Genomic DNA, 72,089 nt, shown 5'->3' with positions numbered 1-72,089 from the left:
CTGGAACTCTGGGATATTTTCTCATTGATAGCACATCTTCTTTCTTGTTTACATATGTTACAGAAGGGAGTATGGGCATTGCAGCAAAAATCTTTCTTGTCTTACAGCTGATATAGTATAAGGCAGTATTCTCAAACTGAAGGTCTAAATCTAACCCCAAAACAATGTGTGTGTGTGTGTGTGTGTGTGTGTATGTATTTTTGCCTGCACAGTGATTAAAAAAAACCAAATTAGTTTTAAACATGAAAACACTGGACTTTTCCCATGGATAGCTGAATTCCTGGCTTCTCTTGAAAAGTCAGAAGACCTGATAAATTTGGCTAATGTTCCCACAGAGTACCATTTATCAAAATACACTGGTGCCTGCCCCCTTTTGAAAGGCTGTGCACACTCCACTCCACTTTGACATAGCCTTCCTCAGGCACTTACCCCTCATTTTTATTACTTGACTAGCCCAGAAGCATGAGTATCTGTGGCCCTTATTGTAGAGGTCAAGAGCACAGACTTTGGAGTTCAATTCTCTGCTCTGGCATTTTGATGACCTGACTGAAGTTCTTTCTCCTTCTGCAACTATTGCTCCTGCTCCTACAAATGCTCTTCTTCTCCTTCTGTCACCATTATGTCTATTCTCTACCCTCTTACAGGTTCTGGATTTGCTGCCCCATAGGTCTGCTTCCTGTCTAGCATGTATGTTGACTTTAAATTATGGGGCCAACTGGTGTTTTACGTATTTCACATCCAATTTCCCTTTAAAAAGAGTTTCTTGAAAATGTGGTACATATACACCATAGAAGGCTATGCAGCCATAAAAAAGAATACAATCATGTCCTTTGCACCCATATGGGTGTAGCTGGTGGCCATTCTCCTGAGCAAGTTAATGCAGAAACAGAAAACGAAATACTGTATGTTCTCACTTATAAATGGGAGTAAAACCTTGCCTGCTCATGGACATAAAGATGGCAACAGTAGACACTAGGGACTACTAGAGGTGGCAGCGTGGGGGTCAAGGATTAAGAAACTAACTATTGGGTACTGTGCTCAGTACCTGGGTGATGGGATCATTCATATCCTAAACCTCAGCATGCGATATACCCAGGTAACAAACCTACACACATGCCCCCTGAGTCTAAAATAAAAGTTGAAAAAATAAATAAATAAAAAGACTTCTATATTAACTCAGTAAATTACTATTATTTCTTGTGGGCAAGTGCTTTGTAGTAAGAGAACTCAGAAGCCAGAAGCCACCTTAGGTGATAGTTTATGGGTCGAGTTCCTATTCTTGGGGCACTGGGTTTTGTTCAGTGTTGTAGATCATATGATCAGCTTTCTTCAGAAAACTCTGGGCTTGCCAGGTAATGACAATGTAATAGATTTCTCTACACCACTGCATCAAATTCACTTCGTTTTCTACTTAGGCCAGATTTTGCTCAAGCAATACATTTTCAATAATGTTGATAACAAAAGTCATAACAATTACCACAGTAATAGCTACTCTTTGTCAAGCACTAATGTTTTCCCAGGTATCACGTTGAACACTTTACACAAATTAGCTTATTTTATCCCCACAATAATGCTAATGATTGTGGACTTTACCCTTCCCCCCAATTTCAAGCATGGGAAAACACTCCTGGAGAGGTGAAGTGACTTTTCCAAGCCCATATCAAAGTCAGGAATTAAGTTCAACCCTGGAAAAGTCTGATTCTGAAATTTATTTGCATTGAAAGAGAGAAATTCAGTGCAAATATGGTTATGGTACATGGAACAAATCTGTGAGGTGGGACTTATTTTCATATTGTAGAACCTCTCATAGAAACTAGCAAGGCTTTGGAACCAAAAGTGGAAAGGGCAGGGAGGGTGTTCAATGGAATCAAAGTGACTGCCAAGAAAGGCAGCTGTTTTACATCATGGAAACAGTAGAGCTTCCGGCAGCACCAGCAGACGTGGGTCCCAGCCTACCACTCACATTCTCCACAACCTTCTGAGAGTTACTTAACCTCCATGAACCTCAGCTTCCTTTCCTTAAAGTAGAATAACCTACTGCTGCATCGTTAATAATGCTCACGAAAGAGAGTCTGTGTGAAAAGAAGTTTAGCAGATAGGGTGTTTAGTAACAATCAAAATACTAGTTTATTTTGAAGGGCTTTTTGGGAGATAAAGAGGAGCTAAGACATGCCAGTTGCCTGAAACATGGTAGACACTCAATAAATGAAAACCATTCAGGGTCCAAATCCCATCTCTGCAGTTCCAAAATCCAAAATCCAAAATAGAAAGTTGGATGTCAAAATGAATTTTGGAGGCAAAATCTGACCTGAGGTGATGTAAGGCTACTTGTCTTATATAAGTTAAATTTGATGATGAGATTCTGTGAAACGTTCAACCTATATATATCTTGTCATACCTCGAAGGTCTGAGCATGTCTGAATTCTAAAACTTCTCTTGCCTCAAAGATTTTGTATAAGGGATTGTGGACTGGTATTATTATCATCCTATTTTCAGTTTCCTGTTGTTTTATGAGTCCTTGTAGAAATAGTACCTGCCTTATTTAAGGTTATTTTCTCCAACCCCTAACATAAATGCCAAGGACAAGGTTGGTAATTTATAAATGTGTATTGATGAAATAAATAAAAGATTGATAAGACCTTGGTGATGAAGAAAATAAAAACAGAGTCCCAGAGAATGAGAGGGGAAGAGTATGCATTATTTTTTCCCGTTCCTTTCCTAGGCCTTTTAAAGGACCGTGGGCTGTTTGAGGGACCTACATCATTAACTGGTGAGTGGGGAGGAGGGGCTGGAAGCAGCCCCAGAATCCTGAAAAGGCCACTCAAGGAGCAGAGCTGGCAGCAGCCCTTGTGTGCAGCAATTCCATCAGGGAACACAATTGCCTTTTTTGGAGGGCTGGCTCAGACACAGCTGGTGTTACAAGCTTTGCAATCCTAATGCAAGGAAAAGCTGGGAAAATCCCACAGAGTGAAATTGTATCTGCTTGTGGTCAAGTTGGGACTCCAAATTTGGATAGTGGAATTTGGTGGGAAAATGTGAAATGCATCAGGGGTTATATAGTGAACCTAAAATTTATTGCTATGGCAAGTGGCTATTTCCAGAAGAACTAGCAAGTTGTGGTAATATTTCTGTGAAGGAGGAGAAGAGGGAGGGACCCACAGCTTACTCTGATGTGATCAACCTGTTAAGATTTTTGAGCAAATGGAAAAATCAAAGTTGTTCCGTAAGGCCCGTCAGATCACTGCACACCAGTATGTATATGAGGATTTAAAAAACATGAAGTCAGTTGACTAGAACATAAAATACCAGAGGTAGTCAGAGCAGTTGGACTGGATGCCAAAATCATATGTTTCCAAGCTTCTGTTTTAAAGCTATTCAAATGTATCCCAGAGAGAGGAAGAGAGCTGGAGGCCAGAGGTAGCCAGCTCAAACCGGGGCTGGCTCTTAACTGACTGTCCAGGAGTGTTTAGGGCAAAGGACTGCAGTGCGAGGCCGCCTGTGAATGAAATATAGCACAACTGGTCTCCAGTTTAGCTGTGTGATATTGGGCTTGTCAGGAAACCTCTCTGAGTCTCAGTTTCTAATGCATAGAGTGGTGTCCCTAATGCCTCCCCCAGCTCTTTAGGGGCAAATGTAATCATGTATGTAAAAACTTGTCAAATGCTATTCCCAGGTAACCAAGAAAGTTCTGAGGAGGTCACCATCAAAATAATCCTTCCTTGGTGTTAGAAATTTTCTTATTATATCAGCATTATTAAGACAGAGGTTGTTAGCTCAGTTACTGGCTAAATTTGGCTCATAGTGTTTAAAAAATCGGAATATATCACATAACATTTTGGAATTCTGTTTTTTATTGGAAGATTGTAAGCTCTGGAAACACTGGTCATTACTGCAATATAGCAACACACAGGCTCAGTGTCTGGAAAAAAAATGGTGGAATGTAGCAAGGATTGGGTGACCCCAGAATGTATTGCAACATACCAGAAGGATCTCAAGTCAACTGGTTTAATTTTCACTCATTAACCTAATCTGCTTAGTCCATGAGGAAGTTTGAGTTTTGGACCTCTGCTTTAAGGTACTTGAAGATCTCATTTAACATATCAGTGATTTTGGAGGAAGTTAAAACACTAGGCAATTATAAAGCATGGGGGTGGGGTCACAGATACAGGAGGAATCAGCAGGAGGGAGGCCTACTTTTCACCTGGAGGCTAAAATGGGCAGAAGTATGAGTTTTGTCAGAGGTTCATTTACGGTTCTAAACAGCAGCTGCAGGTTGCTGACTAGGTACTGGGTAGCCCATTTCATCAAGGTTTGGACCCAAGGGAAGGGAAGGAGAGGGGAGGGGAAGGGAGAGAAGAGGGAGGGAGGGAAGGAGGGAGGAAGGAAGGAAGGAAGGAAGGAAGAAAGGAAGAAAGCGGGGAGGGAGGGAGGGAGGGAGGGAGGGAAAAGGAGGGAAGTGCCCAGCAAGAATATATGTTGTATTATCTTAACATCAGAAGCTTATTCAAGAATTAGAGGACAGTTAATACAAACCCATAGAAACCTGCCATTCGTCGCTGCTATCTACAAACAAACACCTCACCCAACTTTATCCAACTTCTCTGTGCTTTTCCCTCATGCCTTTCTTGCAAAAATTCTCTGCTTCAGAGTTTCTGAACCACTTTTGTTCTCTGAACCTTTTTGGTGGTCAAATGAAGCCCATGGATCATTTTTTAAGAATGATATTATTATCAAATAATATCTATTATCTAATAATGAAATAATATCTATTATAATAAATATGAAATGATAATATGAATCATATTAATACATATACATTATGAAATTCAAAGTAAACAAATTATATTTTAGTATAGGTATCTCTCTCTCTCTCACTATATATATATATTTTGAGATACAGGAAGGAAGTCTTACTCTGTCACTTAGGCTGAAGTGCAGTGCTGTGATCTCGGCTCACTGCAACCTCTGCCTCCCAGGCTTAAGCAATTCTTCTTCGTTAGCCTTCCAATTAGCTTGGATTACAGGTGCCTGACACCATGCCTGGCAAATTTTTATACTTTCTATAGAGATGGGACTTTTCCATGTTGGCCGGGCTCAAACTCCTGGCCTCAAGTGATCCATCCACTTCGGCATCCCAAAGTATTGGGATTACAGGTGAGAGCTACTGCACCTGCTCCAAAATATTTTAAAAAGAATTTATGTTATAGTAATATGTGGACATCTTTATTAGTGTATCAAACAAGACTAGCAGCAAGTTTAGTAATTACCAATATTTTGAAGTGGCAATGAGTTTAAATGACATTTTGTGGTATTTGTAGTAGCCGTAATGTGGTGTGAAAATACCCATGATTTCCATCAAAGGTGGTTACAGTTACTGTTAATAGTACTTTGGTTTTTTGCTTACATTCAAATTTCAAAGAAATGCTAAATTTCAGTTATAGGTGAATGAAATGAAGATGTAGTTATTTTCCCACCTAAATACAAAAATTCTCTAAATTCTCTCCTTAGACTCCTCTCTTCTTTCTAAGAGATAAGACCATGGGCTTTAGGGCCTGTGTTTGTAACTTTCTCTACTATCTCTAGACATCAACATTTTCTCATCTCTAACAAGTAACAGCAACCCATGTAGTAGGTTTACAGGAACCAAATGTGCAGGATGACTGTTAATGATCTGCAGAATTCACAGTTGAACGAAGTGCTGAATATGTGAGTCATCTGGCCGGGTGTATAGTGGAATCCAGCTTTACGTTAATGTGTAATGACCTCAGAGAACCCCAGATAAACAGCCTGGATCTGGTCTGATGGTTTTAGTCATAGGGAGTGGGAAGAAGGCTCATTTTGCAACAAGCATTCTTGAGCCTGTCTGAGAATAAGAAATTGTCCGCATGCCTAATGGGCAAACGCATAAGAAACAATTAGCCCAATGTTTGCTTTGTTTTGTTTATTTTAAACTTGTTTTCCTTTCTTTATTCTTTTTGTAGACTAAAAAAAGGAAGAGGTGTGTGTGTGTGCGTGTGTGTGTGTGTGTGTGTGTGACACCCTGCCTAATTGTGGGAGACCTAGGGTGACAAGATGGCTTGGTGTCCATTTCAGGAATCAGTCCCTGCCCCAATATGGAATCTCATGAAGAAGCACTGTGCTAAGTTTGCCTGGGCTGCTGTAACAGAACACCACAGGCTGATGGCTTTCTCACAGAAACCCATTTATTTCTTGCAGTTCTGGAGGCTGGGAAGTCCAAGATTAGCATGCCAGCATAGTCAGGTCCCTCTTCTTGGTCTCTAGCGGGCCACATTCTTGCCATAGCCTCACATGGTTGAAAAACAGATCATCTTTCATATGTGTCATATTCCTAGGGTACTAATCCCATCCATGAGGGTTCCAACCTCATGACCTAAGCACCTCTGGAAGGTCCCACCTTTAAATACTATCACACAGAGGGTTGGAGCTTCAACATATGAATGTGGGGGAGGGAGACACTATTCATTTCATAGCAAGCAACGAGGAAGAAGCTGAAGGGATCTCTCTGAGATGAAGATATACAAATGTCTTTGCTTTATGTCCTGTGCTTTCATTATTGAAAAAGAAGGAGTGTCAATGGAGATTGGGCACCATCTACGTTCCAGATGGGTACTGCCTATGTGCATTTGTATGCATTTCCCCATTTTATTCCTCATTCCAACTTAGTGAAATAGATTTTTTTTTCTCACCCCTATTTTAATTAGGAAAAGTAGAAGACATGAAATAACCTGTCTGAAGCTCTCAGCTGATAAATGCTAGGAAATGCAAGCAGAGCAGAATAAAGGTGTTTTTTGGCCTGGCGATCCACTAGTCTGTGCAATGCAGCTTTCCTCTGGCACATTGAATGCTGGCAGCTTCAGGAGCATTCCGAAGCAGCCCCCTTCCCGAGGATACCACCACTCTTGCCTGGGGTGCAGACAGCAGGTGCAGTAGGGAGGCTTCCCTGGTGATTCCACATCCAGCAGACTGGGTAAGGGCACCTGCAAGGGATAGAAGGAAGCAGAGATGCCATGCACAGTGGAGACAGAAACATTCAAGTGGTCTCTATGTCATAATTAGCAAGCTTCTGAATGGAGCTGAAATGTGATGTGAGCAAGGATGGAAGCAGAATGAGGTATGAATTATCAATACACCTGCCATCCCATCTGTACCTGATGAAAGGAGAGGCCTGGAGAGATTAAGACTGCATACATTTAGAGCCCATGCTGTGTGCCATACCCTAGGTTGAGCACTGCTTCAGACATATTTGATTTTATCTTTAGAATAACACTACACAGTAGCTATCATAGCCCCCAATTCATAGACAAGGACACTGAGGCTCGTAGTCCATGGTCAAGTGTGTAGCAGGCAGAGAGGACAAGATGTATATAGTGATAGGTTCAGAGCACGCAGGTAGTTTTTTGCTCAGCAGTACCTACTCAAAGCCCTGGTTTAACGATGGTTTCCCAGAGCAGTTATGTAGAAGAAATTCAGGCTGCATGTGTCACTGGCTGGTTGTGTGTGTGTATGTTTGGGGGGTGGGTAGGGACAGCTTTTGTATTTTCTCTTTATGTTTGCTGTTGGTTGTATTTGTCAACATACGTGGCTCCCTCAGCATGTTCTCCATGGAGCTAGCATCCTTCTGCTGCCAGGGAATCTGCTCAGGGTCACCCCTGATGAGTGGCAGGATTTTAAACAGTCCATTTGGGTTTGCTCAGCATTCTCTGTCCTCCGTGCTTCGTCCTTCAGAAGCAGCCAAATCTTCTTCCCCTTCCTCCACGGACTTTTATCTCCTTGGTGTTGCAGCCACACCTTCAGGGCTTTGCTGTTTCACTTTAAGCATCAGGGGACTCATTTTGCCCACTGGCCTCCTCCCTCATGCCCGAGTCTGTGTGGCCATCACTGTGGCTTTAGGGATCATTGGAGTGGAGACGGTGGGATTTAAATTTATTCCTCACAAATTGTGAAGTCCGAGCTGGCTCCATTGTAACAGAGTAGTTTAAACACCGACATATTTGATTCAGTCAAGCAATCAGCTGACTTTCTGAGGCTAAACAATTTACCACCATGTAGTCAACACATTTATTGAGCGCTGGTTTTATGCAGGTACTGTTTTAGGCAATGGGAAAGTCATAGTAAATAGAACAGATACACTCCCATTCTTGTGGCGCTTACCTTGTGATGGAGAGGCTGGAAAATAAATACATAAAATGCCCTGTGATAATTAATTCTACACGTCAACTTGGCTAAGCCATGTTATTCAGTTTTTAGTCAAATACCGGTTTAGATGTTGTTGCGAAGGGATTTCTTTTAGATGTGAATACCATTTATATCAGTAGACTTTCAGTAAAGCAGACTATTCTTCATAATATGGGGAAACCTCTTCCAATCAGTTGAAGGTCTGAAGAGAAAAGACTTGGGTCTCCCAAAGGAGATGGAATTCTGTTAGCAGATTGCCTTCAGACGTGAGCTGCAGTATCAGTGCTTTCCTGGGTCTCTAATCTTCCAGGCCGCCCTGAGATTTTTGGACTTGCCAACTCCCACATTCATTCAAGCCAATTCCTTAAAATGAATCAATTCTCTCTCTCTCTCTCTGTTTCTGTCTTTTTCTCTGTATATATACACATATGCATATGTATGTGTTGTATATGTTTGTTTTTCTGGAGACTCTTGATTGATAAGTGTGTGTATGTGCATATGGTACCAACACATGATATGAAGATAAATGAGACAGAACAATACGATTGGGGGATGAGTGACGCTTTAGATAGGGTGATCATGAAGGGTCTTTCAGGTAGAGTAGGCTCTGAGCAGAGATCCAGGTGAAATAAGAATAAGCTTGTGAAGCTCTAGGAGAAAATGGCTCTCACTAGTCAGGACAGCAAGCACCTGAGTGTGTGCATGCTTGGCACGGTCAGGGAGCAGGGAGGAGGTGGCCAGTGTGGTTGGGATAGCTCGAACAAGGGGATCAGTGATCACTGATTGACATTCTGGTCACAGACTCTCCCACGTTAAAAGACCTAGCAATTTATTCTTATTCAATTTATGGTGTCAGATTCCAGGGTCCAGGTCCAGCCCATGCTGAAGTCGGGTGAGGAGTGGGTAGATGAGCAGAAAGAATACTCAGGGGGTCGTAGGCAGGTGAAAGATGATTTTATTCAGCAGCAGCTCTCATCAACAGCTTTCTCATACTGTCCACCATTATCTCTGCTGTCTGTTCTAGCTCTGTTGCTCCTGTGCCATTTAATGTAACATAGCTACAGGTCCTGGGGATCTTTTGGGGAGGGCACTATTCTGCCTGCTGTGATGACTGTCACCATTTATGGATGAGAAAACTGAGACTAAGTTACATAACTTTCTGAGGACACAAACTTCAGCAATCTGTCCAGTAACCTTAACTACCGCACCGCATTATACACACAATATATTGTTGGTAATACTATATTACAAGCATTTTCTCAAGTTTATGACTTCATAGTACTTCACTGCATATGTAAGTCACAAAATCTTTAATCCTTATTCTATTTTGAAGTATTTAGATTGTCTCCTACATGCAAATAATGATGAAATATACATATTTATACTTATTTTTCCTCTGAAGTTTGAATTTTTTTTCTCACAAGTCAAATGATTGGGTCAAAAGTCATAAAAACTTAAAGGGCTGGTCAAACTGTTTTCTAGAAGGACTGCTTGAACAGTCTTAGTAGTATCTGGTTTTGCTCTACCCTCAACAACTTTTAAATTAATTTTCTAGTAGAAAATGGTCCAATTATTTATCCTGATGTATTTGTTTTTGAAATAAAAATATTCCTATCACCGTGCATCAACTTTTTTTTTTTTTTAAAAAAAACAAACTTTGTATTTGTTTACAAAATGGTGTGTCGTGGGAAAACGAGCTAAGCCCCATTCAGAGTTTAGTCACTATTAATATAGGTGCACAAAATCTGCTGTGTCATATTTCAATCTTAAAAATATCTCTGAAAACAAAGAGGTTATTTTTTTTCCAATGTGGCAGTAAAACTGACCCAATTCATTGGCAGCAAAACCTGAGCTGAACTGACATGAGGATAATTGTGGTTTGAATATTTCTGTTACATTAAATATTCATGTTTCACTATGAAAATATTGATGTAGTTTTCCGGAGAACTGCCCACTGGGGATTTGATGTAATATATGGCATTTGTATCATTTTACCTTTCTAACATCTAAAAAAATGCTGAGCCTTGAAACACACCTGGCCCTGAGACTAAGACCTGCAGGGTTGTGTGGCCTGAGTCTGGCACGTGTTTGGCTGGGGTGCTGAGCAAGGGGATAAAGGATTTCCATGGTGCGATAGTTAATTTCATGTGTCAACTTGACTGGGTCCCCAAATGCCCAGACATTTGGCCAAATATTATTCTGGCATGCCTGTGAGGGTATTTCAGGATAATTAACTTTTGAATTTGTAGACTGAGTAAAGCAGATTTCCCTTCTTCTTCTTCTTCTTTTTTTTTTTTTTTCTTGAGACAGAGTCTCACTCTGCTGCCCAGGCTGGAGTGCAGTGGTGCGATTTTGGATCACTGCCACTTCCACCTCCTGGGTTCAAGCAATTCTCCTCCCTCAGCCTCTTGAATAGCTGGGATTACAGGTGTACACCACCATGCCCGGCTATTTTCTTTGTATTTTTAGAAAAAGATGGGGTTTCACCATATTGGCCAGGCTGGTCTCAAACTCCTGACCTCAAGTGATCTGCTTGCCTTGACCTCCCAAAGTGCTGGGATTACAGGCGTGAGCACAGCCACTGTGCTCCACCCTCAGATTGCCCTTCTTAATGCAGGTATTCTTAATCTGATACATTGAAGACCTGAGTAGAACAGAAAGGTTGAGTAAGAGGAAGCCCCTCCTGCCTGACTGCTGAGCTGGGACACTGGTCTTTTCCACCCTTTGGACTTGGACTCAAACATTGACTCTGCTTGGATCTGGAACCTGCTGGCTTTTGGAATGGAGCTACACAGTTAACTCTCCTGGTTTCTAGAACTGAAGATTTGGACTTGAACTGCACATCTTTCATGGTTCTCTAATTTGTCAGCTGCAGATCTTGGGACTTCTCAGTTTCCATAATCTCATGAGCTGATTCATTAACATCAATCTCTCTCTCTGTCTCTTTCTTTCTCTCTTACCCTCCCCTCAATTGAAGCAGGGCTGTGAAGGCCAGCAAAATGGTCCCCAGATAGTTGCTCCCAAGATCATGTCTGCAGGTGACTAGAGAGAGAGCTGAGAGTCAAAGCTGAACAATCGTACTTAGCAGAGCCTAGTGACACATACCTACTCCCGACCCACAGTTGGCAGGAGAAGCATCTCTGCACTCCTGGTGAAGTGAATTATGACTCATGACCCATAGGAGCAAAGAAGCCTTTGCACTTGAAGCAATGGTGTTTAAGGACTTGGTTCCATGGCCAGAGCACCTGATTTGAAGCTGAACTCTGCCTTCTACTAGCTGTGGGATCTTGGGCTAGTTGGTTAACCTTAAGTGCCTCAGTTTTTTGATATAACTTGCCAGGTAGAGTATCTGCAATGTTTCAATGACACATGTAAAACACTTAAAATAGTACCTGAAAGGTATTAGGCATTCAGAAAATCAAAAAGATTATTACTGTATATCATTAATTCTAAGATACATTTTTCCCCTCATTTTATCATTTCTATAATGGTTTGCCTTTGCCCATTTTTTTCACATTTAACATTTCTGAAATTGGAAAGCACTTAAAAATTGATAGAATCTCAGGCAAAATGAGATATAGTATTAATATTTGGGTTGTTCCAGGATAAATTGTATAGGAAGGCAGTGGTTATGTACTGTGTTTAAGCTCTTATGAACGGCAGAAGAGAAGGATTCTCTCCCTCTCTGAAATTCCATGTTTAATCCTAAACTTTTCTTGTTACATATAATTATGTCCATATGTCTGTATGTATAGATACATAGATAAAAAAGAAATAGATATATCTGACTACATAGCCATGTCATATTTGGAGAAACTAGACAGACATTTTAAAAGCAGTTTTTTTCTGTACCATGGGTTTCTGGGTAAAATTTACCTTCTAATTTATACTATGAACTTAGTGCCTGGTACATAGGAAATTAGATGAATTAGTAAATTATATGAATTATTTTTAAAAATAATTTTTCCTTATAAATTTATAATAATTTTTACTTGAAATTGTTATTTAAATAAGTCATTTTCAGACTTTAATGGCACCCTTATTAGAAATATTCAACCTCTCTTTTCCAATTATCTTGCCTATTTCTTATTCATTTTCTTCCTCTGGCCTTTCCTTTTCCCTGCACATTTCTCTTTAGCTGCTCAAATCCCTCTTTCCATCCTTTGTCCTCGGAAACTTCAACCTAAGGCCTTCAACAATCTCTTACAACTTCTGTTTAGTTTTGAGTCAGGGCAATGAAGATAAAATATGAATGGGCTTAGGAAATGGTCTTCCACATTCATAAAAGAAAAAAATGTAACATTGCTGCCAGGTCACCCAGAACAAGTTCCAATTCCCAATAGTCAGGGAAGAATTTTTAAAGTAAAAAATCAATGGCTGTGAAATTACACATTAGTCCAGGGCAGAGTACTCTGTTTTCCCAGTGAACATTCATCTTACTATAGTAATAGTGGCACAGACAATTTGCTGGAGTGAAGTTGATCTATAAGTGTTTTAATTAAAGTTCTGACAGCCAATTGAAGCCTTTTTTATTTTTTGGATGTATCTTATCCATCTTTCTCTGTCTATGAATGGCTGTGCCCAGGGATTTTAATCTATGAGGGAGGCGTAGGTTAATGTTCTCAATGTATTAACTGATCAGGAGGAAAGGGACATTATGGGTTTCTTTCCTTATAAGCTCCCCAAGCTCTACATTCTATAAGGCATGTCTTGGTAAATGCTAGTTGAACACAAGAGTTAATGAAGATTGCTCTGAGACTATGGTAGGGAAGAGGGTAGGATGGGAATTTGGCCATCCTAGGTCTATTTGCTGGCTTTCCATCATAGAAGCTGTGTCTTTAGAAGATAATGAAACATTTAAGTGTCACTTTTCTCACTTTTAGATAGGGACAATTCACATACCTTACAGGTTTATGCATCTACCACCTCTCTGCCATTGTTTACTGAAATTCTCAGGTTAGACAATCCATGGACCATTTCTTGAGAACAAAATGCCTCTTTATCAGTCCTGCTAGAATTTTCTGAAATAGAGGACAAAACGTATACGTTAGTGATATAACCAGGAGTTTTTCAAGAAATCTACATAAGCCATAATATATTCAATATTATGTGGGCCGATTACATTTGGATACTGATATTTCTTGGATAATGCTTGTGTTAAACTTAGTCTTCTCAGCCTCAATCACTGACATTTTTTTTTCCAAGTGGAAGTGTGAGAATGAACTGAGTACCACCCGTGGGCCTAGCTTCCCACCTTCCTCCTTTGCTCAGCTTTTGACATGATCAGTTGTTGTCCTTGTCTCCACCAATAGTCATCTTCATTTCCAACTGGCTTACATGCCTAGTGGCCATGATAATGTCACGTCTCACCTATTGAGAAGACTTGGACCACATGGAGCTGTTTACCTTTAAGCAAACAAGCTGCCATAAAAGTCAACTAGAGGGAGGGAAATTGACTCTTAATGGTCTGTAATGAGCCCCAGTGTCTCTCATTTTTTACCTAACTTTGGCCTTAGCCAAAAGGTAGCTTCTTGTCCCCACCTAGTCTTACATGTTTCCCTGTCCATTTGTATTTTTTATGTTCCAGGAAGATGGTATGAAATACTATTTGTAAATTGGCCATGTAAACTGTAAGGTACTATATGCTTTGAAAATCATAAAATTATGAGTACCTTGTTTCCTTCACAGGGATGTTCCTATAGGGAGGTGATATGGAGTGATGGGAAGCGTTTATGTCAGTCTAATCATAGCAGAGTTGAAATCAGATAAATAAAGGTGAAATCAGATAAATAAAGTAGGCAGTTAACTTATATGATTGATTTTATGTTAGGCATAGACAATATGCAGAAAACTAATCTTACTGATTCTCCTTGAGGAACTCCAAGTTTAGAAAGGAAGATGGAGATAGCACACCTAATGAAAATATAACATGCAGTCCATTGCGGTGGCTCATGCCTGTAATCCCAGCAGTTTGGGAGGCCGAGGTAGGTGGATCATTTGAGATCAGGAGTTCAAGACCAGCCTGGCCAACATGATGAAATCCTGTCTCTACTAAAAATACAAAAATTAGCCAGGCAGTAGTGGTGGGCGCCTGTAATCCCAGCTACTCGGGAGGCCGAGGCAGGAGAATCACTTGAGTTTGGGAGGCAGAGGTTGCAGTGAGCTGAGATTGCACCACTGAACTCCAGTCTGGGAGACAGAGTGAGACCTTGACTCAAAACACCAAACAAACAAACAAATAAAAAAACCCACAACAACAACAAAAAAAACCGAATAACACACATGAAAAGGGCTGTTTAAACTGAGTCACAATGACATGGTGCCACGGGATGCCTAGGATGGAGGCACGGGCTTTCAGTTGAGAGGCGGGGCATCCTAAGGCTTCCCAGGGATAAGAGGAGAACATGAGATCCATGGAGGTGGAAGTTGTTCTCCTCCATTCACTGCAATGTTCCTAGCACTGGAATAGTGTTTGACATATATTAGATCCCCCCCCCAAAAAAAATTGATGAATGAATAAATGACTGATTTTGAACTGTGAATTGGAAAAAGATGACAGAGATCACTATGACTTGGGGTGATGAGTACAGGAAGACAAGGCATTCCTGCCTGCTCTGTAGGGCCTCAGATTTTTCTAGCACTAGAAAATGGGATCTCAATTTTCTAGTGCTAAACGGGGGGCTTCTTTTTCTCCTTGCAACTGCACCTTTAGGCAGATCCATCCTCACTGCAAGAAATAGGGTTTGATACAATGACTGAGCCAACTCTGCTTTTATCAATCAGTTCCAAACACTTGATATCATTACTTAGCTTGGGCTTCTGGGAGATATTTGAAATTGAATTTTGACCAAGATTAAAGGAAGCTGGAAGAAGTTAATCACCTTTCCAGTATCACCATTACCTTGATGCCAGCAAAACCCCATATTCCTTGTGCTTACTATAATTCAAAATGTTGCAAACACATAATTATACAATTTAAGAGAGCCAAGGAGATGATTGGTGCCACAAACACAGTATTACCACTGGCTCTATTTTGACTGCTGATATTAAAAGCAAAATTCAAGTAGGCATTTAATAAAATATTTAATAAATCAGTGAATATGGCTTATGTGTTGCCATACAGTTTCTGATTTTTTTTTTTTTTAATAAAAAGGGATTGGTGAATGATGGTGCAAGGTCCAATTACTGGACTGTGATGTGTGTGCCAAGAAGTGGTGGAGTGTATTCTAAACAACACAGGATGTTAGTCTGGAGGGTTTACTTAAGTCTCACATCTCCCATGGTATGGCTTTCGGCCAAACGCTTCTGCTTGAGAAGCCTAGATCGTCTCACTCTGCAAATGAGAGTTCCTTTAGACTAGGATAATCCTACAAGTGTGGATCTACCCAAAGGAAAAGAATTATTTTATCAAAAGATAGACTGGTGGCTAATGCCTGTAATCCCAGAGCTTTAGGAGATAGAAGTTGGGGAATTAAGGCCAGGAGTTCGAGACCAGCCTGGGCAACATAGAGACCCTGGCTGGTCTTGAACTCGTGGCCTTAAGCAATTTTACTTTTTATTTTTGGCTCTACAAAAATAAAATGATAAAAATATTAACTGGGTGTGGTGGTGCACACCTCTAGTCCTAGCTACTCAGGAGTCTAGGAGTGAGCAGTATTCACACCCCTGCACACCACCCTGGGTGAAGAGTAAGACCTTGTCTCTGAAAGAAAGAAAGAAGAGGAAAGGAAGGAAAGAAAGAAAAAACCTGCACCTGTATGTTTATGGCAGCACTATTCATAATAGCAAAGATACAGAATAAACCTAAGTGTCCATTAGTAGAGGACTGGTTTAAGAAAATGGGGTATATATACATAATGGAATACTATTCAGCCATAAAAAGAATGATATCATGTCATGTGCAACAACATGGGTGAAACTGGAGGCCTTTATCTTGGTGAAAAAACTCAGAAACAGGGAGACAAATACCATGTGTTCTCACTTCCGAGTGGGAGCTAAATAACGTGTACATATGGATGTAGAGTGTAGAGTAATAGACGTTGGAGGCTCAAGAGGGTGAGCTGGTGGGAGGAGGGTGGATGATGAGAAATTACTTAACGAATATAAGGTATGTTATGTGGGTGATGGATACCCTGAAAGTTCTGACTTCACCACTATGCAGTCTATGTATGTAACAAAATGTAAGCATGCTTTCTTAAAAAACAAGGGGTGTCTTTTAGGCTTGAGAGTCTGTGATTTCATCATCATGAGTCCTTTTTTGTTCTTAAGTAACAGAGACATTCACATTTCCATTGCAACCCCACAATGAGGGAATCAAGTAAACACAAATAATTAGAACTGGTCTAAAGACTTCATTTTTATGGCAAAGTTCAGAGATGGGAAGTGGCTTGCTCAGAGTCATGGAGCAAGTTCGCACATAGGCCTAGAATCCATGGTTGCTGAACTTCAGCCCAAGATTCTCTAGGTTTTCACCATAACAATAATCAATAATAGTGGCATTGTGTTGGACAGGGTCAGATTGAGGTGTACAGAGGCCAGATGGCTTGTCTAAATGATGTATTGATCTTTGTGACCTTGAATAAATTGGTTGTGGGTTGTGGAGATATATTGGCCTGGTTTCTTCTGTCATTTTACTGCTCAGATCAGCTCACCTTGCATATTAGATATGTGCCTATGGCATCAGAAGGTCAGGAATAACCAAGCCACAGGCTTTCAGGCTGTTCTGGGTCTCTCAGTGTGTAGGTGTGTGTTGCAGCCAATGCCCTCACCACTGTCAGATCTGACCCTGGGCACTCATACCTCCAAGTGCTGATCTTAGGGAAAGCTGTGATTTAGGTCACGGAAAAGAAGTAATTAGCAGAATAAATCAAATGACTTTTTCCTCCTGGAGTTTTGGTAGAGTTGACCTATGATCCTTTGCTTTTCATATGGTAGAGATTGCTGGGTGTACCACCCAGCCTTTCCGAGAACCACCCAGTTAGACATAACGTTTTAGAAAACCCAGGGTCATCTTTAGTTTGACTGATGTCTAATGTGGGACACGGGTGGTTCTTTAACATTTTCAAGCTCAGTTATGTATGTGCATTGGCTGTAACCCATATAAAGTTCGGATCACCTGAACAGAGATGGAGACAAAGAAGAGTTTAATAAAATAAAGACTTCAAAAATATTACTTATAGAGTCAATGAATACACATGTGTCGTCTCTCAATTATGAGAGTGTCAGAAGGAGCTGGATTTTCAATCAAAGGCTGTGCATATTTTATTTAACTGAATTCAATATGACAGAAATAATAACCTAATATGTGAATATGAAGGAATTTAGAGGAGAGAAAAATTAAATTCAGTGGGCAATGGCATTTCCAAAAGGCTTCTGAGAAGAGGTGAATTAGACAAACCTCTTGCAATGGATAAGTATATAGACGAGGGTTTAAAAGGCTTGAATTCTATTTGGCCTTAAGAAGATTACCGACTTCAGTTTTCTTGTCTATAAAATGAGAATAATAATGGTATATACACTTAGGATTGAGAGAATTAAAAAACTATCCTGTGTTATGCGCATCGCAGTGCTTTATAGAGATCAAGTGCTAATAAATGTTAGCCCTCACTAGTGGTATTATTTTATCCAATACAATGGTTTTCTGAACAATTATGCAATCTTTCTTGAAGACTGCCTTGGATAGGGAGGGATATGCTGATCTTTAAGCTCCTGTTTCTCAGCTCCAAATCCACAGTTCAACATTCTGCTTTGCAATGCTAGGGCTCAGAATCTACACTTCTGTTTTTTCTTTTCTAGCTGACCCCTGCTAGTTTCTTCCATTGAAGGACTGGAGAGAAACCAAAAAGCAAGAGAAGAGAGAGGTTTCCTTTTGCGCATTGCTCCCGTCAGTGCCGCTTCCCACCCCATGCCCTTTCATCCTGGTAGCAGCACTTTATCCCAATTCCCAGCTTCTTTCCACACTTCTCATTGTTTTATGGCACTCCTCAGAGGGAGCCTGGGAATATCCTTCCTCAGGGGACTGAACTCCAGCTCTATGGGGCTCTTCTTCCAAGCTGCTGAAGGAATAGAAGCAGCCTGGTGGCAACCCTCTTCAGAGGGTTTGGGTCCTAGCTTCCTGGGGTCCCTTCTCTGAGCATTTTGCTTCTGATAACCTCAACCTTTTCCCTTTAATGAGCCATAGGGTAGCTGCTTGCTGCCATATTTTCATTGGATTATCTCATCATTCCTATTTATTGAATTGTCAGTTTTCTCATGATTTTTAAAATACCATTCCCCATATTAAATTATCTCTGTTAATATAACTAGTGTGGTTCTGTTTTCCAAGTGACCTGACTAGAGTAACACTGAGAAGCTAGAAAGCACCTTTGAATTTTCTCATTAAACAGTTTATGGCATTTTTTTTTCTTGCCTTTTGGTCCTAATCTATGAGGTCTATCTCTGCTGGCCTCCCTTCCTTTCTACCCATAAGATAGTTTATGCCATTTTTACTGCTGAAGTATTTTTTTTTAAGTTGATGATTTGAAGCTATTTTTTGAAAAAAACATTTCAGGTGATTATAAGAGTTATTTCTTGTGCTAGAGCAGCCTGGTAGGTTGACTAGGAGATAAATGAGAATAAGACCACTATTCCTTGGACTGTCTCATAAGCATTGTTCCTCACCAGGTGGTTTTGAGTTTGGCTTCCAGGTTGCAGCAGATGGTCTTAGCTGTTCTTAATTTCTATCTGTAAATTACATAGTTGTATAATATAGGATTCTTTCTGTCTTAAGTGACAAAAGCTCAACTTGGTTTGTCTTAATAAGAAAAGGGACTTTCTTAACTGAAAAGTCCAGGACATCTGGTCCAGGCATAGCTGGATCCAGATGTGGCAAATAATATCCCCAGGAATCTATCTCCTGTGTACACACCCTAAACTAAGTAGGAAAAGGAACACTCTGATTGACCGGCAATAATAATGAAAATGTAGGAAGGACAGTGCATCTAATCAAAATCAGGATTTTGTCTTCCGAATGAGGAGAAATGGATTCCAGGCAGGAAAATACACCAAATGTTGCCTATCACACTATTGATACAGTTGTCCAAAAAAGGTGGGTATCAGCACTGCAGCTTGGAGATTTTGCCTGTTATGAGGTGATGCTTCACTCTCTCCAGGATGCTCAGTGCTCCATGCGTATCATTGTGTCTAGAGAAAGTAGTCTTGATGTTGTATATAAGGAGCAAATCTGTGAGATGACTCACTTGCCTGTTTTTTTCCTCTGTGAGGGTCTTTCCGTTTTCCTTCCTCCTGGCAATCAGTGTGGTGAATTTGTTGATAAGCTGGGCTCTGAGACTAAATTGCTTGGGTTTGAATTTTGGTACCAATTCCTCAACCCTGTAACTTTGGGCAAGTTGCTCTATTGTGCATCTGGATAGTAGGACCTTTCTTCGTCTGCATTTCTTTCTTTATCTACCTTTCTTCATCAAATACTACAATAGCATCTTTCCCATGAGGATCTAGTGAAATTATAAATGTGCAAACAGTGGCATAAATGACAAGTCATCAGTAAGTATTACCATTATTCTCCCCCTACTGCAAAAACCATTTCCAGAGAGCTGAACCACTGGTGAGCCAGACTGGTCTCATGAATGTTTTACCAGATTTGTCCTCCTTTCTTCCCTGGCATCCTCTAGGCTTTGTCTCACTGGCACTCTTCCCTCTTGGAAATGAGAGCATACTCTGTAAGGTTATGAGTCTGGGAGTCAGGCACCTCCTGGAATACAACCTGGCCTTTCCAGAAGTAATAAGCAAAAGATTTCACAGCTATTATGGATGTTGGCCCTAGCTATGAAGCAGCATCCTGTAGTCTCTTCGATGGGTCAGATGTTAACCCTTGAGTTACCATGTCACAGAGATGGCCAGGTATCCTGGTTTAAAAAACTAGTCTTGCGGCCGGGCGCGGTGGCTCAAGCCTGTAATCCCAGCACTTTGGGAGGCCGAGGCGGGTGGATCACGAGGTCAAGAGATCGAGACCATCCTGGTCAACATGGTGAAACCCCGTCTCTACTAAAAAAAATACAAAAAATCAGCTGGGCATGGTGGCACGTGCCTGTAATCCCAGCTACTCAGGAGGCTGAGGCAGGAGAATTGCCTGAACCCAGGAGGCGGAGGTTGCGGTGAGCCGAGATCGCGCCATTGCACTCCAGCCTGGGCAACAAGAGCGAAACTCCGTCTCAAAAAAAAAAAAAAAAAACTAGTCTTGCTATCTGAGTCTATTTGGTTTCTGAATCAGGGAGTGTGAATTCAGGTAGAAAGGGATACCTGTACTTCTTTACAGCTTCTAATACCTGCACCATATTGCCAGTATGAATGCATTATGGCTTAGTTAACAGACCTTTGAAAACTGAGGCTGATAGTAAGTTTTCTCTATTTATAAATAAAACTTTGTATGTGCTAGTATTTGTTAAAAAACTAGTTATGTATTGTTCTGCTGGGTTTCGTTGGGACAACACTCAGAGGCCTGGGGCAGCTGCCTTTTGCAGAGTGGTATGAAAGCTCTCCTATGCTCTCTCTCTGCATGCCTCACAGTCATTAGTCCTGATCGTTCTGCTTACTCATTCCACGATGCTGGTGGCTCACGTATCCTTTTTCAGCCTCAGTTTTCACAGCATTCAGCATTAAATGGGTTATCATATGGTAAATGCTTAATAAATGTTATTGTTAGGGTAGGCCCTGGAACCACACAGGTTTGAACTGAGCAGCTTTACTTACATGTGGATTTTTAAAGAAGATATATTAGAAATTTTTTGAGATGTGCAGAATTTGAAAAAACTTGCAGATGAACCACGAAGACTGGAAATACTGAAAAAAGTAAGAAAAAAATTTGGCATTTCGTAAATGCACAAAACATAGGTAGAATCTAGTCTACTTTAGCATTTAATGCACAAATCTATTATAAAAAGTTAAAACTTATCAAAACTTATGGAAAGACAGTAGATGGTGCCATTCATAGTTTAGAGAAGTGTAAACAAATGCAACGATGCAGTATTAAATCATAACTGCATGAAATTAACAGTAGTACCTACAGTATTGTAATAATTTTGTACAGGCCTCCTGTTACTGTTGAAGGTGAGCTCAAAGGTTGCGAGAGTCCCCTTTGAACACTGTGTTATGCTAATCATCTCTGTGAGCAGTTCGCCTCTCCAGTAAATTGCATAGTGCAGTGAAGAGTGATCTCTCACAGTTCTTGCATATTTTTCATCATATTTAGTGCAATATCATAAACCTTGAATAACACCATAAGGCCCAGATGCAGTACCACTAATGATGTCAGAAGTGCTCCCAAGAAGCAGAGAAAAGTCCTGATATGACAAGAAAAAGTTGAATTGCTTGATTTGTATCTTAGATTGAAGTCTGCAGCTGTGGCTCTCTACCATTTCAAGATAGATGAATCTATCATAAGGGGCATTGTAGAAAAGGAAAAGGAAATTCCCGAAGATTCCTGAAGCCACTGTGAACAATCTACTGTTTGTGTTATCAGTAAAGGTTCCATCAACAATAGGCTACTAGTAGTTAAGTTTTTGGGAGTCAAAAGTTATACAGATTTTTTTTTTTTTTTTTTTTTTTTGCTGCAGGAGAACTGGTGTCCCTAACCTCCACATTTTTCAAGTTATCAAATGTAGTAATATATTCACCCATTCTCTTCTCCTACTTTGTTTCCACTGGGACTTAAATCCTATGTTTCCTTTGCCATTTTAGTATCCTAACTTTTACCTTAAAGAGATAAAAAAAGATTCCTGAATGATGGCACTTGATTCTTCAGAAATAGGCGCTAAGGCTCAGCTTGCCAAATTTGAGTTCAACTCCTCCTCCAAGATAACTAACATGCACTGATATTCCAGATCCTTTTCCCCCTCTGTGGTGTACTGGCAGAGACTTTGCAAGATTCAGGTTAGGTCTGCACAATACTCTCAGATAAATCTTTCCCTTTGTCACACTGTTGAACTGCTAATAAAGAGAGCAGGCAGGCATTGTGGCAGGGCTTTCTTTGGTCAGAGTCCTAATGGTATGTCAGGATTGTATAATTCAGCCTCCGAAAGAGAGAGAAATTGTTTGGTTGGGAGAAATTAACTGCAGATTGATCCTATCTGTTTTAATTTAGCATAAGATGGCTTAGACTACTCCAAAGAGCAGATGGGCTATTGATCTGACAATAGGATAATCAGAGCATCAAAGCTGGGTAGGGGGTGGGGGTTGGAGAATTTAGAGCACCTGGGACTTTGCCGGGGGGCTTTCTTGGCAACAAAGCCATCCCTTACTTGAGCAAGTACCTTTGCCCACTAACAGGTCTTATTAGGGGCCAGAGCTCCTGAGGCCCAGGCCTGGCACCAGCATGGAGCTGTCATATCAGGAGATGATGTCTTACGGTGGGTGTGTTAGGAGAGAGATGCCACTTGGCAGTAGACGGGGTAAGCTGTGGAGCAGGGAAGATGAGAGGCAGGTACTGTGCTCTAGCAGGGCACTGAGGAGAGATGGAGATCAAGATAAGAGAGCTGGGATTAGAATCAGCTGGTAGAGCTTGGAAGCTACAGGGTGTCTCTTTTTCTTTCTTCCTTTTTGCTTTTTTTTTTCTTTTTCCAGTTTGTTTCCCTTCTGTCTTGTCTCTGAGTTACCGCCCCCACCACCACTTGCAGCTGCATTAACTCTGTTACTGGCCTGTAGGGAGTGCTTTCTCCAGAGGAGCCAGGGCAGAGGTGTATATTGAAGCTGAGTGTCTCCTGCTGGGTGAGGGGCCCCAGTGTGAGTGGGGGTCACACCGTCCATTTTCCTGAAGCTTTGTTTGTGGTCAGATTTCTCCTCTGTCCCACAGAAAATTAGATGTCTGCTGATTCGGGACACTCCCGGGTGGGTCAGGCAGAGTTCTTGGGATGCCATGGTGATTGCTGTGTCAGGATGCCCTGACACATAAGCTAGTTGGAGGCCCAGCCAAGACCCACATATCAAAGGGCAAATGGAGTCATGGGGGCCCCAGAGAAAGGGTGGATGATTCCAGAAAGTGACACTTGGAACAGTTTTGCAAGCTCCCTGTGTCTGACTGACAAGACCCTGAGAGCCTTTACTCTAAGGACCTGTTTCTGGGGATGGGGCTGGTAGCAGGCCCTGGAAAGCTGTGTTAACTCTGCATGGTCATCTGCAGCAGGGCTCCAACCAAGGAGTCTGCAGTGCAGCAGGGATGTGCAGGTGGATGGATGTAAGTGTTAGGAGGCAAAGCTGAACTCATCCTGCTAAGGATAGTCACAATGGTAAAACTTAGGCTTTTTAGCTGGGGGAAGGATATCGGTCCTCTTTTTTCTTATTCTCTTCTGCCTTCCCCTCCATCCTAACCCTCACTCCACTTCTTCCCAGGAACCCAGTGATCTCCCTCATTCACTGAGAATTTTGTCAGCAAGACAATGTATCTCATCAAGATATCATCAAGTTTCCTAAGCATTTGGTCTAGGTAGAAGAGAGTGATGCTTACCATAAGCTGGGCCAGATTTATCTGGATGTAGACTTCTGAGGTAACAACAACCCATTCCTCTGTTGTTGAAAGTGTCTTGGATATCTAAGGAGTGGCAGAGGGCAGAAAAGCCTTCTAAGAGAAGGAGATCATTCTTTCCTTCCTTCATTTATTTAATTTGAGGGTCTACTATGCTAGACTTCTAGACTCTGGGGAACCAATAATCATTTCACTGATCTCATGGAACTTGCATCATTGCAGGGAGAGAATGGTAATAAAAAAAATCACATCTCAGGTGTTGAGTGCTAGGAATATATATATATATATATATATATGATGCTAATTACATAGGATTTTACTTTTTGTTTTAATGTCAAAATGAAAATTTCAAATTAAACAAAGTTCACTAACCCTAAGTACTTTATATCAGTGCTATTCAAGGGCAGTTTAATGGGTAGTTTTATTAATTTGTCTTTTCTGATTTTTAATTCAATTTATAGATGGGACAAGAGATCCATGACTTAACCTACATATGCAGTTTGAATGTTTCACAAAGCTTAGCCTGCTTTGCTCCCATTTTCTGTTCATTTGAGGGAAAACAGAATTTTTGATGCCTGAAATAATAATGATTTCTTTTTCCCATCTAAAAGAAATATCAACTAGAGGAATAGCTAGGTTCCTGACATAGTAGAAAAATAATAAACTATATTCATAGCTGAACAAATGGATCTTGCTGGGAAATATTTTGGACTTTCAATAGTCTCACGGAGATAGAATATTTCTTGAACCTAAAACCTTTTTTTTCTTTCGGTATTTTTACAAAAAAGACTAAATGGCTTTTGATTAAAATTGCCAAATCATTTGAAGTTAAGCTTTTGGAATGCCAGGGCAGTCAAGGCCCTGAATGCATGGAGCACTGAAGCCCACACATTGGTGTCCTCTTGCTTGGAGCCTGGCCTGACCTCCCTTCACTTTCCCTGCAGTTTCAGTGTTGCTATGCTAACTGGGGCTCAGGACTCTTAACCTGTGGCTGCAAAAATGATAATTCTTACAAAAGCCTGGCAGATGAAAGGTGAAAGACAGATTTTGTATTTCATCTATGTCAGATGACCTAATAGTGAAGGGAATCTTTAAGAGAAAACACCAGTCAAGCCCATTAACAGTCACAGACCTTTGCGTTAGGGTTTCACGTGCGATTGAATGACCTAGAGACGGCTTGCTTCAGGGGAAACAGATTCTGAACTCAACGAGTCTGGTTTGAGTTCTGGCTAGCTATGTGACTTTGGACCATCTGACTCTGGACAGGTCGCCTAACCTTTCTTGGCTTCCATATCTTTAATGAGGAAGGTAATAGTACCTACCTCTTGGGATTATTAAGAAGATGAATGAGTTCATATATTTAAAACATGTCAAAGTGTGTAGGGCATAGTAAACATGATATAAGTGTTAGTTATTACTAACTCTGGATCTCAGTTTTCGGACTCATGAGATGATATGCAGCTCAGGCTGTTTAAAAGTCAGGAAATAGTGCAGTGTTTTGTAAATAGTAATATACCAAGCAAATGGAAACTAATTTAACACATGTGATATTTTTTAAAGTTTGAACTTTCCTCTTTAGACTGATTATTTTCACTCATTTAATTATTATCCAATTAATTAAAAGAAAAATAACCCCCCCAATAGACCCCTATGTATTTTTGCATTTATTACTGGTGGTTTGTACTGAGAGACTTTGGAAAAGATTTTTATTAGGAATGTTATGCAAAATCAATATAATCCATTAAAACAATAATAAAAATATGATGAATGAGCAAAACAGATTCTTATTTATGAGTATACCTGAGAGATATGAGAGGCCCTTTTGAAGCACTTAGACTCCAGGAATAATTCAATACTATCTAATTCAATTCACTTGAAATATTTACTAAGTATCTACTAGGTATCAGGCAGTGTGCTAGCACAGGAGAGGTTAACATTTAAACTTCTCTGCCCTCAAGGAATTCTCAATTTAAGAAAAGGATCATATAATAACATGTGTTAAGTATAATACAAGACAAGATATGAGGGGACCTAAATTCTCTGTGATTTCAGAGAAGAAAGATATCCCGCTAAGTGAATGGGAATATATTCACTGGTTTTTGAAGTCAGAAGAGAATTTAGCAATGATCTTACCTAACCTTTCATGCAATTGGAATTTTTTTCTACAATAGTATTCATTCATGTGCCAATTTATTTGCTTGCTCCTTCTGTAACTCCTGCTGTATATCACAGATGTAGGACAAACAAAAGTTAATGGGACATGATATTAATGATTGTTTTTGCCTTGGGAAGTCAGTTTTTTTCTCCTATGGCCTTCAACTGATTGGATGAGGCCCACCAGCATGATGAAGAGTCATCTGTTTCAGTCCAAGTCTACTGATTTATTTTTATTTACTTATTTTATTTATTTTTTGAGACAGAGTCTCACTCTTTCCCCCAGACTGGAGTGCAGCGAGGTGATCACGGCTCATTGCAACCTCTGCCTCCTGGGTTCAAGTGATTCTTGTGCCTCAGCCTCCTAAGTAGTTAGAGTCACATGTATGTGCCAACAGGCGCGGCTAATTTTTGTATTTTTAGTATAGATGGGCTTTCACCATCATGGCCAGGCTGGTCTTGAACTCTTGGTCTCAAGTGATCTGCCCACCTTGGCTTCCCAAAGTGCTGAGATTACAGTTGTGAGCCACCACATCTGGCCCAAATCTACTGATTTATGTGTTAATGCCACCTAAAAAAAAAACTTCACAGAAATATCTAGAATAATGTTTGACTCAATATTTGGATACTGTAATCTAGTCAATTTGGCCGTCATAGATAAAATTAACCATCACACATATCATCCTTGCCCCCAAGAACCTCACAACACTGAGTGATATATGTATGTGAAAGGATTTACTGTTCTGTGTAATTGTTGTTAAGGATGGAGGGAAATTCCATGAACTGTGGGGTATAAAGAAGGGGGCAGCTAATCTAACCTGAGAGTATCAGAGAGGACTTCTCAGAAATGGACTTCCATGCTGGATCCTGATGACTTTGATCATAACCATGTGAAGCAGACAGCATTTATCTTCTCAATCTTGGCCAGATTGAGAAGAGCACAATATATTGAGAAAACACGGAGAGCTGGAAAGAAGGAATAAACACACACACACATACACACACATGTGCACACTACTGTAATCACAGACTGAAATTTGAGTATTGCCAAACATAACCTGGCTATTTTGATACACTGTTGTTTGTTTGTCTTAATCATTGAAATTTTAGTAGCAGCTAAGTTGTGTCCCATATAGCTCAGGTCACATGTATTAAAACTCTGTTTGTAAATGTGTTTTCCCCACTGCTTAAATTTCTACATACCTTCCTTTTGCCACAGTTTTCTTCCTATATGGATCCTGTTTCAAGTAATATGACATCTTTTAACGATTGTATATATGTGTCTGAAACTGTATAAACACCATATCTAACTCTCACAAAAATCTACATGTTAGATAATTTTATGTCCATATCAAAAGTGAGAAGACTGAGTATCTTAGTTGAGTTATTATTTGTCCTCAGTTCCAGAAGCACTGAATGGTAAAGGCAGAATTTGAACGTAGGATTTTCTTACTCCAACAATTTCAGCCACAACGGGAGGGTCACAAGAAAAATGGCTACTGGTTCTAGACCAGGTAATTGAAATGAGTGAAACAGGTGTGTGCACATGCACGTGTACCTGCATGAGGGATGGGACTGTCGCAAATTGTAGAACTCATGACTCTTCCAAAAAGGGCAGGTGCTGCTCGGCTTCATCCAAATGCTGCTGCATGGAAAAACAAACCGTGCCTTGCCAGATCTCTAATTTTCAAGAGTAACTGGAATTTTGTTTTTATGTTTTCTTTCTTTCCTTTAAAGTATGAAATTTCTTTATTTTCAATGCTGGCCCCAATACATAAAAACACCATGTAGTCCAAATAAAACATATCTATTGGCTAGGTGGCTCCCATGAGTCACCGGTTTCTGACTTTTGATCTGTACTATTATTCCTCCCAATAGATAAATATTTCTAACACATTAACATTGTAACACCTCAGAGTGTTTAAATATGTAGTAATAATATTTGTGGAACTAAATGTGGTCTCACATGACTTTCATCATAACCATTTGAGGCAGAAAGGGGAATGATCTTTACACTCCTATTGTCCTTGGACACAATGAGGCTAAAAGGAATTATTGAACCTGTCCTAGGTTGCACGTGACCGAAAAAGGCCTTTATCTTTCACTTGAATGCAGCCTTTATTATACTACATACCTTTCTTCAACACTAGGTGAGAAAATGAGAATTAAACGAACCAGGGTAGAGAGTGAAAGGGAAAAAGGTCCATGTTCTTTACAGATTGGTGTTTGAGAAAATTAGAGAAGTAGAAATGTAGAGAGAAATGGTCAAGAATCAGATCTAAGCTGGGAAGCGAGGTCTTGGCTGCTGTCAGATTCCAAAGAAAGGTGTGGGCCATAACACACCCAGACCCTAACTCAGAGCTTCTCATCTAAAGTGGGCATCAGTCCAGGGTTCTGATGGGGTCTCCCTGATCACAACGACACTAGAGTTGAAAGAAATTTTCAATTATCTAATGATTCATTTGTTGAATGCTCAGTTACTGAGAATCTACCATGTTCCAAGTGGCATGTGGTTCCCTTATGTCTCTGTTCCTCCCCTTTCCACCCTGAAATAATATCTGGAAGCCATGGTTTTAGAGCTTGGAACGTTGAAGAATGATTTATCTATTTGAAAATATAAACCAATTATTTGTTCTGTTGACTGTCAGCATGGAAGTGGTTGTCCTTGAGAGGAAGTGGGGAGATAGGAATTAGATTCTGAAAAGCCTATTCTTCTGCTTTTTGAGACTATAGTACTTCTAGCAGCTTTTACTGACTCCTTTAGGCCCAAATGAAATATGTTATCTAAAAATCTGAGTAACGTGTGAAGGAGGAATAACTCAATTTGTGTTAATTAACATACACTGTTTTCTCTACCTTCTGTAAAATACAATCCAATATACTATGAGAACATGCTACACAATATGATATGATGCAATAGGGACACTGTGGTTTGAAGAGATTCTGGGGCTCTATAGAAGTGAGACGTTTAGGCAACAAGTCATCTTAGGTATCTCCTATTTGCCAGCTATTGTCGTAGGCCTTGGGGAATACAGAAGGGTAGAAAACTTCTCTATGCTGTCAAGTAGACAGTGAAACTCAGTAGGGATGACAGACTTGTAAAGTGAGCTTTTCAACTCCAGAGACTTGGGGTCCATGAGAGTACAGGGGAGCCTGAAGGAGCCTGGAGGGTCCGGGAAAACCCCCAGAAGAGGTAACTCCAGATCTTGGAAATGGAAGCTGTCATCACCTGAAGCCTTTTCAGGGAAAATGCAATCTGTGTATTGCTTTAATATTGGACCTGTAGACAGCGATGCATTGAGGATAGGGTAGGATGCTGGGCTAGGGCAAAGCAAGGCTGTGGGAGAAAACATGAAGCAGACACAGGCAGAAGAAAGAAACTGGAAAACTGATGAACAGGCAGCTGGGTGGAAGTGTGGAGTTCAGGTGCGCTCAGGCACAACAGCCAAGGAAAAGAGAGGAAGAAAGGACACAAGGGCAAGGTAAAGGACTGCCAAGAAACTAGTCCATGACCAGAGATCACAAAAATCAGAGAGCATGAGATGAGAATAGAGTCCAGAGCAGTCACCTAAAAATTAGACAGGAGACTCCAGTGTCGATATCTCTACAACCTGATTCCAAGGGAACTTTTCCTCATGTCCTGCCCAGGAGGATAGGAGAGGAGCTCATCTCTTGGCTAAAAGGCTGGTGGGAGCACCCGGTTGGAATAGGCCAGGAGTGGGCAGGAATTGGGGGAAATTTCCTAATGGTAAGTTATCTAACATTTTGAGGAGTGCTTCTAGGCCACGTGAAACATCTCAAATGATACCAAATGGTTTAATTAATGAAATTTTTTTTCTTTAATGTTTTGCCTCATGGAATGAACTTATAGATTCAATATCGAATTTCAGTTTTACTCAAATATTGTAATCCATAAGTGTTCACAAATAATGCACATAATTATGGAAATTGGCCTGGGTCAAAGGTGGCCTTTTCTCCAGTTATGACATGTGCTTATAGATCTGGGTGCAAAGCAGTTTGATGTTTCCTCTCCATGTGTCACTATGAAGGAAAGTTACAGGAAATATACAGAGAAACATTTAAAAGATTAACATGAAAAATATTAAAGAAATACTAAAGGATTAAATAGATTAATATTAAATATATTAAAGAGATTAAAGAGTGGCCTGAGGGGGCAGAGTACATAACATATTCTCCTCTCTGTTCTCACATGAATTGCAATTTTTTGGATCTACTTAGGCATCTTTCTTTATGTTGATAGTAGGAAGTCATTAATTGGGAAGTTATTGAAACAGCTCCAGATAGTTGGGTAGTCCCTCCTAGAAAAACAAAGTAATCAAAACAACTAACATAAATAACCATCTACAAGACTGGCATTATTCTATCTGTGCTACAGGTGCAGAAACTGGAGGTCAGAGAGATTAGAAGAAATAGTGCATCATGGCCAAGCTCCGGGGCTTTGAAGCTTCGCTAACTGGTTGGGATCATAGCTGTGCCTCTCACTAACTGCACATCCCTTGGAGATTTGTCTTCACTTAGCTTTGGCTTTCTTGCCTGGTGTCCACCGTCCTCTAGTCTCCCCTTACAAGCATGCTGTTACTTCTCTTGTATATCCTATGCCAAGAAATGGAACCACCAATCTTGTCCTTGGATTCCATGTGGGCCTTTTATTTGGAGCCTCTTCCTTCCTCCATCCCATCGCAAGTCCTGCTGCTTCTGCACCAAACAGTGTCCAAATTCTCATCACTTTGCTCTGTTCCCGCCACTCCAATCCATGATCTCTCTTCTCACTTCTGGTCCCCTGACATCATCTTCTGTTCATCCTGCTTCAACACCATTGTCTACATGCAGCCAGAGGGAGCTTTTTAAACTTCAAATTTAATCCTAAAACTCCCCCAGTTATTCTTCTTATGGCCTTCTAATGCTGTGAGGATAAAATCCGAAATTTCCCACATGGTTAAAAGGCCATGTACCTATATCTTTAGCCCCACATCCTGCCATAGTTCCTCTTTTCCACATTTCAGCCATTCTGGGCTATTCTCAGTTTCCCAAATGGACCATACACTCTTTCCCTGTCACATAACCTCCACACTTCCATTCTGTCACTTCCTAAGCCCATTTTCTTTGCTTGGCTAACTTCTACTCAGTTATCAGGAAAGACTTCCTGATTGCCAAGCTGGATTAGGTACCTCTACCGTGTGATCCCACAGAACTCTGACCTCCTCTCTCCTGAAACTCACCACACTTATAATTTCTTGTTTAGCATGTGTATTCCCAAATGGATTGTAAGTGCCAGCCTCAGTGCCATAGGTCCTGTGCTTGTCACATAGAAGTTGCCCAGTAAATATTTACTGGATGAATGAGTAGTTAAATAGGATCATTGTGAAATAAGTTAGGCAAAAGAGTAGTATAGATCATAAGACAGAGTAAGCTTTCAATATAAAGTAGTTCTTCTACAACATACTTTCATCTGAAAGTTTGTAAGTGCAGAGCTGAGATTGGAAAGTTGGTCTCCCTGATTTAAAAAACCATGCTCTTTTCTCTATAATACGTGATTTGCAGTTTCTTACTTAAATATTCATGCTTGTTTTAGTTTTCCAGACTTAGTTGAGTATAATCCTCTGCTTGTTGAAGGCCTTCCACAAATTAGACTTGCATATTAAGGAAAACAAATGATCTACCTTTGAATAAATACCTTTCAATAACTAGCTTGGCCCAGGTCAAGTTGACCAGACTCCCTAACAGGCACAATGAATTACGATATTGTCCAAAACTGTGGAGATACAAGTGAGGGCTATTGGCTCAAGGAGTCGAGTCCAAGGGGTTAGGGTCAAAACGAACAGACAAAGAGTGGTGATACAATCTCTGCAGCAAGCACATGTATAATTTCCATGTAGCTGGATGTGTCTGGCTCCCATCGCTTCTAGCAAAACATCTTCTCTGACCTGGCTTGTGATTGTGTAATTGTTCCATGAAGCCTGGCTTCTCTCAGACTTGACAAATGTGAAGTCCACAGACAAACAATGGATCAGTTAACCCAAACTTCACAGGATTGTAAAGACTTGTGATGTGTCTTAGAAACATGAGACATCTGAAGAAAGGACAGTAGGACAACATGTCTTACATTTGCCCAGCACTTTTCAGTTATAAATACCTTATGTATTTATACATGTATATGTGTGTCTTAAGCCTTCCAAAAATCCAACAAATTAGGATAGTATAGTGTAAGGGTGCATTCCTGTCTTACAGTGGGGTGGAGTTTGTTCAATCCAGGAGAAGATAGTGAATTTGAGAAAAAGTATTTTAAAAGGAGTCTGAAGCCATGGCTTCTAGTCCTGCTTTATTTATTAATTTATTAATTTTTTATTGCATTTTAGGTTGTGGGGTACATTTGAAGAACATGCAAGATAGTTGCATAGGTACACACATGGCAGTGTGATTTGCTGCCTTCCTCCCCCTCACCTATATCTGGCATTTCTCCCCATGCTATCTCTCCCCAACTCCCCATCCCCTACTGTCCCTCCTCTGTTTCCCACCAACAGACCCCAGTGTGTAGTGCTCCCCTCCCTGTGTCCATGTGTTCGAATTGTTCAACACCCACCTATGAGTGAGAACATGTGGTGTTTGATTTTCTGCTCTTGTGTCAGTTTACTGAGAATGATGGTTTCCATGTTCTTCCATGTTCCTACAAAGGACACGAACTCATAGTTTTTGATGGCTGCATAATATTCCATGGTGTATATGTGCCACATTTTCCCTGTCCAGTCTATCATAATGCCCATCAATGATAGTCCTGATTCATTTTATTTTATTTTTAGCTGAGTGTCTTTCAAAGATCATTTCACCTCTCTGGACCTCAATTTCTTCATCAGCAGTGAGGATCTGAATAACTTCCCTGACCACCTAATAGAGCTATTTTAAAATTTATATAAGTTAATAAATGAGAAACATTTTATAAGTGTAAAGTAGTATTCTAAAATCAAGTGTTGTTTTGTTATTAGTGTCATAGATGATATGTAATATAGCAATTCTTAATTGCTTTTTTAAAATAACAATGACCAAGAATAAGAATGCAACCATTAGTGTTAATGAATATTAGTTATTAGTTGTGATATGAGAGGGGGGAAAGTAGACATAGGATTCCTCACCTGCTCACTGTTCCTGGGCAGCCTCTGCAGGCAGGTGTCCCTGGCCCCAGGGGGAGCACAGCAGAATGCACTTTAGCTGCTGATAATTTACTCCAAAACAGAAGGGTGGGAGGGCTGGAGAATGTGGCCTGCCTGTGAGGGCCGAGTTGGACTCTTTACACGGAGGCTGACTGACTCACACAGTCCCGGAAGCCTGGAACCAGAAGACGCCTTTCTCCAAAGTCCTCGAAGTAGAGAAGAGCAATGCTTTCACAAAGAAAAAGCGGAAGAGGCTGGATTGTGTCAGTTCTGTTTCTGCTTCCAAACTCACCATTCTTCTTGGGTGGGAGATGCAGGGAGTGGGAAGAGGAGAGAGTGAATAAGGGAGTAGAGAGAGGCCAGGAACATTACATCAATAGATGTCCTTCTGAGAAACTAGGATTTGCAATTTCCCGAACAGTATTACTTCAGTATCATTGCTCTTCACTTTACATCACAAGAGCCATGTTTGGAATTTATTTCATAGGCAGTTAGAACTCCTTGCAGAATCAACCTTGGTATCCTGCCCTGGACAACATCTTGTTTTCCTTTTGCTTCCCCCCTCCCCTCCCCTGCCCTCCCCTCCCTTCCCCTCCCCTCTCCTCCCCTCTTTTCCCCTCCCCTCCTTTTCTTTCCCTTCCTTTCCCTTCCCTTCCTCACTTCTTTTGTTTCAAAAGCACAGTCACTTTAATATGATCCTGCAACAGCCTTAGGAGAGAGGAATAGTAGGTGATATTATTCTCATTTTAGAGGAGAGGAAAATGAAATACAGAGTTGAATGATTTGCCTCAGATCACAGAAAATGGCCATGGCAGAGTTGGAACAAGCACATAAACCTCTGACTGCTGGGCCAAGGCCCTTGTGGGTTATCATGCTACTGCTGAGACATTGGAGTGACAGCTTATGGACAGTACAGTTTTAAAGGTAGTCATTGTTGGGAAATCGTGTATGCTCAAAATGATACTGATCCCTGTGGGTTTGCATTTAAAGGCACAATGTATCTCTGGACCCCAGGATCAGATTCCCAGATGTTTGACATCCTCACATGAGACAAGCTGAAGTTGAGGCAGACTTAAAGAGCCACAGATTCCCATATCCCTCTTCATCCTCACTCAAGGGAACATGGCGAGTGCTTAGGGTAGAATGCAGGGCAGGACCATCTACCACTGTGAGAAGAAACACAAGTGCTTACTATGTTCTAGTGCCTGCTCCAAACACTTTACATGTATGATGTCATGTAACCTTCACAGCAATTCTAAATTATTTGTATTTAATTGTCCCCCCCTTTTTTTTTTTAACAAATGCAGAGGTTAAGGTAGAAGAAGTTAAGTGATATGTCACATGCCATATGATTAGCACTTGATGAGGCTGCAGTCTGAATCCATAAAATTTGGATTCAGGGGTAATAAACATCACCACCGAAGTTGGCTGCCTCATGGGAATGTACACCTGTGTGCATGCATGTGTATTTGAATTGTTCCTAGTATGTTTGGATTAGGCAAATTTAAGATACTCACAATGTAACTTTATTCTCAATCCTATTATCCTGTATTTTAAAGCTCTAGATTTTAGAATCTTTAATCTCTCTGAAGGTAATTTCTCAATAATGACTTCCACTGCAGGGCAGAGGTGATGTCTTATTTATCTTCACAACCCTTTTAGTTTCTTTAGCATTGTGCCTGCCCATAGTATATGTGCTTAAAATATTTACTAAATGAATTCCTGCTATCATTTTCTTTTTTAGCTTTCATTTTAAATTCAGGTTAATCACGTAGGTAAACTTTTGTCATGGGGGTTTGTTGTACAGATTATTTCATCTCCCAGGTGTTAAGCCTATTACTCACTTGTTATTTTCCCTAATCCTGTCCCTCCTCTCACTCTCTACCCTCAGAAAGGCCTCAATGTATGTTGTTCCCCTCTATGTGTTCATGTGTTCTCACTCTTTAGCTCCCACTTAAAAGTGAGAACATGGGGTATTTGGTTTTCTGTTTATAACAGTTTTTTTTTTTATTATTGTTTTTGTAGTGTTTTGAAAAACTACATGGATATATTTCTTAGAAGCCTTGTTTGCTTGTAAAAATCTTGATTAGAAAAAAACATGTCTCCCTTGTAACTGTTACTTTATTGATCTCTGAAATTATGGTTTTATTAGTATCACGCCATGCACCTGGGTATTTGAGACTAAGCAGAGGAATTATTAATGTCTTCCAAAGAGTCAATAAATGTTTGATTATTTAAAATTTCAGGGTCTCAATTTATTTTCTCATCTGTAAAATAAGAAATTCAGATTAGATGATACTTAGCCTACCAGCATTAAGATTTTATGATCTTACTCAGGCCATTTAGATATTTTCAAACACCCTGATATTTGGCATAACAAAGCTCAGTTACCTAGACATCAAATTTGCTTTTCCAATTTTTATATTCATTATTAATGAGGATGCTGTCTAAGCAGGCATACAAGGTGACTTCTGCTTGGATATTCTTCCTTAGCAAACTTACAGTCACTCTTTATGACCCAGGTCTGACATTACCTCCTCTGGTAAGCTTCTCCCAGTCCTCTTATCCCTCCCTGAATTCTCCAGGTTGAGTGAGTTTCTAATTATCTTGGTCTCATTTTACCCTGAACATATTTCTGTTGTTGGATTTAACCCCTCTTCTTCATTAGTCTGTGAGCACCTTAGAAAGAGGATATTCTTCCTCTTGAGGTTGCTAAGCTCACTAGTTTCACTTCCCTTACTGTGAAGTCTGCACTGCATAAAGCAGAGCCAAGGAGGGAAAGAAGCATGTACAGAAAGCATCAGCTGAGCCCCTGGATCCAGTTATGTCTAGAACTTTTTGTTTCAGTTAATTGAACCAAAGCCGTCTCCCTCTTCCTGTCCCTCAGTCTAGATTCAGTTGGATTCCTATCAATTGCAAACAAAAGATTTATAGTTTCTGACCTCAAGAGGCTCTGTCTAGTAGGAGAGATAGATACATAACTGAACTATTGCAAAATAATTCTAGGGAAGAGTTCAATGCATCGCGTGCTACAAGAGTTCAGCAGAAGTGTTCCTTACCTGTTAAGTTCTAGTGCCCAGAGTGTAGACTATAGATAAGCAACATCAACAGCACCTGTGAGTTTGCTGGAAATGCAATCCCCCCATTTCAGCCCTATTCAAAGAGAATCTGCATATTAACAAGGTATTCAGGTAATTTATTTGTACATTAGTTTGCGGAAGAGCTGCTCTCAATGACAGTGGGAGGGACTACTGACTGACATTTTCCCATAAAGAATGACACCTAAGATGAATTTTCAAGGATGATTAGGACCCTACTCCAGGAAGAATGATGGGGAGCAGAAGGAGTGGGCAGAAGTTTCTAGGCAGAGAGAGCAGTGGTAAGAGAAACAGGAATGGTGGCAACTTTGAACACAAGTGAGCAGGTAATGGTGAGAACATGGCTGAACAAGTTGCTCAGATGTGATTTGTTGTAAGTCACAGGGGGCACTTCACAATAGCAACACATTATTTTTGAGGGATCTTCAGGCCCACCTCCGGACTTTGGTGACTAGAAATCCATGGTAAAGGGAGAAATTTACTATATGACTCTCTTAACAACCACCAGTCGGAGGAATGATTCACTTCCTGGATTTACCATTGCTGCAGTTAGAAAGGCTTACAAATGATCATCGATCTCCCAAACACATACTGCCCATATTACAGTCAACTTTCTTATTTCCTAAGATTGCCAGGGTTTGCCTTTTAATGGCTAGTCTTGAATTGATTCAAGACTGGCAATCAATGGCAAATCTTGAGGCTTTCCCCGAAGACCACTTCTGATTGTGTTCTGATACTAACATCAGTCAGTGACTGCATTTTCCTGAGTTATACACCCCATCTTCCAGAGAGGTGGGTGAGCAGAAAATGTCTCTGCTTAAGTTCTTTTGTTTACCTTTTTTGGAGTTTGTAGGGAGACGGGAGGAGATGAAATTTGGAAGAAAACTGTGAATAAAAAAAGTGAAGTAAGATGAGATTACATTAAATTTATGACATGACAGGGCAGGCTCATTTTGCTTCATGAATAATAGTTAATCACTGTTTGAATCAGAGACTATTTACTAGCTGGTTCTCATAAATCAGGGCTGGGGAGTAGAAATATTTATCATGGGCTAATGTCATATGACTTTAATATAGCCAAATATTTTAATAAGATTGAAGAGTCTTAGACAGAAATGTTTTAAGTGACGGCAGTTCTCAAGGCACTCAGAGAAGAACCTTAGGATTTTTGAAGTCAGGTGCTGTCCTCTAAAAATTCAGCTTTAGGTCGGGCATGGTAGCTCATGCCTGTAATCCCAGCACTTTAGGAGGCGGATGTAGATGGATCACGAGGTTGGGAGATTGAGACCATTCTGGCCAACATAGTGAACCCCCATTTCTACAAAAAAAAAAAAAAAAAGAAACAGCTGGGTGTGGTAGTCCATGCCTGTAATCCCAGCTACTGAGGAGTCTGAGGCATGAGAATCACTTGAACCCAGGAGGTAGAGGTTGCAGCAAGCTGAGGTCATGCCACTGCACTCCAGCCTGGTGACAGAACAAGGCTCCATCTCAAAAAAAAAAAAAAAAATTTGAGCTTTAGTGATGTCTATGTTCTCCCCACACCTGGTCTCTCCTGCCTTCTCCACCCCTGGCACATGAGATGGGGCCAGATTAATGGTACCTGGGTCATTTTCTTGACCTTTTTTCCCTGTTTATATAAGCTATTAAATGTAATTTATTGTCAGAAATATATTATAAATGTGAACACATTTACAGCTATTAGAGGGAGTCAAATGAAGGAGGTTACTTGATGCAGGAGAAGCAGCACAGGCTGGTGAGCCTAGTATCCATGAGATTTCATTTCAATTCCAAAACTTGCTGCGGGACCTTGAGCAAGTCACTGCTCATTGTTAGTCTTCATTCTTCAAGGGAATTGAATTCTGTAAACCCATTGGGTTCTCTGTCTTCTCTGATGAATCCCCTATGCAATTTTTATACCAATAAGATACTTGATTTTAAGTATTTTTTTCTCTAACATCTTTTAGAGAAAAGGAAAATACAATTCAAAAGGGCATACATGGATAGTGCTTACAGAAATTAATGAAGGACACAAAAATATGTTGCTTAGGATTTTTAGGGGAAGAAAAGGATTGGATCTTGGATAAGTGCTGTCTCTGTGAATTGATTAATTGGTAGTTTCACTATTTAACATGCGTCTCTGTACCCCAGCTGTGTGCAGGGTGCTAGATGAATAAAGCAGTATGATTTTTATGTTTACAATCTGGGGGAAGATTACTGGGCCACATGATATAGTCTAGCATAATTACTAGCATATGATCTAGAAATTATGATCTGATAGAATCTAATAGAATTGATCTAATAGAATCAACTTTAACAGGAGTCTTTGGGAACAGCAGTGAATCCTGGGGAAGCTGAGGGGTACTTCAAAGTTAGGTGGGAACTGAGTTGGTTCTTGAAAAATGAGTGAGAGTTTGTGAACCTGGGTTTGGCAAGGGGAAGGAGCAGGGAATAATGAGAAGAAAGTAAAGTGCAACTGTAGCTGAGGCTCCCCTCCCTGCCCACCCTCACTATTCGTGGTGGAAGGGCACTTCTAGAAATGGACGACTGATACGGCCTTAATGAAATGTGAGGTGCCAATGGAATCTATATCTGCAACCACAACCAAACTGCTATGCTTCCAACACAGAAAATCTGCAGCAGTCCCTGTGGGAAGGAGAAGAGCGGCTTGGACAATGTGATTGAAAATATGGGTTACTGAGTAACTTTCAAAGCTAATAGTTATGATGGAAAGCAGTGGAAACCTCATTTCTTTGTGATTACCTTGGATAGGGGTGGAGGAGGTCTGAGGAGAGACCTGGCCAAAGGAGAATCCAGGAAAAGGGATCTTCAGATCTTCAATGAACCACAAATGCTCCACTCCCATGAGTTTCCCCTTCCATTCAGAGACGTTGAATCCATGTAGCTGATCCGTCCACTTCACTTTCCACTGCTGCCCATTTCAGAAATGTAACTTAGTGTTCAAGACCCGTGTCTATACAAAGCCTACACAATTTTTTTGAAAAGCTCAGCTAGGAAAGAGGGAACTGCGACTGGTTCTTACCAGAAGAGTATGTGTGGTTGCGATACATTTTTTCAAAAGATGGGCTTTTTGGAGTATATTCAACTGTTGATGGGAAGGAATCTGGCTGAATGAGATTTTATGGAGGGAGAAAATAGATTGTTGATGGTGTAACATCTTCTGAGAAAAAGAGAAGGAATGGGACCCAGTGTGTAAGAAAAGGAAGGGTCTGGAACAAGAGAAATTGCTCTTCTATTAGTACAAGAATAGAGTTAAAAAAAAAAAAAAGGTTAGGAAGCTTTTGTAGGTTCTAGGGGGTGTCTGAATGGTTTTTGTTTTCGCTGAGAAACCTCATGCCAGGTCATCTGCTAAGAGTGAAATGAGGGAAAAGAGTGGGAAGTGGAGTTCTAAAGAGAAATAGATGAGTTTTGAAACAATTGTGAAAAGTTGGAGAAAGTATCAGCCAGAGAAACATATAAATATTCCCAAGGTGCAGTGGAGGTTGTGGGATGGCTCCAATGTGCTCACTGTGCTTGACAACTTATTTGCCCCTCAAAATTCACTTCTATCCCTCCAGAGCCTGACTGTACCGCTACACTGACCATCTCTTTTGCTTTTTGGGAGGTTTTGTCCATGGGAAGAACTAGCAGGAGATCAGAGGAAGGGAGGAAAAGATTGTGGTCTTGATTGCATTGGTTTTCTCACTGTGGGGGCTGCAAGAGTCTAGTTGTGTCTTTCAGCTGAAGGTCCTGGGTCTACTCAGGTTGCCAAGTCTCTGGGTTTGGGTAACTGTTTCTCCCCTATCCCCTCTCAGGCCTTGGTATAATAAATTCACCCTGGGTGTTGCTAGTCCTGGTACTGCAAGCTCCTCTGTGGGGTTCCCAAAGCAGTGCTCACAGCTTTGTGAATAGTAGCCTTATTAAGTTTTTCCTAAATTACCCAATTTTGAATTTGCTATGTGTTTCTTGCTAAGACCTTGATTGATATACCTGCTTATATCTTTTTCTCCAGCAATGCTTAGCTGCCCATACATAGACAGAAAAAAGGACTTTTTAGACAGGATCTTCTCCTGTCACCCTGGCTGGAGTGTAGTGGTACAATCATGGCTCACTGCAGCCTCAAACTCCTGGGCTCAAGCAATCCCTGAGTAGCTGGGACTACAGGCATATGCCACCACATCCAGCTAATTATCATTATTATTATTTTGGAAATACACTCTTACTACAATACCAGGCTGAGCTCCTGGCCTCAAGCAACTCTCCTGCATTGGCTTCCCAAAGTTCTGGGATTGCACGCATGTGTCACCATGCCCAGCTAGTTAATTTGCTTTTCTTTTTGCTAATTTCGGGTCTTGCTATGTTGCCTAGGCTAGTCTTGAACTCCTGGGCTAAAGGGATCTTCGTGTCTTGGCTTCCCAAAGTGTAGGGATTATGAGTGTGAGCCATTACACCTGCCCAAGGATAGAATTTTTATAGTTAAATATGATAAAGAGACAGACAAAGAGGGAGGAGGGGCAGAAGGTTTGGAATACTTTTATCCAAAAGTTATTGAAATGATACGCCATACAAACTGCTTATGATGGAGAAAGCAGTAAGTGCAGAAAACGGCTCCTGGCTCAGGGAGTGGGGTCAGCTTACACTAGATTTCAATACTGAGAAGTGAGTGATATGAAGACATGACTAGAAAGACGGAGGAGAAGTTGTGATCAGAGAGTGGGATAGTGAGTTTGTGACTTCAGAAGTGGAGCAGTTTCATGACATGATGACACTTAGTTGATGGCAGAGGTGGGTAGAATAAAGCATACTTTGAGATGGAAGTTCAAAAATCAAAGCAGCCAAGTGGATAACTCATTTATATTCTCACTGAGGTCAACAATGATGAAAAATGAAATTTGAGGGAAACACTCTGGGTCAGGTGTCATATCTTTAATGAATGAAATGGAGTAACTAGGAGTTTAATAGAAGACAGAAACTAGTAGACAGGAATGGTCAAAGAAAATGTCTTGATTCTTAAAGGAACAGGAATTTCAGAAAAGCACCAGGAAGAACCAGGGGGTTGTAGAGTGGTGTATTTAATTGCTTCATAACTGTGAAAAGAGGTGGCTGTTGAGAGAATTGTAGGAGAAGCAATGTCCTTGAAGGAGAGCCAGGCTTCTGTCCAGGCAGGAAGGTAAAGTGAATGATGGAAGACGCACACATTATGGAGGAGTTTTCCGATTACGAAGCTGTATTTCAGAGGGCAGAGCAGATAGGAAGGGGGCTCAGAAATGGAGGGAGGTGAGCCAGGGAGCAGTGGCCAAGGTTGGAATCTGAGGGTACTGCTTCTGCTTGGAACTTTTACTTAAGGAAACTGATAGGAGAGGTAAGATAGAGTCATTGGTGGGGGATTATTTGTGGAGGAGGGGCATTGGGCATAGCAGATGGACACCCTGGGTTACTCAGCTGGAGAAACTCTTCTTAGTCTCAAGGGACAGACAGATAATCTATCTGATTTGGGTCTGACTTCACCTCCACCTGAAAATTTGTGTAATTGCTAAAAGCCTCATTGTACTCAGTTTTAAAAGGGAGATTAATACCTATGTCAGAGTTTTCACCAGTCTTATATGACAGGGTGGTATGTAAAAAATGCTTTAAAAACTGGGCCCTGAATCCCAGTAGACTGAGGAGGACCACTGGCTCATCAGTCTCATCAAAAGCTTCAGATTCTTCTTCCACCATCACTAAGTCTATGCCTCAGTTTCCTGATTGGGTAAATGAAGACAATACTCACCTTGTACAATAGTTGATTGAACAAATGAGAAAATGATATAAAGAGATTATAGCAATATATGGGATACAATGAACACAGAATATAGGCTATCACTGTTTTGATCATAATCATCATGATCATCTATGAACATTGTCATTATTGAAATATGTATTAATGAGCATGTATAGTTATAGAATTTTAAGCTGCATACGGCTTTATAAATAGTGTAATCAAACCTTTCATTTTACGGAAAAGGCAAGAACTAAAAAATTAACTTGCTGTAGGTCATATATTTGGTCTGTGGATAAACCCAGTCCAGACACCGAGGCTGTGAAATTTTGTGTGTGCACACAAAGACACACACACACAAAGGAAAAAAGAACATTCAGCTGGAAAGGTGGATTTTGAAATACACTCAGCAAATGGGATTTCTGTTCGTGACTGGTTGGCAGTGGAAATGACAAGTACCATAATTGGTACATGCCCCTGTGAAACTAGAGCATAGACCACTAGGCTTAGTAAAGGCCACGTGTCAACAACTTCCTCTTTTTTTCCATTCCAAGATAAAGTCTTTCAAGTTATATATCACTCTGGAAAGGCCATCTGTCTAAAACTGCTTAGGCTTGGGAAAGAGGTTTTTAGGTCAGATGTATTACTCTTATTCCACTTGAACTTTATTTTTTTCCTTCCTCTTGAGATCTGAAATTCAGTGATCTTTGTCACAATTCATGATCCCAAGGAAGTTTTAAAAATACTTAACACATAATAACCAAGAAGCAGAACATCTGAGTGAAAGATTTCTATATTTGTAGCTCTGGAAAATCAACAAACGAGAAAGCCGGTTAATTTTCAGTAGAGATGAGGACAGAGAGGACCTCTGTTTGTGCCCTTCTGGGGGTGACTTCCTTTGGAACTGCAGTTGCCCTGTTCTGAGAACTGTCCATTCCCCAGCCCTCATCAAAGAATGGGCCGTGATAGTCCCTTTTGAACTGCAAACCCACTCCTGCTGTTCTGGCTAATTAGATCAATGATAAATGCCTGACCTGAGATGGCCTGTCTTATTCTCTCCTTTGTGAATTTGACTCTCTTGGGAGTTAAAATAGCAGTTAGTCCCTAATAGCTGCTTGAAATATGTTGAATGGCAGCCATGTTCTGTGAGCACTGAGAAGCAGAAAAAGATGCTCAGCAGAAGGAGAAGGAGAAGTATACGTTGTATGAAATCACTGTAATTCTGAGATTGTTTACTACTAGAGCTAGTATATTCTCACTAATACAGATGAGGGAAAATGTGTGCTAACAAATAAATAAAGGATATATATACTTTAAAACCCAACAGTTCTATTTCTAGGTATATACCCAAGAGAAATTTTTATGTATTTGCAAAACGAAATAGAGATGAGATAAAACAGCAGACAACGTTAATCAATTAAGAATGAACAGATAAATTGTGATTCAGATGGATCCCTACACAGCACTTAAAGTAAATGACATAGAGGTATATCTATCAACAAGGTTAAGTATCAAAGGTATAATATTGAGTAAAAACAGATATAGAAAGATATATGAGTGTTAATTATGCCTAATTTTAAAATAGGATAAATATAGCATAATGTTATAATTGGTAAAAGTCAAGTGATGAATACGTGGTACCATATGAAATATTTCACACCTTAAAAAATAAACGAAATAAAGCCATCCTTAACACTTATCCACACTCATCTTCATCTACACTCACTGCTAAGGGCAACCAATGTTAAGTTTGGGTCAGTTCTTAGCCATTAATTTTTTAAGTCCTCTTTAAGAACGATTTTCAATAGTAGGGACAGTTTGACTGTAGAGTCAGACAGATTTAGGTTGAGGCTAACACCAATAGTTTTGCATTGACAACTTTCCTAAACCCTCAGAGTCTAAATTCCTTTATCAATTCATACAATGAATTGTAAATTTGATATTGATAAATAGACACAAGCACATATTAATATATACTATTCAATTTACATAAAATGATGCAGTGGTTGATATGCATGTTCAATACAATGTAGATATAATTTGTATCAATATTTTTCCCTGAATTCATAATTCAGGGAAAACAGAAATATTTTCTTCTGTTATTAAAAACTCTTCATTAATAATAATTTGAAAGCTGAATAACATTTTATTGAATAAATATTACATGATTTACTTATTTTTTAATAACTTTATTTCCAAATGTTTATTTCTATAAATTTCTCCTTAATGAACAGTTTTGTGCAAGTACAGTTGAGCCTTGAACAACACAAAGGTTAAGGGGTTACCATCTCTTGTGTGCGGTTGAAACTCTGTGTGTAACTTTTGACTCCCTTAAAACTTAACTACTAATAGCCTACTGTTGACTGGAATCCTTACTGATAAACACTCAATGAACACATATTTTATATATGTATTATATTCTGTATTCTTAAAGTAAGCTAGAGAAAAGAAAATGTTATTAAAAGGATATCTGCATTGCCATTCTCTGAATTAAGAACTGATAGTTTCTATCATTATTTAGCCCTACTTTTATATTTTAAAGTCCTTCAGGATACATTTATGATCCAATTAGACTGGGTTTAGCCACACAGAAAGGAAATTCAGACCTTGACTATTTGATGTTTCCAGTTCACCAAAGGTGATGAAGACTGTCTTGGGAGCAGCTTATTCCCAGAATTTGTGCATTCCTTGCTGCCCCTGGTGTGGAAACTTAAGTGGGATCACCAGACACATCGGCCCTGTCCAATTCTGCTGAACGGAGGTGGACTTGACATTTATCTGGCCAAAAACAGGAGCCAGAGAAATATGAATATACCAAAGTTGTTTAGCCTCCAACTTAAATTACATTAGTCAACTTATAGATATTCATATGATCACTTTTCTTTGTTAGATACTATATCAGCTAGATTCAGCAATATATCATTTGCAGTGCTTGTATTGGTTTAAAATATAAGATTTTAAGATCCTCCAACATTGTACTAAAGCATTTCAATAAAATAATCTGACTTTAAAAAAAAAGAAAATCATAAGAGAGATGAATATATTTACTCTTCATTGCGTGGAAGTGGATCATCATAATAGTCTTCACCCATGCTATCTTCATGTTGAGTAGGTTTGGGATGAGGAGGAATGGGAAGGGCTGGTCTTACTGTTTCAGGGTGACAGAGATATGAAGAAAATTCCTGTATAAATGGATTCAGACAGTTCACACCTGTGCTATTTCAGGGTAAACTGTCATTTTTTCCATAGTTTATATTGTGTTTAATGTAATATATCTAATTATTCAACAAAATAATCACTGAAATTAGAATTAATGGGTTAAATATCACTTATATTTTAAGACTTCTGATATGTATTTTCTTATTGCTCCATAACAGTTTTGGACATCTACAGCTCTGTGACCCTGAGTAAGTGATTTATTATAATATCCTCAGCCCTCGGTCAGTTTTATCTTCATCTTAAACTGAGATTTAAAATAGTAGCTATCACAAGATATGAGTCTAAAATGAAACAACACATGCAAAGAACTTAGGACAGCTCCTAAGACATAGCACTCAATAAATACTAGCTATTTTATGAATACTTTGCCTTGAATAATTGTATGTCTCTACAGCACCTTCTAGCTAATTTAATAGAAAAAAACAAACTCATTCTAGTTTTAACCTGTATTGCTCTGATTATAAAACATATGAATATATTTTTCATTGTTAGTCAACTGAAATTACCATATACAAAATTTTGGCAAAATTCTTTAATTTATGCCTATTTACTGAGGCGTTAGTGTTTATCTTGATTGATTCCACCTGCTTTTTATGTAGTGAGCTATCCACCCTTTGTTATATTAATGTAAATAGTTTTCTCCAGATATGCTTGAGACTTTTTTTTTTTCTAAAATAACTTTAAAATCATGACAGGAAATACAATTATAAGAAACAAATTTTGTTTTCCAAGTGCAATTACATTCTGATTTGCAAATGTAATGGGGCCAATTATTCCAGGCCTTTCCTGGACTCCTTTCTTCCCATCCCCTTAGTCTTGTAGGGCTTCCTTCAGTAATCTTACCTGTCACTCATTAGTATTTCATTAATGAACCTTGTTATCATATCTCTGAAGGAGAATAAAAAACCTTTTCTTATTGTATCATGATTTGAATGTAAGAGACTCTTCTAACACTTTTCTCTCAGTTATGGTTTCACTCTCTCCCTTCCCAAGGCTGTGACTCATTCACAATTAGCCTACAGCACAAAGGTGGTTGATACCCAGGGTGCTTGTTAGGCCCAATGTGCCTGTTCCATGGGTCTGTAGCCTGCAGTACCTCTGAATCATGTCAGAGCCTTCGATTCAGTTCAGTGGCTCAGTGTGAGATGAGATCTTTATTGTGACCTCAGTATGAGCATGCCTAAAGATGGAAGTTGTGGGGTGGAGAGGTGGAGCTCCAGAATTGCGTTAATTCCTATTGCTGCTGTAACAATTACCACAAACTTAGCAGCTTAAAACAATACATGTGTTTTATTTTATTTTTCTGGATGTCAAAGTCTGAAGTAGGTTTCACTGGGTTAAAAACAATGTATTAGGGGGATTGCTTTTCTTCAGGAAACTTTAGGGCAGAATCCATTTTCTTGCCTTTTCCAGATTCTAGAGGCTGCCTCAATTCCTTGGCTTGTGACCCCTTCTTCCCTCTTCAAAGTCAGCAGTGAAATATCGTCAATTGCTACTTCTGTCATCTAATATTTTCTCCAGCTTTGACTCTTTTGCCTTCCTCTTCAGCCTTAAAGACCCCTCTGGTTACACTGGACCTACCTGGAAAATTTATAGTCATGTCCCCAGCTCAAGAACCTTAGCCTAATTGCATCTGCAAAGTTCCTTTATCCACAGAGGCAACATTTTCAGAGGTTCTGGAAATTAACCTGTGGACATGGATGGAGGGCCATGTTATGCCTATCACAGTCTTCCATATGACTTTCAAAGATGCACACCATCCCACATGTGGAATACATTTACTCTATCTCAGCATCCCCCAATGTCAATCCATTACAGCACCAACTCAAAGTTTACCTTCTCAGCTAAATCTCATCAACTCAAAAGTCCCAAGTTTTATCATCTATATAATCAAAATGTACATGGGTGACAGATTCAATCAATTCTGGGATAAAAATATCTTTTGTGGGCCTATGAAATTAGAAAATATGTGCTGTTCTCTCAAAAGATAATGATGGGGTAGGCATAAAGTAATAGTCATAGGCATTGCCATATAAAAAGGGAGAAAATAAAAGAGAATCAGGAGTCACCAGTTCAAGCAATTTAAAAATCTAACCTGGCAAACTTAATTAGATTTTAAGGCCTAGGCATCATTCTCTGAGGCTTGTGACCCTTCCCACTGGGCTCATGGCTCCACTATTACAATTTTCCCTTTTTCATAAAAAGTAGTATGTGTTTGCAACTAAGGAATTGTATCAGCATGTTTCCTTCCTGTAGAATTTTGGGATTCTGATAGCATTGTTTTCATTTCATTTCATCCCTGATTTGTTTCTTTCAATCCAAACTGGCAGTGTTTCTGCTGGTATGCAATTCTCCTATGTATGTCATGAAATTCATTTTATTAGATAAAAAACACCTCCACAAATCTTTCCTAGATAATCTAATCTCTATTTTGGCTTCTGCTGAGATGGCTAAAGGGACCCACGAGCAATTTACATACCCAATTCTTCAAAAAGCTTTTTGTGTGATTGAACACTATAACCTTTTGATCCTTCTAAGACACTGGCAAAGATTGTCTAGCCACACCCTTGACTTTCTTTTCAGAGTACACATTTCTGACAGTGAAGCTCCAAATTTTTCTTTTCTTTTCTTCCTTTTTTCTTTCTTTCTTCTTCTTCTTTTTAATCTGGAGAGGTTATGCATTACCAAAAGCATCAAGTCCTGGTTTCTTTTTGTTTAACAGTTTTTCTGTCAACTTATATTTTCCCACTCACATTCTACTATAAGCAATGAGAAGAAACCAGGACACAATTTAAGCACTTTGCCCAGAAATCATTTGAGCTAAATATCCAAGTTCATCACTCTCTTTAGCTCTAATTTGTTTCTACGTTCTCTGTTTTGTTCCATCAGTCCCTGTATCTTTTTCTATGCCAGTACCATGTTGTTTTGCTTATTATAGCATAGTAGTATAATTTGAAGTCAGGAAATGTGATTTCTTAATTTTTATTTCTTTTCCTGAGATAAGCTTTGGTTATTCTGGGCCTTTTGTGATTCCATATAAATTTGAAGATTATGTTTTCTATTTCTGTGAAGAATGTCCTTGGGATTTTTTTTTTTTTTTTTTTTTTTGATTTTCCTTTCTCCATTTGTTTTTTTTGGCCTTTTCGCAAAACCCTTGTTCATAAATACATGGGTTTTTTTCTTATTTTTTTTTTTTTTTTTTTTTTCCCATTTATTTATTTTATTGCATTTTAGGTTTTGGGGTACATGTGAAGTACATGCAAAATTGTTGCATAGGAACACACGTGGCAGTGTGATTCGCTGTCTTTGTCCTTGGGATTTTGATAGAGATTGCATTAAATCTGTAGATTGATTTGGGTAATATAGACGTTTTAACAATATTAATTCTTCTAATTCATAAACATGAAATATTTTTTCATTTTTGGGGGGGTTCATCAGTGTTTTATAGTTTTCACTGTAGAGCTCTTTCACTTCTTTGGTTAAATTAATTCATAAATATTTAATGTTATTTGTGGCTATTGTAAATAAGATTATTTGATTTTTTTAAGAGTGTTCACTGTTGGCATATAGAAATGCTGCTGATTTTTGTATGTTGATGTTTGTATCCTTTACATTTACTCAATTTGTTTATTACTTCTAATAGATTTTTGGTGGCATCTTTAGGTTTTTTCAAATATAAGATCATATTACCTGGAAACAAGAATATCTTGACTTCTTCCTTTCCAATTTGACTGCCCTTCATTTCTTTCACTTCTCTGGTTGCTCTAGCTGGGACTTCCAGGATTATGTTTATAACAGTGGTAGAAGTAAGCATTCCTGTTGTATTCCTGATCTTAGAGGAAAGGCATTTAGTTTTTCCCCATTTAGTATAATACTAGCTTTGGTCTGTCATATATGGCTTTTATTATATTGAGATATGCTCCTTCTATACTCAGTTTTTTGAGGCCTTTTTTTGTGTGAATCTTTCCCGGAAACTAACTTTTTGTTGATCTTTTATTTTCTTTGGTTCAATTTCATTTATCTCCTCTCTGATTTTTATTCTTTTTTTGTCTACTAATTTAGGGTTTGGTTTGCTCATGCTTTCACATTCCTCTAAGATGCACCATTAGGCTACTTATTTGATAATTTTTTTTAATGTAGGCACTTATAGCTATAAATTTTCCTATTAGTGCAACTTTTACTGTATCCTATAGATTTGGATATGTTGTGTTTGCATTATTACTTTTTAAAAGAAATTTTAAAATTTTCTTCTTAATTTCTTCATTGACTCACTAGTCATTGAGGGTATATTGTTTATTTTCCATGTGTTTCCTATTGTTATTGATCACAAGTTTTATTCCATTGTGGTCAGATGCTTGATATTACTTAAAGTTTTGGAATGTTTTAAGACTTGTTTTGTGACCTAACATATGGTCTATCCTTGGGAATAATCTGTGTACTGAGGAGAATGTGTATTCTTCAGCCATTGGATGAAATGTTCTGCCTATATCTATTAGGTCAATTTGGTCTATAGTATAAGATTAAGTTCAATGTTTCCCTGTTAATCTTCTGTCTGGAAGATCTGTCCAGTGCTGTAGATGGGGTATTGACATCTCCAGCTTTTATTGCATTGGGGTCTCTCTCTCTCTTTAGCTCTAGTAATATTTGCTTTACATAACTGGGTGCCCCACATTGGGTGAATATATATTTACAATTATTATATCATCTTCCTGAATTGACTCTTTTATCATTGTATAATGACCTTCTTTGCCTCTTCCAAGAGTTTTTGTGGTGAAATTGATTTTGTCCGGTGTAAGTATAGCTACTACTATTCTTTTTTGTTACCACTGGCATAGAATACCATTTTGCATCATTGTATTTTCAGTCTATGTATATCTTTTTAGGTGAAGTGTGTTTCTTGTAGGCAACAGATAATTGGGTCTTGTTTTTTCATCCATTCAGCCACTCTATTTATAGATAATTTAGTCCATTTACATTCAATGTTATTATTGCTAAATAAGGACTTACTCTTGCTATTTTGTTACTTTTTTCTGGTTGTTCTGTGGTCTTCTCTTTATTCTTTTCTTCCTCGTCTTTCTTTTAGTGATGGGGATTTTCTCTGGTGGCATGATTTAATGTCTTACTTTTTAATGTTTTGTGTATTCATTGTACATTTTTTGATTTGAGGTTACTATGAGGTTTGCAAATATTATCTTACAAACCATTATTAAAACAGATGACAATAAGACTGATTGCAAAATAAAACAAGCATACAAAAGGAAAACTAAATAAAACTCTATGCTTCGGTAGTTGAGAAAAAATGGTGACTAGGAGGCAAAACTAACTTGTAGCTCCCACTCAGACAAAGCAGCATGTGGGACTCACATTGTGAACTTTTGCTCTAAGAACCACCACAGCAACATGCCAGGAGATCTGAGAGAATCCAAATACCCTTTGAAGGAAGTGGCTTGCCACTGCAGGCTCTGTGAGATAGCTGAAAAACTGGGAGTGCCTAAAGTGTGAGAGAGGGAATGTCCTCCCACGAATACACATCCTCACTTGGGAACCCGAAGGTCCAGATTGCAGGAGAAAATTTGACCTTAACCAGAGCTGAGAAAAATTTAGAGAGCTTAGTGAAATACAGCGGTAGAGAAAGCAGTGAGAAGAATCCTGTGGACACTCTCAGTCTCCAGGGAAGCCACTTCTGATTTTGTCTTACAGGGGTTCTTAGGAGGGCTGCCAGTGAAACTGGAGAAAGACCACAGGGAGAAGGAAACTTCCAGCTGAATTTTGTAACAATTTTGACCAAATGCAAAGTTTCCTGGACATAGCTAAGAGAGGGAGCAAACAAACAGGGAGTACAGATTCAAGCACAAAAGCCATGGTAGGTAGGGAAGTGTGAAACCTGAAAGCCCTGCTTGCTTTCTCAGTGGAGAGCTTGTAGCCTGGGAAAAATTCTCAGCCCTGCTCACCGGCTGCCTGGAAATAAAATTGGTGCTGTCAGGGGTCATGGTGGGAATGAGACTGGCCTTTTGGGCCTCATGGGAGCTGGATGAGGCCTGTCACTTCCAGCTTTCCCCTACTTCCCTGGCAGCCTGTATGATGCAGCAGAGGCAGCCATAATCTTCGTGGGAACATAACATCATTGGCCTGGGAACCACACGCTCATTCCCCATAGCAGCTGCAGCAAGTACCACCAAAGGAGAGTCTGAGCTCAGATATGCCTAACTTTGCCTCCACTGATGGTCTTTTTCTACCTCCCCTGGTAGCCAAAGAAAAAGGACATAATCTCTTAAGAGCTCTACGGCCCCACTCACCACCTGAGAAACTCAAATACTTATCCAGGCTACACTAGGACAAACTTATATCCTTCCTGTACTATCACAGCTGATGATTTCTGGAAAATACCACCTCCAGGGTGGAGGCCAACCAGCACAATACTGGCACATTAAGCAAAAACACAACTAAGGACCCCTACAGAGTTCACTTCATTTTCCTGCTACCTCCACTGGAGCAGGTGCTGGTATCCACAGCTAAGAGACCTGAAGATGTGTCACATCACAGGACTCTTTGCAGACACTCCCCACTACCAGCCCAGAGCCCAGTAGCTCCACTGGGTGGCTAGGCCCAGAAGAGAGATAACAATCACTGCAGTTCTGCTCTCAGGAAGCCCCATCCCTGGGGGAAGGGGAAGATAACTACATCAAGGGAGCACCCTATGAGACAAAAGAATCTGAACAGCAGCCTTTAAGTCCCAGATCTTACCTCTGACAGAGCCTACGCAATTGAGGAGGAACTAGAAAAACAATTCTGGTAATATGACAAAACAAAGTTCTTTAACATCCTCAAAAGCTCACATTAGGTCACAAATGGATCCAAACCGAGAAGATATCTCTGAATTGGTAGAAGAGGAGTTCAGAAGATCAATTATTAAGCTACTCAAGGAAACAACAGAGAAAAGTGAATATCAACTTAAAAAAATTATCTTACAGACTATGGATGAAAAAGTCTCCAGAGAATAGACAGCATAAATTAAAAAAAATTCACAACTTCTGGAAATAAAGGACACACTTAGAGAAATGCAGAATACACTGGAAAGTCTCAACAATAGAATCAAACAAGTAGAAGAAAGAACTTTAGATCTCAAAGACAAGGCTTTGAAATTCCTAACCCAACAAAGACAAAGAAAAAAGAATAAAAAAAAATTAACAAAATTTCCAAGAAATTTGGTATTAAACATCCAAACCTAAGAATAATTCTGAGGAAAAAAGAGAAATACAAGTTTGGAATACATATTTGAGAGAATAATTGAGAAAACTTTCCTGGCCTTGTTAGAGATCTAGACATCCAAATACAAGAAGCTCAAAGAACACCTGGGATATTGATCACAAAAAATCATTGCCTGGGCATGTAGTCATCAGGTTATCTGAAGTCAAGATGAAAGAAAGAATCATAAGAGCTGTGAGGCAAAAGCATCAGGTGACCTATAAAGGAAAACCTATCAGATTAACAGCATTTTTCTCAGCAGAAACCCTACAATCTAGAAGGGATTGGGGTCCTATCTGTAGCCTCCTTAAACAAAACAATTATCAGCCAAGAATTTTGTATCCAGCTGATAAAAGAAAAACTTCAGTTGAATTAAATTTAAATAAGTTTAATTGGGCAATGAATGATTTGTGAATTGGGTAGCCCTCAGAATCATAGCAGATTCACAGAGACTCCAGGGATGCCTCATTGTCAGAAAAAAATTAAAGACAAAAATGGTAAAAAAATTAAAGACAAAAACTTTATCGTTTTTGTCTTTAATCCTGATGTACAGGAATTGGAAGCAAGGTACAGAAACAGTGAGATTGGTTACAGTTTGGCGTTTCCCTTATTTGAATGCAGTTTGAACATTCAGCAGTCTATGAGTGATTCAAGTATGGCCGCTAGAAACTGGCCAACACTCAGCCGTTGTTACAGATGCATACTATTAAGTTAGGTTTTCAGTTTTGTCTTACTATAAAGCTAGGTTATAGTACATGCACAAGGACTAAAATATATGAGTACAAAGTCCTTCTTAGGCCATATTTAATTTGCTTTAACACAGCAAAACTAAGCATCTTAAATGAAAGGAAGATTCAGTATTTTACGGACAAACAAATACTGAGAGAATTAGCTACTACCAAGTCAGCACTACAAAAACTCTAAAGAGAGCTTTGAATCTTGGAACAAATCCTCAAAATCCACCAAAATAGAGCCTCCTTAAAGTATAAATTACACAGGACCTATAAAACAATAACACAATTTAAAATAAAAACAAGGTATTCAGGCAACAAATAGCATGATGCATAGAATAACATCTCACATCACAATGTTAATGTCGAATTTAAATGGCTTAAAAGCTTCACTTAAAAGATACAGAATGGCAGAGTGCATAAGAATTCACCAATCAAGTATCTGCTGTTTTCAAGAGGCTCATCTGACCCATAAGTTCTCACATAAACTTAAGGTAAATGAGTTCAAAAAGATATTCCATACAAATGGACACCAGAAGCAAGCAGAAATATTCTTATATGAGACAAAACAGATTTGAAAGCAACAACAGTAAAAAAAGGCAGAGAGAGACATTATATTAAAAGACTAGTCCAAAGGGATATATCATAGTGTATATAAAGCTAACACTGGAGCTCTCAAATTTATAAAACAATTACGGCTAGATCTAAGAAGTGAGATAGCAATATAATAATAGCGGAGGACTTCAACACTCCATTGACAGCATTAGGTGGTTTATCAAGACAGAAAGTCAACAAAGAAGTCATGGACTTAAACTATACCCTACCACAAATAGACTTAGCAGATTTTTACAGAACATTGTACCCAACAACTGCAGCATATACATTCTATTCATGAGCACATGAAGATTCTCCAAGATAGACCATGTGATAGGCCACAAAACAAGTCTCAATAACTTTAAGAAAATCAAAATTATATCATGTGCTCTCTCATACCACAGTGGAATCAAGTTGGAAACCAACTCCAAAAGGAATCCTCAAAACTGTGCAAATATATGGAAATTAAATAACCTGCTCCTGAATGATCATTGGGTCAATAATGAAATCAAGATGGAAATTAAAAAATTCTTTGAATTGAATGACAGTAGTGACAAAACCTGTCAAAACCTCTGGGATACAGCAAAAGCAGTGCTAAGAGGAATATTCATAGCATTAAATACCTATATAAATACCAGGATAATGGTATAAAATACCTATTAAATACCAGGATGATGCATGAGTCAATAAAGGTGATACACCACATAAACAGAATTAAAAACAAAAATCACATGATCAGCTCATTAACTTCAGAAAAAGCATTTGATGCAATTCAGCATCACTTCATGATTAAAACCCTCAGCAAAAATTTGCATCGGAGGTACATACATTAAGCTAATAAAAGCCATCTATGACAAACCCACAGCCAACATAATACTGAATGGGAAAAAGCTGAAAGCATTCTTCCTGAGAAGTGGAAGAAGATAAGAATGCCCATTTTCACTACTTCTATTCAACATAGTACTGGAAGTCCTAGCCAGAACAATCAATCAAACAAGGGAAAGAAATAAAGGACATCCAGATCAGTAAAGAGGAAGTCAAACTGTCACTGTTTGCTGATGATATGATTATACACCCAGAAAACCCTAAAGACTCATCCAAAAAGCTCCTAGAACTGGTAAATGAATTCAGCAAAGTTTCAGGTTGCAAAAATAATGTACACAAATCAGTAGCCCTGCTATACACCAACAGCAACGAAGCTGAGAATTAAATCAAGAACTGAACCCCTTTTACAACAGATGCCAAAAACAAACAAACAAAAAATAAACAACAACAACAACAAAAAAAAACCCACACATGCAACTTAAGAATATACTTAACCAAGGAGGTGAAAGACCTCTACAGGGAAAATTACAAAACACTGATGAAAGAAATCATAAATGACACAAACAAACAGAAATACGCTTCATGCTTATGGATGGGTAGAATCAATATTGTGAAAATAACCATACTTCCAAAAGCAATCTACAAATTCAATGCAATTTCCATAAAAAAAAAAACACCATTATTTTTTACAGACCAAGAAAGAACTGTCCTAAAATTAGTACAGAACTAAAACAGAGCCCATATAGCCAAAGCAAGCCTAAGCAAAAGGAATAAATCTGGAGACATTACATTCCCTGACTTCAAACTATACTATAAGGCCATAGTCACCAAAACAGCATAAGACAGGCATAAAAATAGACCAATGAAACAGAATGGAGGACCCAAAATAAAGCCAGATACTTATAGCCAACTGATCTTTGACAAAATAATAACATAAAGTGGGGAAAGGACACTCTATTCAACAAATGATGCTGGAATAATTGGCAATCTATGTGTAGAATAATGAAACTGGATCCTTATCTCTCACCTAATACAGAAATCAACAGTATTACAGTGCTGGTGAGAATGCAAACTGGTACACCCACTATGGAAAACAGTGTGGAGATTCTTTAAAGAACTAAGAGTAGATCTATCATTTGATCCAGCTATCCCACTTGTGTGTATCTACTCAGAGAAAAAGAAGTCTAATATGAAAAAGACACTTGCACATGCATGTTTATAGCAGCACAATTTGTAATTGCAAAAATATGAAACCAGCCCAAATGCCCATCAATCAATTAGTGGGTAAAGAAAATGTGGTATATCTATATTATGAAATACCAAGGAACAAAATAGTGGCATTCACGCAACCTGGATGGAATTGGAGACCATTATTTTAAGTGAAGTAACTCAGGAATGGAAAACTAAACATTGTATGTTCTCACTCATAAGTGGGGGCTAAGCTGTGGGGATGGAAAGGCATAAAGAATAATACAATGGACTTTGGGGACTTTGGGGAAAGGGTGGAGGGGTGAGGGATAAAACACTACAGTGTACACTGCTCAGGTGATGAGTGCACCCAAAGTCTCAGAAATCACCACTAAAGAACTTGTCCTGTAACCAAACACTGTGAATTCCATCAAAACCTATTGAATTTTTTTTTAAAGAGGAAAAAAACCCTCTCTACTTTAACTTCCGCCATTCAGTTTTTAACTTTGTTGTTGTCGTCTTTTGTATCTTATTGTATTGTCCATGTCTTGTAAAGTTGTTGTTTATTATTTTGTATTTGTTCATCAATTAGTCTTTCTATTTGAGAGTAACTTACACAGTACAATTACAATGTTATAGTAGTCTGTGTTTTTCTTTGTGTTATTACCAGTGTGTTTTGTAACTTCAGACGATATTTTTTATTTTTTGTTTTTATTTTATTATTCTTTAAATTCTGGGGTACATGTGCAGACCTTGCAGGATTGTTGCATAGATACACACATGCCATGGTGGTTTGCTGCCTCCATCCCTCCATCACCTACATCAGGCATTTCTCCCAATGTTATCCCTCCCCAACCTTCCCACCCCCTGCTATCCCTCTCCTAGTCCCCCACTTCCCAACAGGCTCCAGTGTGTGATGTTCCGCTCCTGTGTCTATGTGTTTTCATTGTTCAACACCCACTTATGAGTGAGAAATGCGATGTTTGGTTTTCTGTTCTTGTTCCAGTTTGCTGAGAATGATGGTTTCCACATTCATCCATGTCCCTGCAAAGGACATGAACTCATCCTTTTTTATGACTGCATAGTATTCCATGGTGTATATGTGCCACATTTTCTTTTTTCAGTCTATCATTGATGGGCATTTGGGTTGGTTCCAGGTCTTTGCTATTGTGAACAGTGTTGCTATGAACATATGTGTGCATGTGCCTTTATAATAGAGTGATTTATAATCCTTTGGGTATATACCCAGTAATGGGATTGCTGGGTCAAATGGAATTTCTATTTCTGGATCCTTGAGGAATTGCCACACTGTCTTCCACAATGGTTGAACTAATTTACACTCCCACCAACAGTGTAAAAGTGTTCCTATTTCTCCACATCCTCTCCAGCATCTGTTGCCTCCAGATTTTTTAATGATCACCATTCTGTCTAGTGTGAAATGGTATCTCAGTGTGGTTTTCATTTGCATTTCTCTAATGATCAGTGATGATGAGCATTTTTTCATGTTTGTTGGCTGTATAAATGCCTTCTTTTGAAAAGTGTCTGTTCATATCATTCACCCACTTTTTGATGGGGTTGTTTGTTTTTTCTCATAAATCTGCTTTAGTTCTTTATGACCTTTTCTTTCAGATTAAATAACTCCCTTTAGAATTTTTTGTAGGACAGGTATGGTGTTGATGAAATCCCTTGGCTTTTGTTTCTGTAAAAGTCTTTATTTCTCTTTCATGCCTAAAGGATATTTTCACCAGATACACTAGTCTAAGGTAAAAGTTATTTTTGCTTCAGCACTTTGAATACATAATGCCACTCTCTCCTGGTCTGTAAGGTTTTCACCAATAAGTTTTCTGCCAAATGTATTGGAGCTTCATTGTATGTTATTTGTTTCTTTCTATTGCTGTTTTTAGAATTATTTCTTTATCCTTTATCTTTGGGAGTTTCATTTTTAAATGACTTGAAATAATCTTCTTTGGGTTAAATTTGTCTGGTGGTTTATAACCTTCTTGTACTTGAATGCTAATATCTTTCTCTAGGTTTGGGTAGTTCTCTGATATCATCCCTTTGAATAAACTTTCTGCTCTTATCTCTTTCTTTACCACCTTAAGACCAATAAATCTTAGATTTGCATTTTTGAGGCTATTTTCTCAATCTTGTAGGTGTGCTTCATTGTTTTTTACTTTTTCTTTTGTCTCTTCTGACTATATTTCAAATGGCCTGTTTTTAAGCTCACTAACTGATGCATTCTTAAATATGTGCTTTTTTATTTTTCAGCTTTAGAATTTCTGCCTTATTTTCTTTATTTTTAAAATTTAAAAAAAATTATTTATTTTTGAGAGGCAAAGTCTCACTCCACCACTCAGGCTGTAGTGTAGTGGCACGATCATGGCTCATGGCAGCCTTGACCTCCCAGGCTCACGTGATCCTCCCACCTCAGCCCCCTGAGAAGCTGGGATTACTATTCTGTGTTCTCTGTGCTGTCTTGCATTTCTTTGAGTTTTCTCAAAACAGGTATTTTGAATTCTCTGTCTGAGAGGTCACATGTCTTTGTTTCTCCAGAATTGCTCCTTTATGCCATTCTTAGTCTGTGTAGTGAGGTCGTGTTTTCCTGAATGGTCCTGATGCTTGTAAATGTTCATCAGTGTTTGCACGTTGAAGAGTTAGGCATTTATCATAATCTTCACAGGCTGGGCTTGTTTTTGCTTGTCGTTTTTTGGAAGGCTCTCCAGGGGTTCAAAAGGACTTGGGTCTCCATCCCAATAATGTTATGGTTCTTGCAGACTCATAAAGGTATAGCCTTGATTGTCTTGGATAAGATCCAGAAGAAGCCTCTGAATTACCAGGCAGAGACTTTTTTCTTTTTCCTTACTTTCTCCCAAACAAACAGTTTCTTTCTGTGTGCTGAGCCATCTGGAATGGGGCGTGGGGTCACACAAGCACTCCTGTGGCCACCACCACTGGGGCTGGGCTGTTTCTGACCTGAAGCCTGCACAGCATTGGGTCTCACCCAAAGCTTGCTGTAGCCACTACCTGGCTACCACCTATATTCACTCAAGTGCTTAGGGCTCTACAATCAGCAGGTGGTGAAGCTGGCTGGGTTTGTGTCCCTTCACAGTGTTGAGTTCCCCCAGGCCCTGGTCATGCCCAGAGATGCTATCTAGAAGCCAGGGATTAGATTAAAATAATCTTAGAAACTTACCCTATATTCTATTATTCTATGGCTAAGCTGGCACTCAAGCCGCCAAAGTCCTTCCTACTCTTCCCTCCCTTTTAACAGGCAGAGGAGCCTCTTCCTGTGGCCACCACCACCACCACCACAATTGGTCCACAGGGAGTTCTGTCAGGACACTGCCAATGTTCATGTAATCCCCAATGGCTCTGTGATCAGCTTGTGGCAAATTCTGCAAGGCCTGGGGCTCACCCTTCAGGGCAGTGGGCTCCCTTATGGCCCAGGGAAGGTCCAGAATTACTGTCGAAGAGTCTAGGCCTGGAATCAGGGGCCTCAGGAGCCTACTTGGTGCTCTACCCCACTGTGGCTAAGCTGATACCTAAAGTGCAAGACAAAGTGCCCTTTGCTTTCTCCTCTGCCTTTCTCAAACAGAAGTCTCACTGTATCCATCACAGCTGGGAATGTGCTGGGTCACTCTTGACATCAGCATATCTCAGAGCCTGGGGTACATGACGTACTCCCTGGGATATCACTGTTGGTTATTCAGGGTCCAAGGGCTCTTTAGTTATCAGTTGATGAATCTTGCCAGGACTGGGTCCTTCCCTTCAAGGCAGAGGATTCCCTTTTGGCCCATGGTGTGTTTAGGAATCTCATCCAGGATCCAGGGCTAGAATGGGAGCATCTGCCTGGTGCCCTATCCTGTGGCTTAGCTAGTATCCAAGATGCAAGACAATGTCCTCTTTACTCTTTGCTCTCCTGTCCTCAAGCAGAAGAAAGGAGTCGCTTTGGTTGCTGCCAGCTATGCTGACAGGGGTTGGGGCAGGGGTGGTGCAATCACTCCCTTAGCAGCCCTGTTGGATGTCTCTGTAGGTCACATGCTACCCTAAGTTACTCACTCTAAGTGCCAGCACTAGGAGTTGCCTAAGAATTGCAGTCCTTGTGTCCTAGATCGCCTTTCGAGTTTACTTAGGACTCCATAGCACTTTGGCTCATGGTGGTGAAGTCTGCCATAAAACTCAAGTTTCTCCTGCTGGAATGGATGATTCCTGTCTGTCTAGGTCTGATCCAAATGCTCCTTCCATGCATGGGCAGTGGCTGTGTCCAGCATAGCTTCACCCTGTACTGTGACAGGGTCGCTCTGAGTTCAGTGTGATGTCCCCCGGTCATTCCACTCTCCCTCCTCCAAATGCAGAGGCTCTTTGTGCCTCATAGCTGCGGCCTGGGGAGAAGGGAGGGGTGTGTCCATAATTCAGGACTGTCTTCTAACTTCAGTGCCTCTTTCAGTGATATGAAGTTACAGACCAGGTACTGTGTGATTGCTCACCTGATTTTTGGATCTTTTGATGGTGCTTTTTTGTGTGTAGTTAGTTGTTAACATTTGGTCTTCCTGTTGGGGGAATGAAGGATGTAGGTTTCTATTTGGCCATCTTGCTCTGCCCTCTCCAACATATGACAATTTACTCATCCAGGCCTTGACTTTTGGACATTTAACTAGATTCTATTTATACTCTACTACAAATAAATGAACAAACTCACCTCTGCTATGATCACAGCTTTCCTGCCACACTGTTTTCTGACTGTCCCTCAAACACATCAAGTTTGGCTCCTACCTCTGGGACTTTGCACTTACAGTCTCTTCTGCTGAAGCCATCTGCCTCTACATAATACATAGTTTGCTTCTTCATGTCACTCATTCCTTTGTCAAATGTCACCTCCTTCAGGAGGCCTGCCCAGGGCTCCTGTTTCATTCCTTTTTACTATGATTTATTTTCTTTCTAGCATCTATCAATAGTTGACATGATTATGGATTTAACTATGCATTTCTTATCTGTCACTCTCCCTAGAAATTAATTTTCATGAGGACAGGGTTCTTGTCTCTCTTGCTCTACTTTGCTTCCCTGGTACTGTAGAATGTATCTGCTGCAGTAAAAGATGCTCAGCCAACAATGGACACATGAATAGACAATAAAAATGTTCCTGGTATTTTCAAGTTTTTGCTATGATGATTAGAATCACTGTGTTAATAGGTATGAACAATATAAGGCTCTCAACACGTTATGTGCAATTACATTCCAAAAGGGCTTGTACTGGTTTACATTTCCATCAACAACATAGGAAACTACATCTTTCATTTCTCTATACTGACTGGATTTGACTCAATTACAATCAAGATTCTAATATCTTGAGTAAGTAAAATTAGACATGCATTCTCTTCCCTCAGAAGTCTGTCTCGACCAAGATGCTGTTTTGTTTTTCTTTGTCTCATATGACAAATTGTATTTACTGCATCTTGTATTGTTTCTTTTTGCTCCTTCCTCTCCACAAAGGAAATGCTTGGCATTATAATCAGTCTTGAGGAAGAGTTTTCAGTGAAATTAAAATGATAAAATAAACTCTGGTACTAATTTAAACATGAACTTTACAGTCAGGTGGACTGGGGTTCAACTCCTGCCCTGCCCTTCCCTTGAACTCTCTAGGCTTTGAGTTCTGGGTCTGGAAATAGGGCACAATAACACTGCTGCCTACTTTTCAGGGTTGTTATAAGGAATAAATGCAGTAATGTATGATGTCTCATAGCACAATGGCAGGTTGATGGTAAGCCTACAATTAGCCTAAAAACAAAGAAAGAGACACACATTCCAAATAAATTTATTTGGGCCCAGGCCGTTCTCTGATAGTGTTCCAGAGAGTCAGACAATGTGATTTTTCTTTGTTGTAGAGCTGCCAGGAAGGGTAGGAGGCAGTAAGGGAAGAACATTGGAACAGTGACAAATTGATAGGAAACAGGAAGTCAGTGAGGCCTGAGTGTCTCAAAAAAAGGTCTCAAGAACGGACAGAGAAAGGAAATGTAATGTCAGCTGTGGTGCTGAGTAGGTCAGTCTTTTAATAGAGCCATATTCCAGGAAAGAACTTTTCAAGTAAGGAAGTTCCCTGAACCCATGCCCTGAAACATTTCAGTATTATGTTTTGAAAGCAACTTTCTCTTGCTGGTTGTAATAGCTCATGGGGCAGTAACTCCTTTACCAGTTTTGCAATGCTAGTTGCAAACAACAATCATGGTTCCCTGAAAAATAACAATCATGAGTAACATTGATGAAGAACTTGCTCTATGCCTAATGATTATTAAGTATTTTAAATGAATTTGCTCAATTAAGATATTCTTACTGTACATCTAGTATGTCCCAGGTATTGTTCTGAGTGCTAGAAATATAGCAGTGAAAAAAGAGACAATGTCCCTGTCATCAGAGAGTCTACTTCCCAGACGACCAAACATACAACAAGTGCAAATTTGAAAATAAAATTAAAATCATGAAACTTACATAATCATAGAACTCTTTCCATGTTAAAACACACAGGTCAAAAATGTGTTGTATAAAGCCAGACAGGATTCCACTGTATCTATGTATTGTATTTTATTTAACTGTTGTCTTATTGACGAAAAAATATGCGTTGTTTGAGGTTTTTAGTTATCGCTAACAATGTTGCAGTCAACATTCTTTGAAAATATTCCTTCGCCCACTCTTTTGGATATTTATTTTTGCATAACAAATAATCCTATGTATTCCATAAGACGTGACCCACTTTTGTTGCAAAGTAGATTTGTTGAGTTTCCATAGGAGGTTCCAAAGTCCTCTTCTCATTTTGGAATATCCTGGTCCTGTCTGGGCCCAGGTGAAATGATTCCTTTAAAAATGTTATTTATTTGTTTACTTATTTAAGGACAAAGACTACACCTACATATCTCTTTGAGACTGCTCCTTTCTACCTTGGATTCTACAGGACAATGTCCTTATAATTCACGGAAGTTTTATTATTAAGAATGTCTGTGAAGAACGGCATTAAGTCTTTCATACCATCAAAACTTTTATAATATAAATTGTGACACTCTTTGTTAATTTATTATTACTATATTTTAAATGGGATTATCTTACATTCTTACGTAATATTTTCTAATTGTTTGTACATCAGAAATTCCTCAGTGTTCTTACAGTTCTACTAACTTTAATGGTACTTCGGTTGATTCTTTTGGTGTTTCCAGATACATAGTCACACAAACAGTGCTAACCGTGCCACTTCCTTTAATTTGAGCTTCTAAATTCCTCTTTTTCTGTCAGTCTTGTCTTTTAATATTGGGGCAGAATGGAGCTAACACTGGTGGGGTGAAGTAGCATCAAATTGACTCAAGTATAGGAAGGATGGAATGCAGAATTCACATGAAACTGGAGGACATGGCATTTCTTCCAATATCCCAAGACCTGGAAATAAATCACTATGTAGTGTGGGGAAGCTTGGATACCTTGAAAAATGTTCTATACACAGAATGCCTTTGGCAAGAGCTGTGGGCTCTTTCATTTGTGTTCCCTGCTGTACCTTTTGCATAATTTTGATTAGATTTTCCATATTCCTAGTTGTTAGCAGAATGCTTGAAGTGTAGGTGTTTGGCAATTGCTCCCCAAATAAATTACCAAATTGCTAAATGTATGAATGAGTACATACATAGATAAAGCCATGCATTTTGGTTGTATGTTGAATGAATGAACAAATAGAGTTATGACTCAATTGGGTTGCTAACACCGCAAAACGGAAGAACTAAATGAGGCAGAGATCTTACTTCTTCCCTGGGTTCAGAGTTTAGGCATCCAGCGGGTAGAGTGAGCTGGCTCAGTTCCTCTGTTGGACTTCCTTTTTTCTCTGTGGGATTAATCATATGGTAGAGACATGACTTAGCAAAAATTTCTCCTTCACGTTTTTCTCCAGAACTATTTTTTCTTATGGAGATTGAATCAAGCGTGGATCTGTTTTTTTAAAAAAGAATTCTAAATAGATCCTCACATATCTCATTTGCTAACAATATTGTCCATAGATGTTGGTCCTCTTTAGGAAATAATGTAAGATTTATTCAGGAGTGGATCATCAACTATAGGCGTGGTGAGTCGTAAAAGATACCTGCCCTTGTTGTTTGCAAAGATCATCAAGTAATGATTTTGCAATTACTTGACTATTTCTGGATAGTATATATAGACACACACACACACACACACGTGCACACACAGAGGTTAATGTTTAAATTCGGTTCTCATAAATTTTATCAAACAAAAGCTTTACCTGACTTCATTTAATTTATCATTATTTTTCTACCAGAGACCAAATCATTGAGCCCTTTTAGTGCTTTGTAGATTCAGCCTCCAACTCAGAGATGGTGCATACAGATTCTATGTTGTATGCTAAATGTGACTGACATCAATGGCTATGGATTGCTGTCTTTCTAAAGATCCTGAGGTTGTGTATCTGGGTTTAAGACAAAAGAGTTCTGCTATGGTTGTTGGAAGGGGGAAGGGTGGCTTATATGTCTTACGTTTATTTTCCCTTTAAGTTCTACCACTGGAAGAAAGGAAATGTTCACAAATAAATATTACCTCTATCCCACCTTGTCCCACAATGACGTCACTCTTCTCAGAACTCCTGCAGCATGTACTATTTGACCCATTCAGTCATAGCTTCCTGACATTTTTAGTGATCTGATCAGGTATGCGTATCTTTTCTATGCAAGTGAATGGCTTTGGACATAAATGTCTAGTGGAAGTCTTGTATTGACTTCCAATGGCTTAGATAGAATCCTCACTTTACCATTCCATTGGAGCAAGTCATTTAATGGATCTAAGAACTATTTACTCTTCTGCACAAATAATATTGCACATGACAGTGATTAAATGAGATAATGCAGATGTTTAGCCCATAGTATGTTCTCAAACAAAGCTGTCATGGTCATCATGAAGGAATATAACGACCTCCAGGTTTGCAAAATGTGATTGCAATTTATTTGAATGAAAATTGGAAACAAAGAGGAAGTACTTTTCAGGAGATGGTGCCTTAGCTAATGGTCTTTGATTACTCTAACTCCTTATATGGGGCCACTGGTAAGGTGGCAAAGTATGTTGTATATTCCAATGTCACTGGTACAAATGTCCCAGTGGAAAGGAAAAACCATCAGACTATATTAATTGACTTCTATTAAGCATTCAGTTCTTTAACTCTTTTACATCTGATTCCATGCTTACTAAACTATCTGCTTATTATGATTTCTGCCCTCACACAGGGAGAAACAGTCTTATGATGAAGATATGAATGTTTTGGACACCATGACAATTATTTGTAACTGTAATTTACTAAATTGGCAAAGGTAGAATGGGCTGGCCATGAAAAGTTAATGCTATAGTTTTTGTAGTAGTAATTTCTCACTACAAATTAACCAGTTGTCATTCTAGCAGTCTCACAGGCTAGAATAATTATAGCCCTGAGTGACTGGATTTCTTTAAACATTTTAAAAAATTAATCTACAAAGATACGAGCCAGATTGTGAGCTCTGATGAATTTACTAAGGTACAAGATGCAACACTGTGAGACGTTATATAGGACAGACAGTTGTCTTTTTCCTTTGTGTTTCCAGGATTGCCATTGGCAGAGTTTACTGAGATTCTTCTTGGAATATCTACAGGTCAAAATTTCATGAGATCATGAGTTATGAATTTTCTGTCTTTGTTCATTTATTTTTCTCTCTCTGGAATACTTTCCTTCTGCTATCTCCCCAGTGTATGGAAGGCTATGGGAATCAAGATTGATAATGGGTTCAGTGTTCCAGAGATACTTAGGAAATACAGTGGTGACTAGGATAAAACAGTTCTTGCTTTTGAGATGCTTACGTGCTAAGAGGATGGATCTGGAGATATTTCGTGTTTTCTGGAGTGTTCTACAGTGAACCTGTTATTAGAACTCATCCATCGTGACTCAGTTAAAATGTTGCCTCTTTGATACCATCTTTGATTCTTCCAGGAAAACAGAATTGTTTTCTGTGTTTCTGCAAACCTTTACATTCCCTTATAATAAACAACCAAAGTCCATATTTTGATGATCTATTTTCACGTCTTTCTTCTTTATTACTTTCTAATTTCATTAAGGGCAAGAACTCTGGTTTTTATTAAATCGCTGGCATCTAGCACCATGCCTGGAAACATAGTAGTGCTATCACATGTTTGTAATATAGTTTGAGAGCGCGATTTCAGTCCTATTATGGTCAATGACCCAGCTATTTCCAAATCATGTGAGCCAATTGTCATTTCACCCATAAGATTCTGCATAAGGACCAAATAGTAATAGAAATATTACTGAACATAGCTGAATAAGTGCTATATTACCTTCCCTGGAGGGTCCTCTGGTCAAAGCTGGACTGGAGTAGATGACTTAGAATCAGGAGTAACATGGAATCACATATTCCTGCTAGTCTATGCACACACTCTGTGGACACTCACAAATGTCTACAGAGAAAGGGAAAAGTCAGGACCTGAAAATCCCTTAGTCCTAATATCCACCTGTCCAGCTGGAATAATGAAAGAGGGAGGAGAGAATAACAAACCAGCCATGAGTAGTTGGCACTGTCCTAGGTTTGAGACAGGAAGCCTGAAAGACAAGCAGCTCCTGAGTGCTGTCATCTTAATAGCCACTGCACATGACTACAACTGCCTACCAGCCTATGGCTAAAATGACCTAAACTGCTTAGATTAGCCAAACTTTCTCACCAGCACTGGATCCCTCTAAATAAACCACTTTCGATCCTCTTATCTTTGCCTGTCTCAAGACATTTGGTTACCAATTCTAACCACACCATACTTGTGGTAACCAGTTGTGTGTGGGCTCCTACTAACTTCACTCAGCACAACTCAACAGCGCCTCAGCTCATGCTCCACCTGCATTCCTCTTGCCTCCTGCATGAGTTCCGTTTTGACTCTGAGGCCCTGTGGAACACAAAGCTGAAGGATCCGTTCTTCCTTCCTACCATGCACTGTACTAAGATGCAGTTGTTCATACTGCCTCTCGTAGCGTAGTCCCAAAAGATCAATCAATCATTTGTACTCCAAACCAAATGGAGGCTGGCCCAGTAATGGGTTATGGGCTCTTCCTCCTTCCCTACGTTAAGCTTTGGGGAGCTATGAAAGAAGGCTGGCATGGGTACAGGAGACTCAATTACCCTCTCCCTAGAGTTGGTGAATTAATTAATGATGAGACCCATACTTAATGGGGTCCTTGAACTTGTCTGTACATTAGAATCACCTGGGGATCTTTAAAATTTCTAAAGCTCATGGACCATCTGAATTACAATCCTAAAGGAGTAGGACACAGGAAGTGAGATTTTTTTAAAGCTCCCCAGTGATTCCAATGTGTAGGCCAGCTAAGGAAACTGAGATAAACAATAGCTGAAGTAAACCAAAATAAATAACCCTTTGCAAGTTTTAATCATATTATCATTCAAAAATGTAAAAGAGAATATATGTTTACCATCTTTGTTATTACGTTATTTCTCCTTATATCAGGAGAAATACATTGACCACTGACTTAAGAAAACTCTTTGGAAAGGAAATAAGGAAAATGCAAAAAGCCTTGAGCCACTGAAAGATAATTTCTGTCATCGAGCCCTTTGTGAGGGTAACCTTTGGCATGGACAAAGGAGGAGCCAATTGAAAAATCTAAGTGCCTTAGGATGTCTGTGGCTTTCTTTAACATTTGGAAATGCCCATTTTTGACTCACCTCCTATACTTGACATTCAGGAAAGAAGCCTTCATTATAAATCACTCGATAAGATCTTTTGCCTTGGTCATCTGCTTTCATGTCTCCATGGTAGCTGGTTGTGCTAAAGAAGACGTTTTAAAGCTGTGTGTCTAACAAAAAAAATAAAAAAAAAGAACTAAAATAGAGAGTTTGAAGACGACATTTTATATTTGTAGATAGGTAGGCCTGGGAGGAATAAAGGTTATTTTTTCCAGCCTACTGTCTTTATGGAACTTTGAACCTAACTGTAATTTGCCAAATGATTCATGCTTCAGATCAGCAAATCCACTCTATTCAGAGATACTTGACTTTTCCAGTTATATTGAGCTTGGGAATCAGCAGAGAAGTGAAAAAGAATTTGAGCTTTAAAGTCAGGAAAAGCAGGGCTCAAATGCAAATTATTTTCCTGCTTACTAGACTCGTAACTTCATGCAAAAATTTTAAGTATTTTGAGCCTCTTGCATCACTAGAAAAAATGGCAAGTACTAGCATCCAGTGGGATTGTTTGGAAGATTACCTGAAATAGTAGAGACAAATTAGCTCCAAGTGTAGGAAATTTAGCTTTCTGATTTCTTTTTCCCTCTTTTTCCCATTTTCATGCCTTATAAGAGCTACGTAATGAATTTGTAAAATTGCCATTGGACAATATAGTCTTTACATAATTAACTATGAAATCATGTCTGCTTTTTAATATTGCTTAAAATAACTTTTTAGCATTTCTAATTAGCACATGTAGTAGGATATAGTGAAAAGAGCATAGTGCCAGGCACAAATACTTTTGAATAAATGTATGAATGTATGCAAGAGTCATATGGGAAACTTAAGAGACATAGGATCAAGTTCAATAATGACTAACCTGTGAGACATTGAACAAGTTGTAGCCTTTCTCAGAGCCTAATTTCCCTCATCTTAAAGAAAATAGCGTTAAGAAAATTACTTCTGCTGCTTTGCTCTGCTCTAAAATTCTGAGATTTAGTTAATATGTGAGCTCTACATTTCTTCCTACTCTACCTGGTTCCTCCTTGAGATAGGACACTCGTCATGTACTGCAACTCAGTGTTTGCTCCCTGATTGGGCATGCCCTCTCCTTGATGTGGAAGGCAGTAAGAGGAGAGGTTTGCGGGATAGGCTTTGTTGAGTCACGCTGCCTTGGCATACTGCTAGATCCTTCGCTTCCTGGTGGTGTGACCATAAGCAAATTACTTGACCTTACTGTGTCTCAGTGTTCTAATCTCTCAAATGGGGTTGATGATGATGTGAGTCTTTACCTTAAATGGTTTTTAGGATAATTAATGAGGTTAATACCCAGGAAGCACATGGCATACTTAATAAATATTAACTCTCAGTCTTATCTTACAGTCTGCAGCACTTAGCCCAACATCTGGTAAGTACTAGACAGTAAATATTTGTTGAGAATCTGAATGAGTTATTTAAAAATATGCCTGCAGAGTGTATGTGCCTTATACGAAGTATGTGATTTCTGGTGTGAAAGAGTTGGTCAGATAATCAGGACTCTGAAGTTTCTGGCAATCTGGAAAACTCTTGAGTTCAGAAGCTATGTTGGAGACCAAGGGTTTCTCACATCACAGCATGTTACAGGATGGTATGGAATGAGTCTGCATGAAAAAGACAGGCTTGCTGTTCTGTCTTACTGGCTGTTTCACCCATTTTTGTTATATTTATCAGGTTTGTCTTGAGAGGAGTCTAAATTCAGGGATGGAAAAAGACTGTCTTAATTAAAAAAGAACAGTGGGGGCATGTCTTTCTTGAATACAATGTAGTATTTCTTCTTCTTTCTAATCCTTTTTTCCCAGTTCATTTGGTTATCAGCTGCTAACAATTTATTCAAATGGTTGGTGTCAATTTCCAGTATAATAATGAGTGTTAAGGAGCATGCAGTTTGAAACAGTTAAAAAATTTCCTTAAAAAATAACTTTAGAGGCCAGCCTGGACAACATAGCAAGAACCCATCACTACAAAAGATAACAAACAATTAGCCTTGGCGTGGTGGCACATGCCTGTAGTCCCAGCTACTCAGGAGGCTGAGGCAGGAGGATCACCTTAGTCCAGGCAATTGAAGCTGTAGTAAGCTATGATTGCACCATAGCACTCCAGCCTGGGTGGCCGGACAAGATCCTGTCTCAAACCAAAACCAAAACCAAAACCAAAACCAAAACCAAAACCAAAACCAAAACCAAAACCAAAACCAAAACCAAAACAAACATAAAAATCCTTTATAGAGATATATAATTCACAAACCATACAATTCACTAGTGCACATCTCAATGCTTTTTAGCATATTCACAGAGTTGTGCAGTCATTACTATAATCAATTTTTAACTCCTCAAAGGAATCCCATACTCATCTGCTGTCACTATCTTATGCAATAACTCTGTAAAATACTTCTTGAATTCCTTTATAAAGTACTCCAGGAATGTAAACTCTTAGTACATCATTAGATATTTATTTTTAAAGTTTTAATTTATTTATTATACTTTAAGTTCTGGGGTACATGTGCAGATCGCGCAGGTTTGTTAAATAGGTGTACACCTGCCATGGTGGTGGTTTGCTGCATCCGTTGCCCTGTCATCTACATTAGGTATTTCTCCTAATGCTATCCCTCCCCAATCTCCCCACCCCCTGCTATTCCTCCCTTAGACCCTATCCAAAGAAGACATTTATGCAGCCAACAAACATATGAAAAAAAACCTCATTATCACTGTCATTAGAGAAATGCAAATCAAAACCGCATTGAGATACCACCTCGTGCCAGTTAGAAAGGCAATCATTAAAAAATCAGGAGACAACAGATGCTGGAGAGGATGTGGAGAAATAGGAACACTTTTACACTGTTGGTGGGAGTGTAAAGTGATTCAACCATTGTGGAAGACATTGTGGCAATTCCTCAAGTTTCTAGAAATATAAATACCATTCGATATTTATTGAAACTATTATGAGCCAAATACTCTTCTAGGCTGTAGGGATAGGGAGACAACCAAACAATCTCAGCTCTCAGGGAGATTAAGCTCCACAGTGGGGTCTACAGATGGGCCCCAAATTAAAAGCAAAGCAGAACAAAATTCATGTTAGTGAAAGAAGGGGGCAGGCACATTATCTTCCTACTATGTGCCAGGCTTTCTGCCAGATCACTAGTAAACAGTGGACTGGCATCTGTCTGACTTCAGAGCGTATTTTTTTTAAAGGCAAGTATGGTGGATAAAAACTCAGTTGAATAAGACTGCTAGATGTTTCACTTCAGCCAGCTGTGCAAAGCCTTGGATTTGCTGCCTCCCAAGCCAGCTCCTAAAACACTATTTCCTGTTGTTTCAAAGAAAAATGGAAAGTAAACAACCTCAAGACTTTAGTCATCAGCCACCAATGAGCAGGATTTTCTGCCCTGGATACAGTTACTTAACCAATGGCATTTTTGTTAGTGGAATTTTGAGGGTGGGGTGGGGAGAGAAAAGAGTCAAAGGGTAATTAAAGTGACTTACATTTCTCTTTTTTCCTGTCATAATCTTGAGGATTTGCATTCTCTAACAAATCAAATTCAGTTTGAGTTTTAACCTTCTTACATGAAAAGCCAGGTTTAAAAATAGCTGTTCACGCTCTGATGATTGTAAACAAACATTGGAGTATGGAGTCGAATGAAGGGCAACAGACATTACGTATCCCTGCAGGAATGTGGAATTTAATACAAACGGAGGAACTTTTATACATATGTGCTATGTCTTCATTCTGTGTTGCCAGAAGGGTTCTTTGGGGAAAGAATCATCATAAAATGTTAGAGCTGAAAAGGGCTTTAGAAATCATGTTGGCTCACTGACTTATTTTAGAAATGAGGGAACTGAGACTAAGAGAAAGGAAGTGGTTGCATATCTAGTTAGTGGCAGAGACAGGGACAGAATTAGTTGTCCAGGATCTCTAGTGCTATTTTAAAAATATGGAACATTCATTCATCTACCTGTGAGCATGTTTTCTGATTAATTGAAGTACACATAGGATGGGTCAGTGCAATGGGTTTGGGATCAGGGAAACCTGAATTTAAATCTCAGTTCTGTCATTTGCCATATGGTGAATTTGAAAAACAAAAATTGATTAAGTTTTCTAAGCCTCGCCATTGCACTCCAGCCTGGGCAACACAGCGAGAGACTGGGGGGAAAAAAAAAACGTTTTCTAAGCCTCAATTTAGTTTTCTGGGAAAAAAGAATGTAGCATCTTCTACAGTATATTGTGTTATTGGAATGATTAAATGGGATATATAAGCAAATCTCTTAGCTCACAGTGGTGTTTAATCAACGCCCTTTTCGTTCTTTACTCTTTTCCTTTTCTCTTTATTCAGGATGTTTTACATACCTTTTCACATTTCTAGTCCTTCAGCAGATCTATTGCTACTTTCTGAGAAAAGTACTGCTGCCTTTGACAATGGGGACCAGAGGTTATTTTAAATCCAACTTAGTTGCTCTCATTTTTGGGTACCTGCTACATTCCAGACGCTTCATGGTCATTATTTCTTACTTTTATAACATCATTGGCACCTTAGGGATGATGAAAATTATCTTCAGAGAGAATAATTAACAATTGGAAGATACTACAGCTTGAGGTCAAGTCCTCAAAGTCTGAGCTCATCTTTGTGCTA

General features: G+C 39.3%; 1 long non-coding RNA gene across 1 annotated transcript; it reads right to left on the bottom strand.

The window, feature by feature from the left end:
• Positions 1-36,739: 36,739 nt before the first annotated feature.
• Positions 36,740-57,425, bottom strand: LOC116533609. Its single transcript, XR_004261366.1, has 3 exons — positions 57,303-57,425; positions 40,974-40,984; positions 36,740-36,750 (listed from the first exon to the last, which is right to left on the bottom strand). It is a non-coding gene; the product is annotated as an uncharacterized LOC116533609 (long non-coding RNA).
• Positions 57,426-72,089: the final 14,664 nt, after the last annotated feature.

The sequence above is a fragment of the Sapajus apella genome, unplaced genomic scaffold (assembly GCF_009761245.1).
Source record: "Sapajus apella isolate SASKATOON/1434 unplaced genomic scaffold, GSC_monkey_1.0 scaffold3, whole genome shotgun sequence".
Lineage (NCBI taxonomy): Eukaryota > Metazoa > Chordata > Mammalia > Primates > Cebidae > Sapajus > Sapajus apella.
This window is presented reverse-complemented; position numbering and strand designations above follow the sequence as displayed.